Source organism: Lacerta agilis, chromosome 8 (assembly GCF_009819535.1).
Source record: "Lacerta agilis isolate rLacAgi1 chromosome 8, rLacAgi1.pri, whole genome shotgun sequence".
Classification (NCBI taxonomy): Eukaryota; Metazoa; Chordata; class Lepidosauria; order Squamata; family Lacertidae; genus Lacerta; species Lacerta agilis.
Window position 1 is genome coordinate 69,317,772 of NC_046319.1, and position 50,558 is coordinate 69,368,329.

At 48.3% G+C, this 50,558-nt stretch overlaps 4 protein-coding genes across 6 annotated transcripts; 2 read left to right on the forward strand and 2 right to left on the reverse strand.

Annotated features, from left to right (window-relative positions):
- Positions 1-321: 321 nt before the first annotated feature.
- On the reverse strand, positions 322-11,396 carry PSMC4 (proteasome 26S subunit, ATPase 4). Its single transcript, XM_033158152.1, has 11 exons — positions 11,276-11,396; positions 7,875-7,973; positions 6,270-6,456; positions 5,636-5,782; positions 5,012-5,121; positions 3,899-3,992; positions 3,564-3,731; positions 1,887-1,963; positions 1,347-1,515; positions 569-624; positions 322-460 (listed from the first exon to the last, which is right to left on the reverse strand). The coding sequence occupies exons 1-11, from the start codon at positions 11,309-11,311 to the stop codon at positions 347-349; spliced, it is 1,257 nt and encodes a 418-aa protein (XP_033014043.1). The 5' UTR covers positions 11,312-11,396; the 3' UTR covers positions 322-346.
- Positions 11,397-12,717: 1,321 nt separating this feature from the next.
- Positions 12,718-24,967, forward strand: LOC117051600. Of its 2 annotated transcripts, none has more exons than XM_033158155.1 (6): positions 12,718-12,843; positions 18,133-19,250; positions 20,178-20,286; positions 21,811-22,437; positions 23,530-23,690; positions 24,612-24,967. In XM_033158155.1, the coding sequence occupies exons 1-6, from the start codon at positions 12,735-12,737 to the stop codon at positions 24,618-24,620; spliced, it is 2,133 nt and encodes a 710-aa protein (XP_033014046.1). In that variant the 5' UTR covers positions 12,718-12,734; the 3' UTR covers positions 24,621-24,967. The 2 variants fall into 2 exon arrangements, with proteins under 2 accessions (XP_033014046.1, XP_033014045.1); XM_033158154.1 differs by lacking the exon at positions 12,718-12,843 and adding an exon at positions 16,172-16,933.
- A 2,426-nt stretch (positions 24,968-27,393) lies between these two features.
- LOC117051601 (SCAN domain-containing protein 1-like) lies at positions 27,394-31,811 on the forward strand. Of its 2 annotated transcripts, none has more exons than XM_033158156.1 (3): positions 27,394-27,481; positions 29,143-30,128; positions 31,768-31,811. In XM_033158156.1, exon 2 carries the CDS (start codon positions 29,243-29,245, stop codon positions 30,092-30,094), a length of 852 nt encoding a protein of 283 aa, XP_033014047.1. In that variant the 5' UTR covers positions 27,394-27,481; positions 29,143-29,242; the 3' UTR covers positions 30,095-30,128; positions 31,768-31,811. The 2 variants fall into 2 exon arrangements, with proteins under 2 accessions (XP_033014047.1, XP_033014048.1); XM_033158157.1 differs by lacking the exon at positions 27,394-27,481 and adding an exon at positions 27,501-27,599.
- A 4,752-nt stretch (positions 31,812-36,563) lies between these two features.
- On the reverse strand, positions 36,564-49,402 carry LOC117051602 (gilatoxin-like). The gene is made up of 5 exons (XM_033158158.1): positions 49,294-49,402; positions 48,433-48,586; positions 40,766-41,010; positions 38,342-38,478; positions 36,564-37,147 (listed from the first exon to the last, which is right to left on the reverse strand). The coding sequence occupies exons 1-5, from the start codon at positions 49,343-49,345 to the stop codon at positions 36,953-36,955; spliced, it is 783 nt and encodes a 260-aa protein (XP_033014049.1). The 5' UTR covers positions 49,346-49,402; the 3' UTR covers positions 36,564-36,952.
- Positions 49,403-50,558: the final 1,156 nt, after the last annotated feature.

A 50,558-nucleotide genomic window follows, 5' to 3' on the forward strand; every position in this document is an offset into this window, starting at 1 on the left:
CCAGAGGGTTAGCAAAATGTGAATTTGGGCCCCGAGAACCCCCCAAAAAGGTTGGCCACCTCTGTAGAAAGCTCACCTAACAGTGTTCCCTGTTAGGCTTAGGAACAAATGTTACGTAAGAGTTGGCCATGAATAAACTGTGGATGATGGTGGTGGTAGGGTTTGAGTCTTAAGGAGAGGGTAATCTTGTACCCCCACCGAAGAAGGGAGCAACTAAAGTCCTGGGTAATTATTTATTCACAGGATAAATCTCACACACCAACACCAGACATACCGAAAACGCCCCCGCCCCGCCCCCACAGACTGAGACCACCACCTCTGTCTCCATCCTGCTTCTCCCATCTTTTTATTTGTAGAACTCGTGCTCCTGCTCGTCTTTCTTGATGACAGTCTTGTAGGCCTTCTCAAAGTCCTTGGCCAGCACAATGTAACGGTTCTCCCGGACAGCCAGCATGCCAGCCTTGAGGAGACAGGAAGGAGGGGAGAAAGCGTGAACGGGCAACATCAGCAGGAAGTAAAAAAAAATTAAAAGGGGAGTATTAACCGCTGTCTAACACACAGTACTAACCTCCTGGCAAATGGAGTTTATGTCAGCTCCTGAGATCTTATCCGGCCGCGCCACGTCTGGAAGGAAGAGTAAAGGAAAGAGCAGGAACAAATGGGCCCTGTGTGGCCGTTCTAGAATAGGGGAGAAGACTGGCCTAAATCCCCCATTGGGAGCTGCCGCCTTTCCCGTTTAAATGAGAAAAGCGTCAGAGGGATGATCAGCAGCTGCTAATTTTGCATTATTATTTTTTTGCTAAGGGGATGCAACCCGCTCCATGGTAGGAGGTTGGCAGTGGGAGGTGGGAAAATAGGCAACAGGTACTCCCTAGCTGCCAACCCCTATACTTGAAGATGCTACGGTTACAAACAGTCCGACTGGCCTCTTGTTCTTCAATCCCCTTTATTTAACACCATTAAATGAAGAACTGGTGGCCCTCCAGATGTTGTTGAACTCCCAACTTCCATCATCCCCAGACATTGTGGCCAATGGCCTGGGATGATGGGAGTTATAGCTCAGCAACTTCTGGACAGCCACAGGTTTCCTGCCCTGGCTTTATAGCATCGGCTTGCTCCCCATATTCACTGCCAGAAGGATTGGTGAGTAAGAGGGGTATTTTACCATCCAACTTAAAAAAAAAACTGAAATTAGTTCAGGAAACTTTATTCTTTTAGCAGGTCAAAGGGGACGACGACGACGACAACACACAAACAAAACATCTCTTGAGCTCAGCTCATTGGCCATTCTTCTAGTCCCCCTGACCTCCACCCATTTCTCCCCACTGCACTATCCAGAAGGATACAATCCTCCAGATCCACTTCCTCAGACAGGTTCATCTTGCTGGTGATGGTGGTGAAGATCAACCGTTTTTGGCGCCGGTCCGGCAAGGGAAACTCAATTTTACGATCTAGGCGGCCTGGCCGGAGCAGAGCAGGATCCAGGGTGTCTGCTCGGTTCGTGGCCATTATCACCTAGAAGGGAAGCAAGAAAGAACAACATTAAACCCAACTTCTTGATGCAAAAAATTAATGGCAGGCTCGGGCAGACTGTGAATTTGAGTTTGGTAAGTTAAGTGGAGAAAAGCCAACACTTGCTGGAACACTTTAGGCAGAGATGGAAACTGGTGGCCTTCCAGATGTTGCTGGACTCCAACTCCCAAGGGGCCTGGGCCAAAATTCAGGGATGATGGGAGTTGTAGTATGACAACATTTAGAAAGCCACAGCTTTCCCCATCTCTGCTTTAAATCCAGAGCTTATGCTGAAGAGGGGAATTGCCTTTCCAGGCCACTCAACCCTTTCCCTTGCCTCCCCCCCCCCACCGCCACTGCCCAACACAACGCACCTTGACGTTAACATTCTGATCAAAGCCATCCATCTGGTTGAGTAGCTCCAGGAGGATGCGCTGAACCTCCCTATCAGCTGTAGAGAGACCAACAAATTTATCAGCTGGTGCGCCCTGGAAGAGAGAGCTGCCCTTTCCTTTCCCCGCCACAGCCAAAGCTTCTTTGCACTACCAACCCATCTTCAGGGATATCGTGCAAGCCTGGAATGCACCACACACCATGGTCTGTTAAGCCTTCATTCAGAGAACCTCAGGATTTATACAGCTGTCCAAGATTCAAGTCCTCATTACTGCAGAGAAAAGACTGCAAAAGTCTTAGCAGTGCCCATTGAGGATTTGGAGGGTGGATATGAGATCCACAAACTTGATGCTGCGGTGTAGAGTCTGCCTGTCTGGCATTCTAATCAGACAGCCATGTCCTTTTACAGGATACACCATTCCAGTCTGCCACTAAAGGTTTCCATTCTCACCTACCCCCCAGGCTGCTGAACATGCTCATGGTTTACTGGGCTGTTTTGGGATACCTTCAGCATTAGGTATGTTTCCCATTTCTGTAATATGTGAAGTTTCTTGAAGCCTGCTGCTACCCCCTTCCTTCTCGTGTGCAGTTTGGGTGCCATTCGTTTCCCCATCCTTAGTATACAAGGACAGAAAAGCAAGGACTTCTAGTGGTCTGTGCCCATTTCCATTGCTGGGGATTGAACCAGGGACCTTTCTGCATGCACGCTGAATGCCCTACTGCTGAGCTTACAGCCCTTCTAACCCTCCCTGCTTCTTCCACACCCAGCTGCCATCCTATTTCTTACTAAACAAATTCAGATTTGCAACCCGGCTACACAAAATAAAGTGATCACCCGCACAAAATATGCCCGATTCACGCAAGTTTAAGAATCTGGATGTCCTGTTTGGGGAAAAAAAATATTCCCCCCTAGCAGAAGCATTAGCCTCACCTGGGCCAAGTTTGTCCTTTGGCTCTCATAGGCCAACCATAAGCAGTGGTCACTATGTTCAACCGACAAAGAACCACAGAAGCCCAGGGTTCTAGCACATTGTGACACTGCAAGGTTGGAGCAACACCTAGAGGAGGCAGCAGGAATTGCAGCAGCCCTACCCAGCCGCCAGGACTCGGGCAGAAGCTAGGGTTTATGCAGCAAACACAGGATTCCCAAACTTATATTTGCTGCCTAATACAGAAGAGGGAACTTCACCGCTTCCCCAATCGCTTGCTGGCTGTTTTTATCAGCTGGGGTGTGTGTGTGTGGATCTAGTCAAGGGGGTTGGAACAGCAGGTGAAAGGTTAAAGCAACTTCCTTCAGGTGGTATTTCCTAAATATATTTGAGGCTACAGCAGAGGAAGAGACTGGGAAGCAGGACTACTGAACTGGCTCGGATGACAACCCAGCCCCCTTGCTCCTTCTGTCCCTGAAAAGTTTCTATTCCTGCTGGTCATTATAACTTTAATAATTGATCAGAGTTCATTTGCTTTCCTCTTCCCTCCTCTATTTCATTTCCTTTTATGCTGTGTCTGTTAAGACTGTAATCCTATGGGCAAGGACTGTCCTGTTTTTTCCCATCGTATGTAAGCTGTTCTTCCCTAGTCCTTCCCTCTATTCAGGTGGCCACAGTTGCCCAGGAGCACCCCCCCCCCAGCTCCCTCTTCCCCCGTCACCAACTCACCCCCGGTCTGGGCATCAAAGCGCTTAGTGGCAATGGCATCAATCTCGTCAATGAAAATGATGGCTGGGGCGTTCTCTTTGGCCAGGCGGAAGACGTCCCGCACCATGCGCGGCCCCTCGCCCAGGTACTTCTGCACAAACTCGGATCCTACTACCCGAATGAAGGCAGCTGGAGGGAGAGGCAGAGTTAGACCCAGCTCCTTTGGCATCCCTCGGTCTCCCAGGGAAACCCATCTTAATGGGGCCACCACCTTGGGAAGACCAAGGGATGCCAGCAAACCTACACCCAACCGGGTAGTGACGTATCCAAGGTAAGAGAACTGATGCCCTGCTCACCTGTGGTGTGATGAGCGACTGCTTTGGCCAACATGGTTTTCCCGCAACCAGGCGGGCCGTACATCAGCACCCCCCGTGGAGGGTCAATGCCAATCTGAAAAAAGGGCCAAAAGGTGATGAAAGAACAACAAAAGAGGTCATCTCAAGGGCCCTTGTCACATCTCTCAACAGAATAAAACCCCACTTCCAAGTTGCTGCTTGAGTCTGACGGGATGTGAAGTTCCACAACATCTGGAGGGCCACAGGTTCCCCATCCCTGCCTCAGATGGTCCAGCTGCTACACCCAGAAGCCTCCAATCCATGCACCAACCACATCCAGATTTTGCTTCAATGATATTGTTGCATTGTGCACCGACTGGGCTAAGGGCTGGTCCAAGCACTGAGAAGGGCATGCACGTGGAAAGCTTAGTCTGCACCCATGTAAAATATCCAGAAATAATAGCCAGGAATCAATCCGGGCTCTGCTTGGGGATCTCCCTCCACTGGCAAGAAGGCACAGATGTTCTGTATACAAAGCAGCCCAAAGATTAAAAGGCAGAAGGTGGGGATGTACGACTGGTAGCTACCAGTGCATGCAACAAGGGAGGTTTCCCTTTGCTGTGTTTTTCAATCACACAGATGACCGATCCAGCTTAGGGCAGGGGAAAACATGTGTGCTTTCTTCTTTGTAAATTGAACACAGGCGATGCAGTTAGGAGGATGCAGTTCTCTCTGCAATTCCACCCCACCCACTTCCTGTCCCAAGTAAACAAATCTTAATGGGAGTCATTAAGGGTAAGGGCCATAGCTCAGCAGCAAAGCTTCTGCTCTGCATGCAGAAGGCTGCAAGTTTGATTCCTGGCATCGCCAGAAAACACTGCGAAGGTCCCTGAGCTGAAACTGAGTCATTGCCAGTCAGTGGAAAATAGTGAGCTTGATGGGTCAGTGGTCTGACTCAGTATAAGGCAGCTATCTAGGATCACTCTTGTTGAAGCTAAGCAGGCATGAAGAGCCCCATGTAAGCCACTGCGAGCTTTCTAAAGGAAAAGTGGCAGATAACTATAGATACATGAATGACTGCCTATTTGTGCACACACTGCCCATACTTCCGGCATAGAAATTTAGATCACGTACCTGTTTGTAGAGTTCAAAGTGGGTAAGGGGCAGCTCTACTGCTTCCCTCACTTCCTGCTTCTGAATATCCATCCCACCAATGTCAGCATACATCACGTCTGGTTTCTGATCTGCTCAGAGAAGAGACGGGACCTCAGGTGTTTTCCTGCCCTTGGATCTCTTTCTACCCTGCTACATTCTTTCAAGTGCTACCTTGATTCCATTGGGCCTTTGTTTTCATAGCCTTGGGCAGTCTTCCCCCCCACCCCTGCCTGCTGTTTTGGACTACAACTCCCATGAGCCCCAGCCAGCACATGCTGGAGCTCCGTTGGAGCCGCAGTCCCATCATAAACCGCTTCATGCTCCTGGATCCGATGGGCAGTGTGAGCACAGCTTGCTTCAGTGAAAGCGCAACCAGGAGCTCACTTTAAGCTCCCAACTGTTCCTTCGCAGCCATACAAGTACCTGCCTGTCAGGTATGCAGCAGGTAGGTAGGGTTTGCAAGGAATGTCCTTGCAAACCAAATTGGTACTTGCGGGTCTGAAGTTCCCCACACTAAGGACTCTGAAGACATCCTGGAATCCCTGCCCACTGGCAGCCCATTAACAGGGCTCACCTCTCTGATCCAAGGAAGATTTGCCTTACCTGAAGTGAGCATCATGATACTGCTGTCGGCTTCAGGGGGCAATACATCCACCAAGGCATTGCTGTGTTTATGCAGGGCCACAGAGGCGTTGGGTTTCAGCAGCTCCCGGTCAATGGTGCTCAGGATCCGGACGTAATAGTTGGAGCCTGAAGTGGAGACACACTTATGAGATAAAAGACTGGAACCAGAGGCTGCCAGGGAGACAAGCCAGCTCTTTTTCTCAAGCTGCAATGTAAGGGGAGAGGAGGGCTGGCGTCTGCACTGGGCATCCCTGGGCAGCTGCCAGAGCCCCAGCACCCTGGCAGGCCAATGATACTTGCCTCCCTTTACTTCTCCCGCCCTCCCCAAATCACACACACACTGAGCAGTGCCAGGTCTTTAAGTCTAGCTGCCATTTAAGTTTCCCACAATGCCCCTGGCATTGTGTCGCTCCGGGGCATTGTGGGAAATTTGAATGGCAGTCCTTAGCAGTTCAATATAGCTCAGAATGCTGCTGATTGCTATTAGCCACCACTACCTGAGGCACACAAACAGAGCAGGGCCCCCTACCAGAGCGGACTTTGTCCACTGCCTCCTCAAACCTGGAGTTGATCCATTGCAGGTAGATGGGCAGGAGGAAAGAAGGGACTGTACCTGTGGTGGAACCAACAATGGCTGTGTTCTGATCCACCGCCTCCAGGAACTGGCCAATGACCAGCGGGATGCTCTGGATTCGTTTCACCTCCTCCTGGGCGTGCAGAAACTCCTTCTTTAGGTTCTTCTGTTCATCTTTGATGTACTCCTCTTGAACTTCCAGGAACTCCAGCTCTTGCTGTAATTTCTACAGGCGGGCACACAGAAATCCTCCTGAAACCTCCTCCTTCTGCACCAGCTGAATTACCACTCATGATATCGTAGGAACGCGTAGGAAGGTGCCTTACACAGTCAGAGCACTGCTCCATCTAGCCAACCCTGACTGGCAGCAGCTCTGCAGGGTTTCAGGCAGAGGTCTCTCTCCAGCCCTACCAGGAGATGCTGCGTATTGAACCTGGGACCTTCTGCATGTAAAGCAGATCCTCTGCCACTTAACTACAGCCCTTCTCCATATGCAGCGAGCACAGGCTTCTGCATCCGCATTACTGGCCCCTCAACACTACAACTATAGCAGACTATAGCTGTGTAGCCAGGGAGGTTGGGAATTTCTGATCTTAAGTGTGTGAGATCTTCTACATACTCCAGAATCTGAATTATACCGATTTTTATTTTATTTAAAAGAAAGTCATGGAGAAAACCTTCAGAAAGGTAGAAGGATAATTATAATCCTTCCCCACAGACCAAAACATCTGTGTCTATGCCCTTACTGCCCTCCTTAATACCTCTTCTGTTCAATTTCCTAGTCCTTAAGAAAAAATAATAATCCCAAAGCAGCTAACTCACACTCCAGTTAACAACATACGCTTGAAACCAACAATACAAATACATTTGCTATATAAGGTTCAGTAATTCAAACTGAACACAGAGTTCCCAGTGCCCTCACATTTGCATAAAGACACGGCAATAATGGCAGTTTTGTTTTCGATCCCATTCATAATGATCCACAACACACAATTCAACCTCATCTTGTAGCAGTAAATTCCATAAATTAATTTCTGCAATGTATTAACATTCCACAAACAATTAATTTGGACAGAGCAGGCCAAAAACAATTTCTAACACATCTTTGCACCTCTCCGTCAAAAATGGCACTGCAGCAATGGTGCCTCTGACTCTTCTACTGCTCCACCAGTTTGCCTCTATAATGGGAGATGACCTTGGAAAACCTCTGTGGTTCTGCTGCTATCTTGTCAAACAATGATGGGGAATATTTGACCTGTGGGTCTCTCATCATATGTGATGTCACGCATGCAGCAGGTGGTGAATTGTTTGCAAAGAAACAATCTGGAGGCTTAAGTTGTGCTCCCAATTTCTTTTCATGGCAAGCACAGTTGGCATTCAGCACCTTTTGAATTTGGCACCAAGTGCAACCCCCTGCAATGCAGGAATCTTTTGCCCAATGTGAGGCTCGAACCCACAACTTTGAGATTAAGAGAATCATGCTTTACCAACTGAGCTATCCTGGGAGCTTAGGATCCAGCCTGCCAACACATTCCTGTTTCCCACCCCTGTTCTAAAGCGAAGGACCACACAACAGCTCCCTCCAGCACCACAAACACAGAGCGCTACAACCTCACAGCTGAACAAGATCACCAGGTAGCTCACCTTGTAACGGCTGTACAGGTCCTCCACATCCTCAGCCTCAGGAACTAGGAAGGAGAGGCCAGTCTGAGGCCTCGAGATAGAGAGAGCGGGAAGCTCATCCTACAATCAAGGAACACAAAGAAATGAGAATGTAGAGTTATCTGGGAAACTTTCACACCCTGCACTGCACGTCGCCTGGCTAAGCTGGGGGACCTGAGGCTCTCTAGATGTTGCCGCAGTAAAATGCCTTCCATTCATAGCCACTGGCCATGCAGGTTCAGGATGGTGGAAGCTGGGAGTCCAACAAGATCTGGAGAATCACAGGTTTCTCATTTCTGTGCTAGGCACACTTAGCAGATGAATACCCCCCCCCCCTTCAAAAAAGCAATGCTGGAGGAGATGTTATAAAGTGGGAAGCCTTTCAACAAGCCGTTAGAGCAACAGAATCCACTGAGCTGTTCGAGTGACAGGGGAGCAAGCCAAAGGCACAGGAAAAGGATGAAGTTTTGCTGCGGCTTCCTCCTATGCAGGTTTCATCAGAGGTTAAGTTCTGCTACCTGTATCTACAGGTATGTTGCAATTTCTGCGTGCATAAGATTTTCTGCCTTAAACTGTGATTTGGTGGATGGAGAGAGACCCTCCAATTTTAAACTCTTTAGGACAAATTCCAAAGGCATAGCTGTGCTAAAAACTACTTCCCCGGTTTGAGTCAAAATAAATGTCCCGAACCCAGCAATGAGGACACATAACTGTAAGTTTAATTCTTTATTGGCAAAGAACAGGATTATATCAGCTCCTAAGGGGCGAGAATCCCAGGCACTGCTCCTGCTAAACAGCTAGCTAGGCATTGCCTTCTTCAGACCTGTGTTCCAACCCAGACAGCTGGAGCAACTGTGTGACCATGCTTCCCTCAGCACATTTAAACACGCTTGTGGTGTGCACAAGCAAACAAAATTCTCCTGTGTAGCATCTCCAGCTGCTCCTGTCACTTTAAGCCCCTTATTGTCCTTGGAGACAGCTGGGGAGGGGATAGAGATTCTAAGACATGGGTAGGCAAACAAAGGGCTGGATCCGGCCCAATCGCCTTCTAAATCCAGCCCGCGGACAGTCCAGGAATCAGCATATTTTTACATGAGTAGAATGTGTGCTTTTATTTAAAATGCATCTCTGGGTTATTTGTGGGGCATAGGAATTAATTCATTTCCCCCTCCCCCCCCAAAAATATAGTCCGGCCCCCTGCTGAAAAAGTTTGCAGACCCCTGTTCTAAGAGCTCCCATCTCTCTCTGGGATTGCCTCTTCCTCCTCTGCACCTCCTCTTCTCCTGGACTGACTGCCAGGCCTCTTCCCTTTCTCCCTGCCTCATGGGAGGCCTAGGTAAAGGTAAAGGGGACCCCTGACCATTAGGTCCAGTTGCGGACGACTCTGGGGTTGCAGTACTCATCTCGCTTTACTGGCTGAGGGAGCCGGCATACAGCTTCCGGGTCATGTGGCCAGCATGACAAGGCTGCTTCTGCCGAACCAGAGCAGCGCATGGAAACGCCGTTACCTTCCCGCCAGAGCGGTACCTATTTATCTACTTGCACTTTGACGTGCTTTCGAACTGCTAGGTTGGCAGGAGCAGGGACCGAACAACGGGAGCTCACCCCATTGCGGGGATTCGAACTGCATCTGGAGGGCTGAGTTTGCCTATGCCTGGTGCAGAGCACCCCTGATTTTATGGGCCAGGGTCTGTATCACTTCTAAACTAATTAGTACTCAACCACCTTAGTTTGCGTTTGAGGGGATTGTTGCATTTCTCTCTTCACACCTGCCCAGCAAGAAATGTGACAATTTTGTACTCCAGCAGAAGAGGGGGCAATCATTACCTCTTTTTGCCTGGCACCTGAAGATATGTAACCATGGTGCCAGGCGAGCCTCCAAAGGGAGAGCATTTCGCAAATGAGGAGCCACTGTTGAAAAGGCCCCATTCTCATGATGCTACCCTCCGGATCCACCAGGGAGGGGGCATGTGAAGAAGGACCTCGGATGATGATCACAGGGTCCAGGTTGGTTCATATGGGGAGAGGTGGTCCTTGAAGTATTGCAGTCATGAGCCATTTAAGGCTTTATAGGTCAAAAGCAACACTTTGAATTGTTTGTTTGTTACATTTAAGGCAGCATCTGAAACACCAGCATCTGCCGAACCACAATAATCATTTATTGTCTGAAAAAATCCACAAGCGAGAGCTGCCAACACTTTAAACAACAGCAAGGTTAATTAGCAATGGGATGTAGCAGCAGAAGGAAAGCAGGAGCCTGACAGAGGAAACCTAAATACATGTCTGCCCAGAGGGAAGTCCCACAGGGGAAGGGCCACAACTCAGTGGTAAAGTCAGTGTTGGTGCCAAGCTATTTTGCTCACTAGGCAAGGCTAACTACTTGTACCCGCATAAAAAATAAATGCTAACATCAATTTTCAGAAACGCGTTTTGTAGAAAAATTGGAAAGCACAAAAACTTAGTTCCAATAAATGTTTTTTAAACTTCAAGAATAAGTAATACAACCAACTTTGATTGCCTTTCTCAAATACAAAAGAAAATGTTTTAGCACACAAATCATTTTTAACAACCTTGCGAACTGAGATGTTAAAATGCAAGTCTCTTAAAAAAAGCTTCCATTTCAGGCGCATCAAAGTATCACTCTGCGTGCCTTTCCCCCTTTTGGAAGCCTCTTTCCGCAGCATCCCTTGAGCGTACGTAAGCTTTTCTAAGTTTGAGAAACCAGGTTCAGAACATACAAGCGAAACACATATCAGGAATTCATAAGACGTAACAAAAAATGTAATCTGTTATTTTTTATTTTTTTATTTTTAAACTGTGCTTCTCGAAAGCCAGTACTGCCCACCCCCCTCTGAGGTCTGCGCTCCGTGAGGCTAGCTTACTACTAGCTGACAGCCTTGGGCGGAGCATCTGCTTTGAGTGCAGAAGAAAATCCCACTTTGGATCCCCAGGGAGGGCTGGGAGAGAATCCCTGCCTGAAATGCCGGAGAGCCTGGCCGCTGCCAGTCAGTGCAGGCAGCATTGAGCCAGGCGGGCCAGTGTCCTGACTGGGCCACAAGGGACCTCCCTGCGCCCCTGTGCCCAATGGGGCCGACTCCTATCTCAGGTCTGCTGAATACAGGCCTTTCCGTGGGGCCGGGGGAAGTGGGGTCCAGTGGGGCAAAAAGCTAAAAGGCCACGGTCCTCCTTCTCCTTCTCCAGGGCCCCACCAGCCCCGCGGTGACTCGGCACCTCGCCCGTCCCCCGCCGGCCCTCCAGGGCTTCAGCACCGCCGCCTCGGCCCCAAAGCAGCAGAGGCGGTGGGGGGGGAGAGCGGTGAAGGAGGAAGATCCGGCCCGGCGCCGCCTTTCCTCCCCCACGACGCGTGTCCCGGCCTCCGGTACCTGCGTTTTCTCCACCAGGATCCCGATCTCCTCCATTTCTCAGCTTAACAAGGCCAGGCTGCTCTTCGCCGCTTCCGGGAGAAGCTGCCGGAAGCTGGCAGAGAGGCTGACGGGAGATGTAGTCCTTTCCGAGAAAAGGGATGGAGGGGCGGGGGAAGGAGCCGGCGAGGGGCGGGATGGTGGGAGTCGTAGGCCAGGCTGCCGCTTTGCAACCGAGAGCCTATTTGGAAACAGAACTTAGGGCGGGGGACTTTTCGGATTGTTGGATGAGGAGCTGGGGATCCCTAACCGAGTAATTGTGGCGCCTGAACAACTGGCCCTGTTTCTTCGTGCCGTTTGCTTTCGCGGGCTAAGAGCCAGCTTCGTGGGATGCACCGGCAGTGCAAATTCTAGTGGCAGATGCACGGCAATACATTAAATCACATTTCCCACTCAGGCCAGAGAACCCCGAGAACTGTAGTTTGCCCCTCGCAGAGCTATGCTTCCCCTAGCACCATTAAACTACAGCTCCCAGGATGTTTTCTGGGGCGTGTGTGTGCGCTTTATAGAGAAAAACAACAGAGACTTTTAGAAGACATCTGAAGGCAGCCCTGTTTAGGGAAGCTTTTAATGTTTAATATATTATTGTATTTTAATATTCTGTTGGAAGCCGCCCAGAGTGGCTGGGGAAACCCAGCCAGGTGGGCAGGGTATAAATTATTATTATTATTAGGCATGGTGTGTAAGTATGCAAGCACAGTCCACTATTGGATGCTGAGAACCGGCTCGCGCCATCCCTGCGCTGCGGCGCCTCTGTTAATCTCGCAGCAGGTTGCACTTGGGGTCGTGGAGTGGTTTGGAGCCCCCAAACTCATAATTCGGAGTTGCAAAACGCCGCACCGGTTGCAGGAATGAAGGTCGCTTCGGTTGCGTTGTTCCCTCCCGGACCAGGGCAGAGTTTGCGCCTACAGAAAACGTCGCATTTTAACGTCTTAACAAATAAATCTCTTTCCCACTCGAAATTAAAAGACTCAAGTTAGAAAGATACATTTACTTCGGGGATGGATGCGCCTGCTGCTCAGTAACAGGCAGGGTAAAATCCCGGGATTTCTCCATTGCTTTCTATGGGAAGGTGCGCGCCCGCGCGTGTTTTAATAGGTTCCTGGGCACCGTCCACTTACGCCGCATGTCATTCTACCACATTTCCTATCTCTACTAACGGGCCCGGCAGATGGTAAGAAGATACCCTACGTTCCCACCTTGCCGCCTCTCTTGACTGACAGGAGCGCCGGGCGAATGGCCTCTCCGTTCCCCGCCCACTTCCCTCTGATCGACAACAGCTCTCAGCCAACTCCTGTCGCCGGTTCCTGGGAAAAAGAAACGGGTACCGGTGGAGTGGAGGCGGAGGGGGAGGGGAGAGAGATTAATCCCACCCTCGAGCCCCGCCTCTTGCCCCTGTGAGTGACAAGCCGACGAGTCAATGATTGCCCCCCACAGCCGAAACAATCCGGCTCACCTATTGGCGGAGGTTGTGGGCGGGCTCGCAGCCGGAGCGGCTCCTCCCCTTTATGGTGGTTCTTTAACAGCAGGTAGGTAGGGAGGTGGTTTTCGGTGCCCTGGAGCGGGTGGGGGAGGGGGAGGCGAGTTCGTCCACCCTCCGGCGGCGGCAAGGGAGGCCGCCTGCGGTGCCTTCTGCCCCGGGGAATGGCGGCGGCGAGGGGCGGCGCCAGGGCTATGGGTGAAGGGGGCTCCTTGGCCTTAGCGGGCTCCTTCCCTGCCTAGGGAACGGTACCCGTTTGCCCTTCAGCCGAGAGCATCTCTCCCGCCCCTTTTCAACGGGGGGCTTCAATCCCTTTTTAAAGAGTGCATTTTGAAATACAGTATATACATTCCTAGATCTACGACTATATAAATAATTGCAGTAAGAAACGCGTGTTTTCAAAAGGGGTTTTTGTTGTTGTGTGTCCAGGGGGATCCATACATGTGTGAAGGGAGGGTATTATTTTTTTTCTGTTTTGTTTAATTATTTACTTGTTTCTGCCCTGTATTTTGTTCTGTGAACCCCCTTGAGATCTTATGATGGAGGGCGGTATATAAATCTAATAAATAATAGTGATAATAATAAATATTTGTTATCAATAATAACAATAATGTAATAAATAAACCTAATCTTAAGTGTCTGGAGGTAAAACAGGACCCTTGGCTAATCGCTGCAGCTCAGCCTTTCCGCAAGCTGGGTGAAAAGCTGGCTTTCCTAGCTTAGGTTTATTGATTTATAAGTTTTGCTTATTATATTTCTGTCCTCAAGGAAGGGTGCAGCGTTTTTCATATGCAGACCTGATTTTTCTCCTCATAGCAACCCTGCGAGGGAGGCTAGGCTGAGAGATAGTGCTCACACCCACACCATACGTTAAAAAGCACTCTGATCTTGGGGTTTGTTCTTCAGGGAGCAAGTGGTTTCAGGTGGGGAGGTCTGAACGCACAAGTGGCTTGCACCCTAATCTCAGGCAGATTGCACCAGTCACATCACAACCTTATCCTTTAAAAGTCTCTCCTACCACACACTTCTTAAACTGAAGCAGAAAGGTGGGTGGAGACCAGGTGCAAAGACAGATAAAACTCATTTGCCTTGAATTGTTTATGTAGAAGTGGGAGTTGTGGTAGCTACCTCATTGCATAGAGACAAGGAAAGAAGCATTTGCTAAAATTCCCTTTTTTACACAAACAAACAAAAATAACCACCCTGTAACTCTTTTGTACTTCTACTACATCTGAACATCCGAATTTTAGAATTGGAGGTGGCCTTTGGATCCATCTAGAACAACTTTTTTCTGAGAAAAACTCCTTTGGGGAGCTTTGGGGGTGGGGGTGGATTGATGCTGCTGCCAATGAACCTACACACAATGCACAGCTAGTTTCTTTCTTCAGACTGGTAGAATTAGTTTATCTTAAGCTTAGCCTTTGAGGTAATAGAATCAGGAATAGAACAGGTAATTGGAGAAGGCTGTACAGACTATCTGGTCAAATGCCTACTAATCCCCCCCACCTTATTGCAGAAAATTTCTGCAGCCTGAACAGATGGCTGTTCATCCTCTGCTTGAAGATGTCCAGCATGGGACCCACCTTGGTTGATTGGTTCCATTATCAAACTGTTCTTAGTAATAAGAAGTTGTTGTTGGCATCCATCTGCCCCTAGAGACAATGGAGTGCACCTCTGGAAGTCAAACGGTTAGAAAATCATAGTGCCTGCTGTGGCTGCAAAGACTGATAACTTCTTATGTGTTAGCAGCACCAAAGTGACCTCCCCAGGGCAGTGTGTTTGGAGATCCTGGGCTGCCCAGATGACAAGACCCCCCTCACAGCCTCGCTGATGTGGTCCAAAAGAAAGCAGAGCAATACATTTGGCATCTGCTGGCTGTAGGAGTTGCCAGAAGGAAGTGTATAAGGTGCCACCCAGCCATCTTGTGGATTTGTGTAGGGTTTACCCTGTAGACTTTTCATCTCCTGAAGATATTCCACATCCCACAAGGCAGCAGAGGTTTAGGATCAGAGTTTTCCTTTTCCTAGGTGGGCTACCTTCTCATGTTGAAAAGCTCCATCTGCCCAGAAATCTGCTCTTCTGTGACTTAAAGCCATCTATTTCTTCCTTCTGGGGTAGCAGGAGACAAGTGTTTTTTCCCCCTTTTGCATCACAGCCATTCAGGTATTTGAAGAGTGCTGTATTGCACACACAAACACCCTACACCTTTCTCCAGGGTAAAATAAATGGTCTGTTCTTCTTTCAACCTTTCCTCATAAGACTTTTTCATATTTCCGACTATCTTCGTTGCCCTATTCTAAACCTTTTCCAATTTGTCTGCATTCTTGTTAAAGTGTGTTGCCCAGAACTGGACATATTTCTCATCTGGAGGTTTTATTAATATGGAATGAAATGGAACACTTACTTCTTGTGACTTGGAAACAATGTTGCCTAAATCATTAGTTTACTTTTGCACTCTAGAGACACGAGGATACAGGGTTAACAAAATTAAAAATTAAAAACAAACACAATTTTAAGATTAATATTGTTTTGAAGGTTAATATTAAAGGTGGGTCCTTCAGGTTAAAAAATTAAGAGTGTTTAGACAGTGTCAGACTTCGGCTGGATGACCATGGGCCAGTCACTATCTTTCAGCCTAACCTACCTCACCGTGTTGTTGGGGAGTTAAAAGAAGGAAAATCCCTTTGTAAACTGCCCTGTACTATTTGGAAGAAAGTTGAGAAACAAATATTTAGCCATAATTCTTATCTTCACTTTGTTTTTAAGCACCTGGGGATTTTTCCAACATCAATTAGTGACAGCTGCATCTTCTGTTGTTTTAGCAGGTGAATAAGACTAGCTGATGTTTAATGTGAACAGATACCCTACTTTCCTGAAACTGGGTATACATACAAACCAGTGACATTTTTACTGGATTAACCTTGGGTTGTTGTTAACCTAGCTTCCTTCCTACAGGAGAAGCAGTACTCTAATGGCATTTTCTTATGAGCTGGTGACCTGCCCTGGATTGATTCCTCTCCATCTAGTATGAATGGAAAGATGTAGCTGTTGTGGCCATCCTGAGTTCAGATTCCTGGGTTTGGAGGCTGCAGGAAGCTCTGTATAAATGACACATGGAGGTGGGCCTACATGAAGAAGAAGAAGAGTTTGGATTTGATATCCCGCTTTATCACTACCTGAAGGAGTCTCAAAGCAGCTAACATTCTCCTTTCCCTTCCTTCCCACAACAAACACTCTGTGAGGTGAGTGGGGTTGAGAGACTTCAAAGAAGTGTGACTAGCCCAAGGTCACCCAGCAACTGCATGTGGAGGAGCGGTGACGTGAACCCAGTTCACCAGATTACGAGTCTACCACTCTTAACCACCACACCACACTGGCTCCATGCGTTTCTTGCATGGAGATTGGGAACCTTGAAATCCCTTGCATTTAAATTCTATTTCTTTGTATCTGGGTTGCTGGTGCATGGACTTCCACGGGCCAGACTTTTTGCATCTTAACTTCCGCCAACAAAACACTTTGATTTTCCTTGGTAATGATGAGGCGTGACAGACCACAAGAGCGGGCAGCCAGCTGGCCAGCAGAGCACATCAAGGTGCTCCTTGCCCTGTGGACCGAAGCGGCAGTCACTCACGATCTTAGTTCTCATGGAAGGAACCGTGCAGTATACGATGGCATTTCCCAGCGCCTCGCAGAAATGGGCATTTACCGAACCGGGGACCAGTGCCGGGAGAAAATGAAAGGTTTGAAAGTGGCTTACCGGAAAGCAAAAGAAAATAACTCAGTTGGGCGACCACCCATCAAGTGTCCATTTTATGATGAGATCGACCAGATAATGACACAGTATATAAACTGCAGACCAGGCTTTCCCTCAGAAGCTGGTGAGGGGTCCAGTATCTCTGCAGACAGACAGGAAGGCATTTCTATATCTGAGCCCTGGGGGACCCAGTCTAGCATCAGTGAGCGCTGGGGGTCTCAGGTCTCTGGGCACTGGTTGTCACAAACTGCTGCCTCAGAAAGCCAAGGGACTGATGAATTCAGCTATGCCCAGGCAGAGTCTCAGGATGCCTTCGGTGAGATCCAAGTCATCCCAGTTCAAGTGAAAGAAGAGGAATCGGAAGATGAAATATCACCTGAGCTTGGTAAGCTCCATTGTTCGTTTTGCCTGGTTTATTTCAGCAGAGCCCCTCCTGAAGGTTACCTCAGGTGGGGCTGACATCTTTTATTTGAATTATTTAATTAGCGCGTTTTACTGAGTATTTGGCCTCCAAGGCCTCTGACCTACACTGCCCTATATTCTTGGCACCCACATATGTGTCAAGTGCTTGCTTCTCCTCTGCTCTCCTGAGAAGACTTTCTAGATGCCTCTCAAGTTCTGCTGTCTTTCCCCCCTTGTATTATAATCTTTTTTGCCTGTCACAAAATTGCACTTTATTGTCTCATAATCAGACCAAAAATAGCTTAGACTTGGACAGTTGAGGTGCCTGTCCGAGATGAATGTATTCCATGCAAGAAATTACTGTGATACCAACTAAGGTAATGAATTGCAGCACTTTCGTCCCTTTGGACTGCAGGATCCTCCATTATAAATAACATGCTCTCTTTCTAGTTTGTTAGCCTTGTCCAGTTGATTCATCTTGAACTTTAAGATTGTCTCTTAAAGGTCAAGAGCTCCTAGCATCATTTGTACATATGCATCCAAGTGGGTGCAAGTCATACTAATTTCATCATAATTTCATAATTTGTCATCTGGGTAGCTGCAGTACAGCTGTTATTACCTGCACATTGCCCACAATTTCAGGGTCAGTTCCAGCAGCAACTTTTTTGCACTCATGGGGTTACGTTTTAAAAAGTGATTCTGCATATGCTTACATTTTAAAATGTTACGGTGGAGTTAGTTTTTCTTAATAGATATCCGATATCACTGCCCTTCGACTCATCCTGCAAAAGGTACATGACAATCAAATAAAAGCCAAATCATGCATTCAGAAGAAAGCATGTGATACATTCTTCATAGAACTCTCTAGCATGTAGGTCATGGGTGTTGTGTGTCTGAATGCTCCCCAAGGTCAAAAAGCTAAAGCACTTTCCCCTTAGGTGCTAACTTTCCACATGCAGGGAATATTTGATGTAAAGGAGTACAAAAGCTTGGTTTCTTAACATGCATTCTTAAGTGATTTAATCCTGTGAGGATTGTAGTGGTTGCTTTTTTGGAAGTTTGAATCAGCTCTCATTCCTTATGGACCAGCATGCTCTGTCACTAAGATGGAATGTATCCTGGGTATATGCACACCATTGCATTTCTCTGGATATTCATTGTGCTTTGTTGCTTTCCTTATAGATGTGGCCTCTCCTATAGTGATGGAGACCCAGCCTGCACCAAGACATCTCATATCCATGCTTGACCAACGTCCCCACCTCCGAACCCGGAAGCAAAAAGCTCAGGGAGATGGGCAGTCAAGCTTCCCAAGGGGCTCTGGCCAGAAATATGGGCGTTCGCATCAGCTGGAAGTGCAGAGAATGCAGAGACAGGTTGCTAACCAAGCGGAGGAGAAGCAGAGCTTAGCAGAGTTCATCCAGCATGACAGGGAGATGCGCCGGGAAGATAGGGAGTTCCAGGCCCAGCTCTTTGAGAAGCTTTTTCAGAAGCAAACCGAGCTTGTCCAAGCACTGACTCAGCGACCTCCTGCCAGTCCTATCTCCGCCGCTTGTACCAACGCTTTGCACACCTTGCAGGTGTCTACAAAGAATGGAGCAGGAACAGCTGCAGGCCCTGGCTCACAGCTACAGGCTTTGCTAGAACAGATAATGCAAGCTGATGTAGCAGGAAAGGGCTTAACCAGACTTCCTGTGAAGGAGGCACTTGGCGGAGCAGTGAAAGTGCCCCCTGAAGTGCAGTATTGGACTGCTGAAGAGATACTGAGATGGCTACTATCTCAGCAGTCACCTGGAGACCAATGCCAAGAGGTGCTGACGGGCCTGAGGCCTCCTCCTGTTGCAGGGCACATGGGGACAACAGGAAAGGGTGATAACCCAGAGGTACACCTCTCTGTTTTGAATCCACTGTGTGATTCCTACCAGAGTTCTGGACAGCAAGATAAAGGCCAACTTCATAGCAAGAACCAACAACTCTGCGGCAGCAATTGTGCTAAAGCGCTGGAAACAGACATAGACTTAGAGACACAGCGTCAGTCTTTCAGGCAGTTCCGCTACCAGGAAGCCCAGGGACCCCAAGAGGTTTACAGGTGCCTGTGGGGACTTTCCTATCAATGGCTGAGGCCAGATGTCCGCAGCAAAGAGCAGATCATGGAGCTGCTGGTTGTTGAGCAGTTTTTGAATATTTTGCCTGACGAAATCCAGACTTTGGTACGTGAATGTCAGCCAGAAAATGGCAAGGAGGCTGTGGCCCTGGCAGAGAGGTTTCAGCTTCACTTTGAGTCCAAGAGGCAAAAGGACCAGGTAGGATCATATTTCTGATTATTTCTGATTCTTGCTTGGAGCTCACCTTACACAGATTTCTCCTTGGCCAAAGGACACTAGATAGAAACCTAAGAATTCTAGCTCTCAGCTTTTAGAAGGAAGGGACAGAGATTTGTGGCAGGGTGGGGCAAGGTTGGGTATTGAGTAGGCAGAAACAGTATGTTCTGCAAGGCACAGAAGCCTGTCTTCTGATTCCTGGAAACCATGCCTGCTATTCCATTGGGTTTCTTGGCCTTGGGTTAACACTGTATGGCAGGAGTATGGAATTGGATTCAGATGGTAATCTGGATCCTTATCTCTGCTTATTGGCAGGCTACGTTTGGCAGGTAGACAATCAAACCACACAGCACTTCCAAGCCCCAACAATCCAAGCAAATTGTTGGTGCTTGAGGAGCCTTGAGTACATTGCTTCCCAAGCACTGACAATCAGCTGATAGTCTGTGGTGTTTGGAAAGCACTGTGCAAGGGGCTTTGCAGGCATCACCAACCAGCTGAATGTCAGCGCCTGTAAAGCGCCTTTCAACCAAGCCTTGCCTTTATCTATTCCACACTTCACATCATATATGTCTTGGGTGTTGCTTGGCCAAAATGGGGAGGGCAGACTTGGCCTGCTGTGTGACTAAACAACAGACATTTCATTAGTACAAAACACCAGATTCTTAGCAACACATCCATGTACAGTATGTAGAATACACTCAGTCTTGTTAGGACTTGGGTGTATACAGTAGGATTCAGTCTTTAAGGAACATTTAGAATGAGTTGGCTCTCTAGTAACAAACAGCAAGTTCAAATCATCCATGGTTCACAGATAACGGGGACCAACACCGACATCCTTGGTGAAACTAAACGGCCTGTTAACTTGAGCAGAAGGTGATGAATGCAAATGTGGCATTCTTACTGTTCCAGGCACGGGTGATATCCGATGACATGGTAGCAGATTCCCCCCAAGAACAATTGGATGAGGATCGGAGACCATCTTGCATCAAAGACAGTCAAGAGAACCCTAGGAAAGTTGGTAAGGAATGCCTTCCTAGATTGCATTAGGCCATAGATCTCTACCCTTACTTTTCCAGGTTCATGGGATTACTTGTTGCGGAAATGCCTGACATCATTTCTCCCTCACCTGCCACCCCTCATAGTAATTATGTCTATTGCTAGGCAGTAAACCTGCTCCTGCTTTCATCTGCTTAATGTAAGGGCTCTAAAATGAATTTCACTCTGAATTCTACCACTTTCTCATTTGAGCGCTTCATGCTACAAGAGACTACACTACGCTGCCTTCTCAGGGGCCAGAGAGTATAGTAAACACTAAACAGATAGGTTTGGCCAATTATTTATGTTTAGGACAGCAGAAGTGGTTTTGCATGGAATTTGCAACCCTTCCATATTTCCCTTTTCACACTGGGATGATTGGAACTACTGCTAGATGCAGGATCATGGTTGTAAGTACGCTTTGATTGATAATATTTTTTTCCTTTAAAAAATTTTTTTATTAATTTTTGTAGTGTTGGATGGGACTAACGTCTAGTGAGTCAAATCCTGCACTGCTAAACAAGAGCATTAATACAATTCAGCCCACAACTACTTGTCTTCTATCAACAAACAAAATAGCAGCCGAAACCACAGCAACCACCAAAACAATGAAAATGGTATTAAAGGGATTTATAAATTGCCATGCCTGCAAGTAATATGAACATACTCTGGTTTCTCTTCAGATCGTACAACAACAACAACAAATCTTTATTATGGTCACTGACCAGCACAATAAATAAATGCATACGATTCAGATTGTATAAATCTTTCACCTTTGCAAATATAAGTTGTAGCTATGGTTGTGTGATAATTACAACAATTTCTCAAAATGCCTCAAATTATGATGATGAGATCTCCTGGACTGTGTCCTGTTTCACGCTTCAAAATTATGTTCACTAGCCAATCTGATCTTCAGGGGAAAAGATCCTGCCTGACCCTAAAAGCGTCAGTCAGTCAGATTTTTAACATGAAGAAAAACGTATCTTCCAGGTCACCTTAAGGGAAATTTTATTCAGACTTACATTGAAAGAAGGGCAGGGGTGTGTTTCTCTGTATATATGGGTGGAAAAGATATGCCATGCTTCAAAGGATAAAATACATTCTTATTACCAGAGTGTGAGTTCTCTTTAGGAGATTGTGATATATTAGGTGTCCTTATTGAGTGGGCCTTGAGAATACACTATTTCTCAGTCTCCATTCATCATCTGTAATATGGAAATAATGGTAACCCACCTCAGTGTTTTTGTGGTAGATGAAGACTACCAAGCATCTTTTGCATTCAGAGGACTGTATTCATGATTATTCATGGCCCTTCCTGATGATTTGTATGCTAAGAAACCTGTTAAATAAGGAAACCTGATCCTCTAGGGGTGAGTGGAGCCCTGCGGCATCTGTGGGCCTGGAACCCAGATCTTCTGATTCCCAGCCTAGGGCCTTAACCACAAGCCCATCTGTTATTTTTCTATCTTGGCAGGTCTCTCAAGATAAACTTATTCTCCATCTTCAGGTACAGAAGCACACCTTCGGCTGAGGAAGAGAGCAAAGTCAGGTCCAAGGGAACGGACTGTGGCCACAGAAGATGGAGAACATGGAGAGGCAGCAACAAAGCAAAGGAAGCCAAATGATAACTCAGAGGACACATCTGAGGCTGGGGAGAAAGCTAAGCAAATGCCAACCCCTGCACCAGGAAAGCAAGCCGGGAAAGCGAAAGGGCGGGGAAGATCTGTTTCCGGGTGCAATGTTGCTGTGGCTGTAGAGAGTCTGGTTGAGGGGGAAGCTAAGATGGAGGGCAGTGGTAGGGTTTCAGAGGCTCTGAACGGGGTGCTCTCTTCTAATTCATCATGCGAGCAGAAAGCAACAGCTGGCCTTGGGCCATCTCAACTGGTCTTTGACAAGGATGGCAGTGCGTCCTGCCCCCAAGGAGGGAATGATGGTCACATATCTCCTGAGGCAGATAGACCTTCACTCAGTGACAGCATTGAGATGTTGCTGCACTCTCCCTGGAGTGGAAATGGCAGTGGTGACACTACCCACGATGGGCCACCAGGCTCCAGAATGCTACCTCCATGTGCCAGTTGCACCGTATTGAAGGCTGAGCTGGACACTGTGCGTGAGGAGCTCCGACTAACCCAAGGTAACTGTTGGCATGAGCAGACAGCGGCTGTTTCATTGTGGTGCCATGGGTTGCCTTTCAGGCCTTCTCAGGTACCTATATCGTTACTGCATGGAATTGCTGGGTTCCGTATTATGTCCACTCATGGGAATGCCAGTGAAAAGAAGGCTCCCACATGGCAAGTCCCACTGCCTCCTTCCGTCATAATGTCCAGGAGCACCTGCCATGTCAACAATGTTTTGACGCTGAGTGATGTAGCAGATGCTTCTAGATGCTATGGCATGAAGTGGGAGAACCCCCTGGTGGCATACTCCACTGGGGTGTGGGGTATTGTCTTTATATTACTGTGTTACTGTATTTTGTGTTCATATGTTGCAAACCGCCCTGTGAGCTTTGGATGAAGGGTGGTATATAAATTTAATAAATCGGCATAATCCACACATCACTTTGCATAGAAAAGCAGAATATACATTTAATACAGAGTGTGTATTAGATATAGTATATGTAAATTTAAATTTAATTAAATAAAAACGGCACAGCTTGTAAGGTGGACACAAGCAAAGAACAGATGATGTCATGGTATGATGTTCTAGAAAAGGCTTTGCAGAAGTGGGTTTTGAGCATGGAATTAAAGCAGGGGAGGCAAATGGTGAGTAGCCAGTGATTATTCCAGACATAGAGAGTGGCACGATACCAGGCAGAAGGGGAGAGTTGAACAATAGCAGACAAAAGGAGAGATAAAAGAATGATAACAGATGAGAGATAGAAGTTGGGAGTGAAGAAGTTTATACTTAATGATTTGCACTCCAGGGTTTTAAAAGCTAGTGTAGCAATAAAAAGAGAAGGGTGTGAGGTGTATATTATAAGACTTCAAAAAAAGAAGAGATTATTGACTAATGAAAGATGGCAGAAAGGAATGTTCTGCGGGTGGCCAACCTGTCCGTCCCCCCCAGCAAGCATAGCCAATGGTCAGTGATGGTGAGAGCTGTAATCCCAACATCTGCAGGACCACAGGTTAACTACCACTGCTCTAATAAGAATTGTTGGCAATGCTACCTGGAAGTCGTACTGACTGCTCCATCAATGAGGGTTGTTATTTTTTCATTTGTACAGCTTCCACACTATATGGGTTGAGTGGTACCTCTTTACGAGACTTATCAGAGGCTCTTGGCACTATTGTGCACATCCTCAGCAACAGGAAGTCGCTGTCAGCAACAAACACATCCCAGAATGTTGCCGAAATTCCCAGCAGGCCAGTATGGCGAGAGAGAAATGTACCGGTAAGTGTCCTCGCTTTGCCATCCATGTTTAAAAGCAAACTGTTATTTCCATGTTTTTTACCCCTCAATTTTTCTTTTTCAGCAACAAATGCTTGTTATCATGCCTCTCTCCATACTGATAAGTTTGAATAGTTAGTAAAATGTAGGCAATCTAGCCTGAAGAGGGCTTACTGGTTCCCTTTTCTCTTGGTCTAGATCAGGGTTGGGATCAGGCCTGCAAAGTGCTTGTCTGAGGCCTCGGGTGGGAGTCTTGTTAGATTAAAGTTATAAACTCAACCAGAAAAGCAGCTGCTCCCCGGAGGGTTCCCCCAACCAGCTTAGTCCTCCAAAGCCTGGGAAAAGTGTACCTGGCTGCCCCACCCCCTGTTCTGCACTGGCCTGGTTGGGATACCTGTGGCTTTCCAGCTGTTGGATTCCCATCACCCCACCCAGCATGGCCTGTGATAAGGGATGTGGGAGCTATGGTCCAATAACATCTAGAGGTCACCAGGTTCCTCATCCCTGCTCCAATACAGCTCCCTCACAGGATTGCTTGGTCTGCTCAAACTGGGTGGCTTCATTGGAGCTTGGGGAAGGCAACCAGTGTGGGAACAGACCAGGCCAAAGTTCCATTCCAGAAGTAATTATCCAGGTACCAGATGAAAAAGACAGTGGTTAGGACTCTGAAGTCTTCTTTTAAGTTTGGTTTCCTCTTGTTTCTTAATGAGAAGTTAAAGCAAATTTCTGAATATCTGGTATTGGATACTTTTGGGAGATGGAGGACAGATTGAAGCAGCTGAGGAATGTTGAAAGTGGCATTTGTTTCTGGAAATTCTTTTAACCATTTCTACTGTTAATTCCTGTGGTAAGTTTTCATTTCCTGAATGTAATATATATAAAATGTTTAATTGGATACTAACTTTGCTCTCTCCTCAGCATTTCTGAAACATAAGCTGAGCATCAAGAAATTGAGCATCAAGAAATTCAGCAGCAATATTGACGTTAGGATGAGGACCTGAATTAAAAGGAAAAAGCTCCTTCAGCTCTTGGTTGTCTGAGACAACCAATCTTGCTACCTTCATTCTCTTTTGTCCCTGACCCCCACCCTTAGCATATCATGTAAGTTGCTCAGACTGCAGCAGGCTCTAGAGCTGAAGCTCTTTGCCTGCTGTGGTGCAAATGTTGACTGTCATTACTGTCCTTCTAATGTTACTCTAGGATTTGTTTGTTTTTATACTGTAGTACCTGTTTCTTTCCTGCTTAGCTCTAAATAAAGCAACTGGGAACGTTTTTGTATATTGTCTGTGTGCACGAAATAGCATTGGTGTTGAGCCAATTGGCACAGATTCCTGTTCAGGCCTTAAGTCAGAAGTACCTGAATCAAAGGTGCACACTGCCTCCAGAGGGAACATTGTACTATGCAAAGGCTGTGAAATAGTCTAGTTTAGTCTTTATGTTTAGTCAATTTTTCATACCTTGAAAGTTACAAAAAGAACCATGGACTCTGGTTCTTACCATAGTGCTTGAAGGTATGAGCAAAAAAAGGCAGGTGCGGAGAGAGGAGGAGAGATGAAATATGCAAGGGTAACAAGAAGTGGATGTGAATTAATACAGTACACATATTTAATTTCATGGTGGTGATGGATAGTTTTTCAAGCTATGTTTTACCGGGGGGTGGGGGAGAGAAGACTGACCAATGGGCAACATCTCAGTGCCTTAAACACACCTTCATTATCTGAATTGATGTAGCTGTCTTATGCAAAGTTGGACTACTGTTCTTTCCAGAAAAGGTATAAACGACAGCTGCAGATAATTGAATTGGAGCATTTATTTTGTGGGTAACCAAAGAGAGTTACCATAATTTAATAATATACAAGGAACATCAATTAAGAAATGAGTATAAAATTTATAAAATGTGACATTAGACCTACCGTTCCTATGCAGGGAATGGAGGGGATCCTTGCATGGGTTGTTCCTCTCACTTACTCTACTAAGCAGGAATATGCAAATTAGAGCTGTTCTTACCTTGCAGCAGGAGAGCGACCTCTCCAGTTGAAGGTATCCAAGCCTATGGAGATCAAATGGTCAAAAAACAACTGATCCAGAGAACAGAATTGAGAAAACTAAAAAAGAGCTGATTAGAGAGAAAACAAACAAGAAAAATGCAATAAGTTTGCAGTGGAGATCAAACTCAAATCTCCTAGGGTGGGCAAGTTCCTCTTCATTCCCTGCAGAAAATGAACCTTCTTGGTAGGACCAATGTCACATTTTCCTGCTGTTAGGAGGGGAGCCTTGAATGGGATATGCCAAAGCTTAACTGACATGGGGGATCAAGATGTGGGGCTGCCACTTTACTGAGAAACTACCTATTCTAATACCCTCCTACTGAAGGTTTCCTTGGCAGAAGCATACACATCCAGCTTGTAATGTTTACCAAAGGTTGAAGCTGCCCTGCAATGTCTCCTAGCTGCAGTTGACAACAAGAGGCCTAGTCAGCATATAACACCCATGTTCAGAGATCTACACTGGTTGCAGATTTGCTACTGGGCCAAGTTCAGAATGTTGCTATTAGTATATAAGTCCCTTAACAATTTTGGACCAAAAAAATAATAATCGTTTCAGTAGCACCTTAGAGACCAACTAAGTTTGTTCTTGGTGTGAGATTTCGTGTGCATGCATATGCACACAAAAGCTCATACCAAGAACAAACTTAGTTGGTCTCTAAGGTGCTACTGGAACGATTTTTTTTATTTTGACTACGGCAGACCAACACGGCTACCTACCTGTAACTGGCATTTTGGACCAGTTTACCTACAAGATCACCTTATCCCGCGTGCCCACTTGACCACTTCGATTGGTGGAATTGACAGTACCGTAGGTGCCACATAATACCCATCCCGCAACTGTAAGAATCATTTAGTGTGGCAGCACCTGCACTTTGAAACTCCCTGCCTATTGAGATCAAGAAAGTGCCTTCACTGTCCACTTTTGGGCCTGCAAAACAACATCCTGTGTAGACAAGCCTACCTAGATGCTTAGAAAGCTGAGATAAGTTTAATGTTTTGGTATTTTAACTTTCGTATGTTTTTAAAAGCATGGTTGCGATTTTTTCTCGATTTTACTGTTTTGCCTTTTTGCAAAACCCCTTTTGAGGCTTGTTGTTTTTTTAAAAAAAGAACCAAGCGATGTATAGATTTTGGGAAATAAATTAATGAAAGTACTGCAAAGGCCTTCAAGCTGCTGGGGTTGTGAGAGTGTTGAGGTAGGGGGGACACGCTTCCCTAAAAGACAGCTTGCCTACCGCAACTGACTTCCCTGTACACTAGCTACGTGGGAGAGTCGTGGTGGGTGGGGCTGAGAATTGTAAATGAGTGTCATTTCCGGGGGAAGCGGGAAAAACCGTTTAAACGGAAGTGCCGCTCTACCCTCCAAATCTCCATGATGCCCTGCCCTCTTTCTTTGTCTGTTTCCCCGAACGCTCCCATGGGAAGCCCCAACAACCACCAAAGTATTGCCCAGTTGTGGGTTCTGGAACTTTCCCCGTCCCTCCTGGCCACGTCATGGATCACGTCACGCTTTTTTAAAATGGCCAACGGCCTTCTAAGCCTGTTGGTTTTACCAGTCCAAGTAAAGCATGAATGTTCTTCGCAAGTGTATAGTTCTATAGCCCTCTCCCGCGTTCGGCTTCTTCGCGTAGAAAGCGTAAGTTGCAATTGGCTCTTTCTTGCTTTCCCGCTCCCGGAAGTACCTGGGGAACTTCCGGAGGCGGGACCAGAGTGTTGGAAAGAGGCCTCGGCTGGGTGAAGGTACGCGCAGCTGCCCAAATCAAAACAAAAGGGATGCGGGGGGAGGGGGCAGTTGGCACCGGCTTCTTCCTTTCATTACCTTTGTACCTTTCCTCTTCTGGTTGCTAAAGGAACAGGGGTGGGTAAATCCGAATTACAGTATGCTGTTCTTACTGAGGCGGAGTGAATCCGAATCGAGCAGTCCTCACCGGAGCGACGCTTCAATAAGTTTGGGCGCCTGCCGCCCGTCGTGCAAAACCTACGTGTGCTCCCCATTCTAGGAAGGGAACGGAAACCGCGTCGGTTTTTTTACTTTTATTTTTCCCGATTTTTTCATGCGCGAGGACGGAATCTGTTTCCTGTCTAGGTTTGGAGCGCTTCTGAATGCCGCTCTTCTGAACACGCGTGTGCTTTTGTATGTGTTTGTGTGTGCGTTACTGTAATGCTGCAACCCTAAGCTCCGTGTGGCTGAGGAGCAAACTTCATTGACCTCAGTGGAACATCTGGCTTCAGTAAAAGACGCAGGGAGGAAAGGCGCAGGCAGTTCTTTGTAACCCCCGTGAGGAAAAGCAGGGCAGGCAATGGCGCTCATTCTCTACTTACATGCAGGACCTTAAGTAACATTAAAGGCTGAAATCGGAGGTACATTTACTTGGGAATAAGCCCCACTGAGGAAACTTACCTAGGCTGTAATGTTTTGTGCAAATGGCTTCTGAAGATGGGGTTTTTCATCCATTCTATTGAGTTCATAAGAATTTCCATCTTCCCATGGGATGGGCAGAATAAATTAGGGAGGATCCAGGATCTTATTGTTGGACTGATTTTGCTGTGTAATGGGATATATATATACACACTGATTATGTCACATTATTGAAAAGGGGAGGAAATTCACATCTACTTTGTTAAGGGCCTGCTTTCCCCATTTGAGAGTGTGCTGGAGCAGTATCTAGCTCATAGCACAGAACTGTTTGGCCTTCAGAGGCTTGGGCCAAAGATCTTTCCATCACATGCTGCCTAATCCTTTCCACCTATAGCGGTGCTTGGCATTGAACTTGCGAGCATCTGCATGCACACTGAGTTCTGGTACTTCCCCCATCTCCCCAATTTAGCCATTTCAGGGAAGCCCTCCCTTTCCACTCATGTGTGAGTAATCAGATCTTACTTGGTTTTATTTTCTCAAATGAATCGAACTGGCCATGTGTTGGAACGACTATACAGGCAAAATGACCATACAAGGAACGTCAGGACCAGGGCCTTATGCAGCCCTCCAGGAATCTCAGCCTGCCCCTCCTAGCCACACATTCTACTGGCCTTCACACTCTCCTTGAATGTTTTTGTCTGCGTGGAATGTGTCTTTGAATTCTGAAAATGACTCTTGCTTGCTTGGATGGAGGACAGAAAGGGATGTGTGTAGAAACTAGCCTACTGTAAAAAGGTGGCATTTACACTGGTTGCTGGTTTGCCTCTAGTGCCCACTCACCACTGATATGGGACATGTGGCCTTCAAGCTGAAAAAGGTTCTCCATCCCTGCATTAAGTCATACTCTTAAGTAATGCCATTGGAATCAATGAATTTGACTAACTTTAAGTCCCTTGATTTCAGAATATGTCTTAGTCAGATGCTGAAGCACAGCCTGAATATCAGTATTTCTCTCTCTTCCTCCACCCCTTGCCCTTTGCAGAGTTTTCTTGAAACAAAGAAAAAGCAGCACCTACCAGGTACTCTGTTCACCAAACATCCTAGCATAGCTGCAGAGTTGTCAAACAGCCTTGTTGTGGAAAATGGCCACCAAGGTGAATGAGCAGAGCCTAGATGCATCCTGCAGTGACCCTGCAAAGGAGAGGGATCCAGGTAGCACCAACATGGCTGAGCATCAGGACTTGGATAGAGGTGAGGCCAAAGCAGCTGGTGAGTGTTCAGGAGGAGGAGCCGAACATTCGGAGATGACGCAGCAGCCTACGGATCAGCGTCAAGCCCCAAGATTGCAGGTAAAACAAGAAGAGAAACCAAAGACTGAAAAATCCTTGGTGCCCCCTGCTGCAGAGGCTTCTGTGTCAGTTCCAGTGCTGCCCTTGGGAGAAGGGAAAGGGGCAAAGCGGATGATGGAGGATGATGATGGTGATGCTGACATCTTTAAAGAAATGCCGGATGTCTGCCAGGAGGCCAGAGAGCCAGGAAGGGCCATGCTCCTACCAGATCTCTTTGGGGAGGCACAGCAGGCTCATAGCAGTCTGGCTGCCGGCCGGGCTGGAGGATGTGCCAAGGTGGAGCAAGCTATCCCATGCCTGCCGAAAGTGGGCTCTGAGAACCAGCGCAAACGCTTCCGGGGTTTTGCCTACAAAGAGACTGAAGGGCCCCAAGTGGCCTATGAGCGACTCCAGGAACTGCTGTTCCAGTGGTTGAAACCAGAGGCCCACAGCAAGGAGGAGATTATAGAGCAGTTGGTGCTTGAGCAGTTCCTGAACCTCCTCCCAGAGGATGTCCAGCGCTGGGTTCGGGAACGTCACCCTGAAAATGGGGATGAAGCTGTAGCCCTGGCAGAAGACTACCAGTTTCTGCACCCTGAGCCTGGGAGACGGCCCTACCCAGAAAGGGCAAGGCAACGGTCTTCAGCAAGGAGTTGGCTCCGCTGAAGTCACTGAATCGGACAAGCAGGACTGGTTATTGGTAGGTAGCAGGAAGCAATCGTTATTGATTCAGTACATTGCTTAAATTTTCTTTGGGGTCTGTTAGTAGTAACATTGTAGTAACATTGCAGTGCACCTGCATTGGATGGGTTCCATGCAGCTTGGAGTTACTAGGCAACCCCTTTGACTTCCGTGTGTGCTGAATTCTCCCCAGCACTTCTTGGTTGCCATTATGGGTTCCCTCTATTTACTGCTTCTGGCAGTGATGATCTGATGAAACGTTAAAAACTAGATTTTAGAAGGACTGTGCATGTGACTTTGAGATGCACAGGAATTTTGACTGGCAAAGCAGGAAGTAGATACTTGGGGACTACCAGAAAGCCCTTATCGCTTAATTCACAGTGAAAGTAGCAAAGGAAACACAGGCATCTTTTGAAGTTTCTGTTACATGCTGCAGAGGCAACCCACTTTTTAAGATGGAAAATGTGAACAACTCTGTGTGCACAGGTTTAACTGACTTGTGAGTGTATAACTTCACTGACTTTCAGCCACAAGAGTAGCCATTGAATCTTGTAACTGGGCTTCCCATGTATGGTGGTCATAGGCTGAGAAAATACGGTTGTCTGTGAAGAACAAACCAAGACAGCTATCCTCTGTGTGCTGATGTTTTGAGATCCACACGGTATCCTAGTTTTTTTCCTTAATGCATGTACAAATACACTGTCTGGTAATCAGCATCCTTATACCTGAGAGCATTAAAATAACCGTGCTGGTCTGTGTTGAAGACTGGAGGGGGGAAATTGGCAGCTGGAAAACAGATTTTGGGAGCTATCATCAGAGCCTGTTGTTGGCTGATCTTGTGGTATATATACATTTTAGATTTGGGGGGGGGGTAAAATTACCTGATGGCAGTGTGTCACAATGGATGGAGCAGCTGTCTTCCCAGATAGTGCCCTCCAGATGTTTCTGAACTACCACTCCCACCATCTGAGGCCGTTGGCCATCCTGGTTGGGGCTGAGGGGAGCTGCAGTCTCCACAACATCTGGAGGGCTAAAGGTTGGGGAAGGCCAGGTTTAGAGTGTTAGATTAGGGCCAGGGAGGCCCAAGTTCAATTCAGCCATGAAGCTCTCTATGTAACTGTGCCAGGCACTATCATCATAACCTATCTTATAGGGTTGTTAGGATAAAACAGGCAGGGTGGAGTGGAGAAACTCAGATGCTACCCTGACTTAATTGAAGAAAGGGCAATCAATCAATCAATCAATCAATATCGGTCTAAAGAGGCATTAGTCTGGTTTGCACCTCACATTAAATTCACACCAGCTCATTCACATTAAACCACACTTTTTGCCTGTGGTTTAGTGTGACATGTGAACCAGGCCATTGTAAAAGAAGTCTATAGTCTGCTGCTTTGTACTTAAGGTGTTACTCTTAGGCTACTGTATTTATTCACGTAAGTAATAGATAGGCAATACCTGTAATTAAAGATTAGGCTGTCCATCTCAGGTGCCAGGATTAGGAATATCTTTAAAGGACAGCATGCGGTCAGCTACAGAGTATCATGATTTTCTGTGCACACCATTTCACCTGGCTGCTTTGAATATCTGGACGTATTTGGCCAGCTCTACATTTCTGTAATTGTTTACCGTTTCTGATGAGTCCTTGGTTTTCCTTACAGACTGAGAGAATCAAAGACCTAGTTATCTACCAAGCTGAGCGGGGGAAACCTAAATGGGCCAGAGGAATCCGGAACTCAGAAATCACAGTGCAGTTGCTGAGCATGAAATGACCTTTACATAGCCTTTCCCTGCACAGAGACCATTAACTGGAGCAGAACCCTTCACATCATCTGACTTTTTTGTGTGTATACATAATGGGGAGAAGAAGGGGAATTTCAAAATCTTGCTTGGTCCTTGCTGCAGCTTAAAGAATGCCCTCTGTGCACTAATGCCATAGGGATAAGTTGGAGAAAGGACAAAGCATGAAGGGAACTCAAGGGCTTTTCAAAAGGGGTGGGGGTGGGCATGACTTTGGAATGTATGTACATATGAGCATTCTGATAGGATGCAGAAGGGAAGGGTCTTGTGATGAAAATGATACCTGCCAGTCTGTCTCAGGTTGGTCTGAGGCATCTGAGTCACCTCTTCCGCACCTCTTCCCCCACTCCTCAAACAGTCTCCCATGCCCTCCTCCCGCCAGTATATGATTGCCAAGATAATGTTTCCCCCCTGATTCCCCTCGTTGCTTTGTGTTCAGAGGGGTGCCTCTTAATTTGGAGAGATGGCCTGCCCTGCTCATCCTGTGAGAATTTGTGTGGAAAATCTTGAAAAGTCACTTTGTACCACTCCCAAGACATTTTGTGTGGCAGGGCAGACTTTGAACACCTTTGGGGAATTCAGGGCTTTTGCCACAGGCCTACCTCCTCACTATATCCAACAGCCCTATAAACTGAAGCAAACTCTGTATGTTGGAGGTACAAGGCAATTGTTGCTGTCAAACACTTCCACATCTTGCAAGCCCCACTGTTGCCAATGTAGTTTCCCTTGATCATGCGGTAAGTCCCCGTATCATTGCTCTATCTCCCTCAGAGCTGCTGGCATGGAGATTTGCCATGCAGTCTGGCAGACCTACATGGGATTCTCATGTTATGGTATCCCTGAAGAGTCTAGCCGCTCAAAAGCATTTTGAACAAGCCACCATGCAGCAACCTTAAATTAAGCTTGCTTAAGAGAGAGCTTGTGTTATTGGTCAAAAAGGGCTCCAAGGTCCACCATAATGACTGGCCTCATAACCCACAGAATTCCCCTCCTTGTAACTATTTTTCACTGGTTTGTCAATGGATTTGGAGCCCACGGTTCTTACCTGTGACCCAAAGTAGTCACAATTTGATAAACCAGCTGTTTGCTGGTTATCAAGCATTCTTCTGTGCTTCAAGCTGGGCTTTATTCCTGCAACATATTTGAGGAATGGAGTGGGAAGGGAAGGGAAGGGTCTTTTCTGCGGCTCCCCTCGGGTTTGTATTAGTGTGTTGAAATGGGAGCAAAGTTTTTTTCTTGCTTGTGGAAACTAGGTTTTTGATACTTGTCCTGATGTGATGTAGCTTCCGCTTTTGCCTTGTATCCGGTGAACTTTAGCCCTGCTTTCATTTGTGTAAATTTCTGGTGTGTGTGTATGTCTGTGGATGAGCACACGTAATAAAGGATCTTTCCCCAACAGTGGTCTGGAGTTACCATCTCTTCAGCTGCAGAGTTCCTATTTTGAGATCTTCCCAGTCGCTTCACCATATTCAGAGAATAGGGGATTTTAGTAGTCTTGAATGCTAGAGGCTACTTGATCCTGTCCAACATTAAACACCCTCCAAATAACAGCTTATGCTCGAGATGCTGGTGTATGCAGCCGTACAGGAAATTATAGCCCTTGATAAACCTGGATTTGTCCAGTACTTTAGAAAACCTGTTCCAACTAGTTGCTGCTACTACAGTTCTCAAAAGCAAATTCCATCAGTTAATTACAGATTTTATGGGAGGGTACAACTTTTGGCTGTCCTAAATCTGCTTTTGAACAAGACCTGGGCAGGCAAAGCACTTTTAAGTCCCATTAATTTCATTGGGAATGTTATCTGTCAGCAACATTACATTCTGTGGAACTAGAAGTGCTTAATATTGGCTTGATCTTGCACAATGTGATTCATATAACCATTCCTTTAAATCTCTCATAAAAAATCTGCTGAATAATTTGGAAATTTGTCCGATCTCTGCATTTGGACACCTCTGAAGATACTGCAACCACCTTTTTCGTGATAGTTCCTGAGATCAAGGAGCAGGTTTTCATCTATGGATAGAGTTGGATGCCATTTTGAATCAAGATAGTAGACTGAAAGTGCAGGGGTTTTTTTGGTTTCTTAGAAACCAAACTCCACATTATCAGCTTTCCAACTGTGCACACACACACACAAATATTCCACATTTTGTGTCCAACCACACGCTAAAAAGGTTGCAGGTTCAATCCCAGTATGGCACAGCTGCATATTCTTGCGTTGCAGGGAGTTGGACTAGAATATATGATCCTTGGGGTCCCTTCCAACTCTGATTCTAAAAAACGCCACACCTTTTTCCACAGACTGAAATTGGCTTGAAAGAAGTACTGTTGTAGTCAACGTAATAGGTTGTGGGGGAAGACAGGTCACAACACTTTCTCTGGTATGCAAGAGTCCCCATGGACCCAAAACAATTTGGCCACCTCCAATTTACACAAAAAGATAAAACACATTCCAACTGAGGCAACTTTTCCAAACCATGGAAACTTTAAATAAAAAGTCTTGCCATAAGTTGAGATCCCCAAAGATTTTTCAAAAGAATTAGAGCAGGACTAATTGATACATGTGTTTTGCTCCTGCCAGCTGCAGCTTAGTCCCTTGCCACTGCAGCTGTTTTCACCAACCAGCTATTTCCTCCCTCTGTTTCTCTTCCTATCCCACCCCATGGAATTGGCTCGTGATTACTTATTTCTCCTTTTGGCTGCTGCCTCCCGAGAGATCATTTCATTCCCCCCAGTTTCTAATTGTAGGCCAAAGAGGTGTGTTTTTTCATGGGCATCCTGGGATTTAGCCTTTTCAGGCACCTGGTGTGTTAGTCTCACAGAGATGCTTCAGACTGCAGAGGAAGAGGAAGAGTGTCGCTTAATTAGCCACCCCTTAGCTTCTAGCAGGCACAAATAATTCCAATTTTTAAAGGTATTTGTTTTTATGGCACTAGGAAGTTAAATTTGGCGAATCGATTTTTGCTGGCGTTAAGCAGACAGACTTCGGAGTAACACAAAACTGCAGGACATTGTTAACTGACCTTAATATGGCAGTTCTTGAGCGACAGGACTTCATAGGGAAGCTGCAGTGTGAGTCTATTAAATTGCAATACGCCAAAAGGCTCTACTGAGGATCAAATCAAAGCAATGGATTTTTTTAATCACACTACATGTGTTAATTGAGAAGAAATACCATGCTAAAACATGTTAGGCTAAGGGTGCTGAACCTTTTTTTCCAGACTTGAGGGCCACGCTCCCACCTAAGCAACCTTCCAGGGCCCATAGGCTAGTAAGGGGGGGGGGGGCGCCGAGGCAAACGTGGGCATAAATTCTATCTCCTTATAGTAGCCTGGTTTCTACACACACACCTTTCTATTTTCCATGGAGGCAGGCAAGAATCATTATAGGCAACCATATTCCAGTCAGGCAAGGAGGATACGAAGTTGGGGCTGCTGAGGGGTGTAGCCTGGGGAGAGTCTCATGAGCCAGACAGAGGGCTTGAGGGTCACACTTGATTTAGGCCAATGCAGGCTAAATAGTGCCTTAATTAACAAAAATCAGTGACACGCACACAAAATTGCTAGGAGTTAAGGTTAAGTCCATCCAGTACCAGCCAAAGACATTTTGCTGCCTGAGGCAGCCTGACACAGAGCAGCAACTTGACCAACCACCAGCAAGTCACAGTACCCATTAGAACCCAAGACCAGTCAAGCTAATTTCATACTGTACCTGAGTAAAAAAAAATCCCACAAGGACCACTTGCCCCTCCTGGGACCTGGGGGCCAGAGGATGGATTCTCTGTGGGGCCAGCCACTCGGAGCTGTGGGGGCTGGGGAAGGAGGGGCCCATGAATGCCTCCCTCAGCACCTGAACAGGTATGGCCACTGAGAAAGGGTTTCACTAGCCCCCAAACCAGGGAACCAGGTTGGCTCAGTCTATCTGTACACTATTTAACTGTACTGAGTTAATATTTAAAGCCTAGACTAAGGAAGGCTAGACCAAGACATATTACCCAAGGCTTGTATGGATATTTTAGCACCGAAGGCGGAAAATCGCACCTGTGCCTCTCTCCTTCCCTGTCAGGTAATGTACAACAACAACAACAACAACAGCTTAAATAACAATGGGCTGCTCTTTCACGACAATCAGCTGCCTGAGGCGACTGCCTAGTGACTGAGACTAAGTCTACAACCCCGTGCAAAAGTAGGAAGGTAAGTCCAACTGAACAAAGTGGCACTTACTTCTAAGTATACATGCACAGAATGGAGCTGTGTATGAGTTAAGCCAGTGAGAGCCAGCATGGTGTCTTAGAAAAGTTTTGGACTACAATCCCTATCAGCTCCAGCTAGTACGGTGAATGGTCAGGGATGATGAGAGTTGTAGTCCAAAATGTCTGGAGTGCACCACGTTGGGTACCGTGAGTTAAGTCCTTCCTTCATGACACAACTAGCTCTTTGAGGCTTAAGAACAATTAATTGGTTCATGCTGGTTCTTGGTTTTGATACATCAAAGATGACTAATCAGACGTTATTCCTTATCAAGTTTCTGTTCTTGAGGATAAGATTAAGCCTCATGGGGATAAGCACATTTAGAGGGGGAAGGCGGTATTTTACATCTCCTTGTCAGGGCTGTCTGTCAACCGCACCGGATCAGAAAATGAGATCGATGCTTTATTTTTCAGGTGTTAGCTTTCAGAGCAAGAAGTTTGCACGGAAACCATGGTTGTTACGTAATCGGAAGATTCAATATTTTAGCACTGTGGGAGGGAATAATTCATGCATCACAACAATAGGACCACCAACCTATGCTCATTCTCCTGGGAACAGGTCTCATTCGGATTAGTGTGACTTACTGTTAAGTAAATGTGTACCAGATCAGGATTGCAAGGTGGGGCATGGTGTTGCACAGCACCATCCTCTCCATGTTTACTTCAAAGTAAGTACCACCGTGTTCAATGAGTCTTACTCCCAGGATAAAATATGCCTAGGTCTGCAGTCTTAAGACATGGCGGAAAGGAGGCAGTTGCAGCTAAGTTATTCCCCCTCATGTTGCTTAAGAGGTTTCTACTGGTATATTCCATCCTCACAGGCACCAGACTTAAATGTCTTCTCCTCTATAGTAGTACGGATCCAGTCAAGGAATTTGCAGATCTTGATGTAGATGCCAGGGTCACCAGGCTGAGCGCAAGGGAAGCCCCCCAAAGAGACCACGCCTTGGAGGCCTCCACCATCACAGAGAAGGGGTCCCCCAGAATCACCCTGTTGAGAGAACAAATGATGAGCTATCACAATAAATGTAAGAAGAGCCCTGCCAGGTCAGTTCAAAGGCCTGTCTAGCCCATCATCCTGTTTCCCACAGTGGCAGGGCCAGCCCATCCATGAGGCAAGGTGAAGCAACTACCTCAGGCGGCAGGATCCACGGGCGCAGCAGATCTTGATGTAGATCTTTATTCACCCCGTCTCTTATTCCTGATGTGGAGCTTCACTCACCCCTTCTTCCCTGGCAGGCAGGGAGGCACCATTTTGTGGTTTGCCTCAGGTACCAAAATGTCCTGGGCCAGCCCTGCACAGTGGAAAACCAGATGCTTCTGGGAAGTCCACAGGTAGGGCACGGATACATTAGCCCTCTCCTATGCATGTTCCCAAGCAACTGGTCTTCAGAGACAAAGCTCACTTCCAGATGATCCTTGTTTGACGCAACAAAAAATCAAGATGGGTGCTCAATATTGAGCACCCATCTTGATTTTTTGTTGTGTCAAACAAGGATCATCATGCACTTTCCAGTGTATTTTCCCTTCACTTTCCTTATTGCAAAAAGTCTGATCTTCTGGGAAAGCAGCTGTGTTTTGCAAGAGGGCCAAAACAGCTTTAACTGTACGGCCTGAATTTGTTGGTATGTGATTAAATCTCATGCCAAAAAAAGGTGGCAGTCTGGATGCAACCATAGTGCCATTGCTAGTTGTACCCTCCGTAAACCAGCTCCACCCAGTTTGCTCTATTGCCCATTCACATTCCCACTTGTTTCTCCTGCTAAGGCTTCCAGACAGCTCCACGGATGTGTGTGACAAAAGGACCTTATGGCCAGGGCTTTGCTTCGGGGGAACTCATGGGAACTCAGTTCCAGCACCTCTCAGGTGGGCACCATTGCCATTCTAAGAGAACGAGGGAGGTGTTCATGAGTTCTTGGACCTCTTTTTCTAGAAAAACGGCACTGCCTATGGTCACAGTCAACATGGCCGTGAGCTTCACCCTGGGAATTCCTAAGGAAGACTGGTTCCATGGCATGAGAAGCAACATCTCCATGGAATAATACCATACATGGAGAAGGCAAGCACAGAAATGCACATGGAGGGTGAGAAAACAGATTTTAATCCTCAGGCACCCCCATTCCCACCCCATCTACCAGGCCTGATCCTTACTTAGCAATCCTGCCCACAATTGGCATATCCTTACCCGGCATGAATCTTTGCCTCCGTCAAAGTATCCTGCACAAAACATGTTGTCGGTCACTTCCCACGGGTAAGCAGCCTCACACACACGGTTGTCGAATATCGTAATGTTAACACAATAAGGAACGTTGGGATACGTCTCTGAAAACAAAATGGAAGCCAGGATTGTCTAGCTAGATGCTTGTAAGAGACCACAATTTGCAGGGGACAAGGATAGTTGTGTTTTTACAAATCTGGTTATGCACAGTGCTACCTCCAGGATTGTGGAGACTTGGGAGCATACGAGCTCAGTGGGCCCACTTAAATTGCAAGGACAAAGAATCCAAACCAAGAATCCTCTCAGGCTGCCATCAACCTTCTCAGGTGCTCTGTGTAAAGTGAGGATAACAGTCTTGTTGAAGAAGCTGTGCCTTTGCCAGTTTTGATGTCTTGACAAATGCCTGACCTTGCTGCTCAAATCCAGGAAGTTTGTTTGGATGCTGGGAACTACAACATTGTGAGTGGTAAAACTACAGTTTCCAGGATTCTTGGGGAAAACCTATGCACTTTGAACATATGGTGTGGAGGTGCTGGTCATAGCAGCATGTATGCTCCAGAAGAGGCATGAGCATCTGCACACCTCCAAAGAATTTTTTTATGTCTGCTCCCATATATATATATATATTTCAGACATTGGTTCTGCAAGAGAAATTGACCCCCAAAAACCAGCTCACAGGCAGTGGCGGAGCTTCATGCTCCGGCACCGGGGGCGGAAAGCAGGCAGGGGCGTGGTTGGCGTGCATCCTGGGGGCGTGGCACATCATCCACAGGGGTGTGCCGCATGTCCTGGGGTCGTGCCATGCCGCCTGCGTGGGTGTGGCGCCCAGCGCAGGGGGGCAGCCACGATAGCACCCCACCAGGATCGTGGTGCCAGGGGCTGTGTGCTCCCCCCACCCTCTTCCTCCACCAGTGCTCACAGGCACAATAAAAAAGGATAAATTTGAGGAAACTTGCTGGCCTTTTCTAACTTTTCCAACCCAAGCTGGATTTATCTTACCTTACTTTATTTATTTACTATATTTCTATGCCGCTTTTCTCTCACTTGAGTAACAAAGTGGCTTACAAATGATAAATAACAATAATGGAAACACAGCCCAGGGGTAAGTGCCTGGAGCTCGTGGAATCTCACGTCACTGGCAGGGATTGGGGTGGCGTGTATATGAAGTAAAGTTCTTAACCTGAGGTACTATTTCTGGGTTAGCAGAGTCTGTAACCTGAAGCATCTGTAACCCGAGGTACCACTGTATAGACAAAACTGAGCTAGAGGGACTGGTGGTCTAACTCAATACAAGGCAACTTTCTCTATTCCTCACAACAATATAGCTTTTTATTGGGCTCTGTGTATGTGCAACCAAGGAAGTATGTTTGTGTATGCTTGAGAGAGAGCTACAGAGACGTAGCATTTGCTAGCCTGGCACTTTAGCACCCAGTGTGGACATGTTTCTTCACTGCCTGTGAAAGGTAGGTCAGTGGGTGAGGCCTCTTAGCCCACCTGTGAGGTATTGATCCAAGTTGTTCACTTGTGGCACTTGATGGACCATAAGCATGGTCCAGATTCAGGCAAAAGCCAGATTTTGCAGATAGCAGGTACACACTGTGGTTCTTGTTAAGAACAGTGATTTAATTTACTGGAATTGTGAATGCTTAAATCAGGCATCCCCAAAGTCGGCCCTCCAGCTGTTTTGGGACTACAATTCCCATCATCCCTGATCACTGGTCCTGCTAGCTAGGGATGATGGGAGTTGTAGTCCCAAAACAGCTGGAGGGTCAAGTTGGGGGGTGCCTGGCTTAAATGCATGACTGTGTGTTTAATTCCGGAACATTCCCCAGTAACTCTCATGAGATTGGTTAACTCTGGTCCCGTAGGAAGTATCTTATTGCATTCTCCATTTTGTTTTTTTGTGTGAGTGGACTTAACTGTCATGGCTGCATCCCCATGAATGCTGAAAAGACAGTGTTAGAACAGAGGAGAGGAGTGTGATTGTTTCTGTGTGAATACATGTGACAGAAAGAAGCACAGAAGTTGATGTTCTCCTAAAGAAGCAGTCAGGAGAAGTCTGCTGGAAGAAGAAAGTGGAAACTTCTCAGAAGGAACTTTATGGCCTAGCTGGGCAACGTGCAGAAGGCTGAGTGCAAGGACCAAAAGAGAAAGGACAAGGCTTGCTTGAATGTTTAAGGAAGAAACTGCAACCTTCAGCTAAGAAAAAATAAGCCCATGCTTGGATAAGCATGTGAATGTAAATATTTTGCATATACTGTATTCTTCTTTAGCTATATGTTCAGTAAGTAAAAGCTTTTGAATATTTTAGCAAGTGTTTGGACATTGTTTTAATTTCAAAGAGAGTCAGCTTCCTAGCTGCAACGTTGCTACTCTGCCAACAGCACTTACCTTCAGGAGTGGTGGTTGTGCCCCAGCCCATCACAGTGCAATCTGTTCCCACCGGGGAGCAGCTGGAGGGTAAGTCAATGGTAGACACACGCTTAGTCATGTCAGCAGAGCTGTTCAGTTTGATCAGCATGATGTCGTCGGTAAAGCACGAGCAATTGTCACCGGGGCATTTCTTCAACGTGCTGACTCTTAACTGCTCATAGTCATCTTTGTTGTGTGCTCCGAGCCTTACCTGGATGTTTCCGCTAGAAGACAAAAAGCAAAGACCACAGGATATTCTCAAAACAAGGTCTGAATGGACAGGTTGGTCTCACTGTTGTTTGGAGTGGATATCTGTTGTGGTCACTGGCCTGAAGCTGGTGAGATCTTCAAATAGAGGGCTGCCCACTGTAAATCAGGGCACATGGCCACCCTAGTTCTCTACCCCTCTAGGGTTTTGGTTTATTCTAAGGATTTTGTGTGCCTCTAGCCTATCACTATCTCCCTCTTGTGCATTTGTGCTGGCCCCAAGGGTTTGTCCATGAAGCGAGGTCCAAGTCCAGTCCTGGGTCTAGGGGTCCAAAGGAGGTCAGTCCAGCGGGGAGCGAGGCAGGGAGCAGGTCAAGGTCCAAGGCAGGTTCAGGCACAAGGTTGCAGGTTGAGCACACGCTTGCAACTATGTTGCTCACGCAACTTGGGCTGGGTCTGGCTGGCTTTTATCTGGCCCTATGCTTAGGGCCGCCCCGATCCTCTGGAGACTCGCCTCTCCTCCGGGCCTGGAGGCGAGCACTCCTCCTGCAGACACTTAACTCCCTTCGCCTCTCTGCCCTGAGCCTCTGTAGCTCAGGAGAGGCTGGTGGGTTACTGGACCCAGGGGATGCCTCAGCTTCCTCTGAAGAGGCTGGGAGTGGAGCACCTGCAGGCAATGGGTCCTCCCTCCCATCAGGAGCCAGAGCAGACTCTGCTGATGCCTGCACCTGGGGATCCAGCACAGGTGGGGATCCTTCAGGCTCAAGCCCTGGCCCCGGCTCAGCTGGTTCTGGAGGCGGGGAATCCTGTGCAGGCTGGGATCCCTCAGGTTCAGCATCAGAATCTGACTCCCAGGCCATCACACCATCCCCCCTCCCAGGCCTCCCCCTCAACTGAGGGGCCGGACCAGGCTTGCTGGGGTAAGCTGCATGGAAATCACGGAGGCAGGCAGGTGCGTGGACGTTTTCCACTGGTTCCCATGAACGATCCTCAGGCCCATACCCCTTCCAGTCGATGAGGTATTGGAGCTTCCCCCTGCGGTATCGTGAGTCGAGAATGCGCTCCACCTCGTACTCAGGCTCCCCCTCAACCAAAACTGGCTGCGGTCGTGGATTGTCTGGGTGGAACTCGTCGGGCGGGGCGACTGGACTAAGTAGGGACCGGTGGAATACTGGGTGAACCTTGAGTGATGGAGGTAACTGGAGGCGAAACGCCACCGGTGACACCTGCGCAGTGATGGTGAATGGGCCGGCAAACCGTGCATCCAGCTTTCGTGAGGGCCGAGAAGGATGCAGGTGACGGGTAGAGAGCCACACCCGATCGCCAACATGGAGTTCTGGCCCCTCCTGACGATGTCGGTCAGCCTGGGCCTTGTATGCGTCCTTGGCCTGGCGCAGTTGCTCCATCAATAATTGTTGCTGGGACTGAAGCTCCTGAAGCCAGTCTGTCACTGCGGGGACCGCGGAAGCTGGCAGCACGTCCGGGAACAAACGTGGATGGTAGCCGTAGGAGGCCTGGAACGGGGTCTGCTGGGTGGAGGCGTTCACTGCATTGTTGTAGGCGAACTCCGCCAATGGCAAGTGATCGACCCAGTCATCCTGCTGGAAGCTGCAGTAACACCGGAGGTACTGCTCCAGCACCGCATTTGCCCGTTCCGTCTGGCCATCGGTCTGCGGGTGGTGGGCCGAAGATAGACAGACCTCCGTCCCAAGGGTCTGGTGCAGGGCTCGCCAGAAGTGGGATGTGAACTGGACGCCGCGGTCAGAAACCACACGCTCGGGAAGGCCATGCAGGCGGAAGATGTGCTGCATGTACAGTTGAGCCGTCTCCTTAGCTGTGGGTATGGACGGGCAGGGGGCACAGTGCACCATCTTAGTGAAATGGTCCGTGAAAACCAGGAGGCAGGTACAGTGACGAGATGGGGGCAAGTCTACCACAAAGTCCAGTGAGACCGTGTGCCAGGGACGTGGTGGGACTGGTAATGGCTGGAGCAGACCGGGGGGTCGCCCAGTAGGACCCTTGGCCCGCCGGCAGACATCGCAACCAGCAACATAGCGTGCCACATCAGCCTTCAGGCGGGGCCACCAGAACTCCCGGCTTACCAGATGAGTGGTCCGGTACCGCCCAAAGTGCCCTGCTGCTGGGGCATCGTGGGACATCTGGAGAACCTCAGCCCGCAATGGTCCTGGTGGGATGTATAGACGACCCTGGTGCAGCAGTAGGCCCTGGTGCAGGGCCAGCCCTGGATATCGAGGGCATGACCCGTCAGACAGTTCCCGGAGCCGTTCCTGAGCCCAAGCGTCGACCCGTTGCTGTTCTCGCACCCGAGCCTGCAGTGGCTTGGCCTCCTGAGTGGCCAGGAATGTGGCTGGTGGTAAGATAGTCGTCGGTACTGCCTGCTGTACAGTGTCTGCGACGTCCTCGGGTTTCCGGGACAGGGCATCCGCTTTCCGGTTTTGGGAGCTAGGGATGTAGCGGATCCGGAACTGGAACCGGGAGAAAAACAGCGCCCACCGGATCTGCCTTTGGTTCAACTTGCGGGTGGTCTGGAGGTACTCCAGATTCCGGTGGTCCGTTCTCACCTCCACCGGGTGTCGTGCCCCCTCAAGATGATGGCGCCAGACCTCAAAGGCCACCTTGATGGCCAGTAGTTCCCGCTCCCACACGGTATAGTTACGCTCCGCCGGAAGGAGCTGCCGGGAGTAGTAGGCGCAGGGTAACAGCGGCGCATCGGGTCCGTGTTGCTGAGACAGGATGGCACCGAGAGCCGTACTGGAGGCATCAGTCTCCACCACGAAGGGACGAGAGGGATCAGGATGCTGTAAAATCGGCGCCCTCTGGAAACAGGCTTTCAACCCCTGAAATGCCACTTCAGCCTCCTCATCCCAGGAGAAGGGTGTCTTGGGGCGCAGCAGTCGGGTTAATGGGGTGGTGCGATGAGCATAATCTGCAATGAAGGTCCGGTAATAGTTGGCGAACCCTAGGAACCGCTGTAAGTCCTTGCGGTTCCGGGGCGCTGCCCACTCTCGAACCGCAGCCACCTTCCCAGGGTCCATCTGCACCCCGTCAGGGGAGAGTCGGTGTCCAAGGAAGTCCACTGACCGCTGGTGGAACTCGCACTTGCTGAGCTTGGCATACAGGCGGTGCTCCCGCAAGCGCTGCAACACGGACCGAACATGACTCTCGTGACGGGCTGGGTCACGGGAATAAATCAGAATATCATCTAGGTACACCACCACGTATTTGTCTAGCAAGTCCTGGAACACGTGGTTGATGTACCGTTGAAACACGGCGGGTGCGTTGCATAATCCAAACGGCATAACCAGGTATTCAAACTGCCCATACCGGGTCCCGAATGCCGTCTTCCACTCGTCCCCGGCACGGATCCGAATCAAGTTGTAGGCCCCTCGGAGGTCCAGTTTGGTGAACATCTGCGCCCCCTGCACCCGCTCCAGCAATTCTGCAATAAGGGGCAAGGGGTACCGGTCTGGGATGGTGATCTTATTCAGGGCCCGGTAGTCATGGCAGAGGCGAAGCTCCCCACACTTCTTCTTAACGAAGAGTACAGGAGCGGCAGTGGGTGAGGTAGAGGGCCTAATGAACCCGCGTTCCAGGTTCTTGCGAAGGAAGTCCTGCAAGGCTTCACGCTCTGGCTCCGAAAGAGAATATAGGCGGCTTACAGGCAGGGGCGCCCCAGGCTGGAGGTCTATGCCGCAGTCGAAGGACCGATGAGGTGGCAGCTGGTCTGCTCCCTGTTCCTCGAACACGTCTAAATAGTCCTGGTACACGGCAGGGAGCGTTGACACAGCCTGCCCCATGGGGGCAGCTGCTACTAACTCGGACTGAGCATGGGAACCCGGGTCTGGGAAGCGTACAGTCCGATTGACCCAGTCGATCTGAACATTGTGCGACTCCAGCCAGTCCATCCCAAGCACCAGGGGAAACCGGGGCATGGTGGCAATGTCCAGGGTTCGCACCTCCCGGTGCTGCTGGTAGCACAGGACCAAGGGCTGGGTCTCCCGAGTAACCGCGCCCGAGCGTAGGAGCCGTCCGTCAATTGCCTCCACCTGTACTGGTTCCGGCTTGTTCTGAAGCGGCACCTGATGCTGAGTGGCGAAGGCAGAGTCCATATAGGAGCGGGTTGCCCCCGAATCCACCAGAGCGTGGGTGAGAATCCAGGGCCCACCGGGGGGGTATAGACGCACCGGTATCATGAGGTGTTGCAATTCCACTGGTGAGGGCCCATCATGCGATGCTTGGGGCCCCAGGTAGCCTGGGCCATCGGCTACTGGGGTTGGCCGTTTCACCTGCGGCTGGCGTTTCTCAGGGCAGGTTCGGGCGTAGTGTCCACTCCCACCGCAGTAGAGACACAGGTTCCCCTCCCGACGCCGAGTCTTTTCCGAGGGGGAGAGGCGAGGCCGCGCTGCCCCGAGCTGTATCGGCTCCTCCAATGACTCAGCTCTGGCCACGGAACTGCAGGGAAGCACCGGCGCTGGGAGCCCGGAGTGCCGGCGGCCCCGGGCCTGGCGACGGTCCTCCAACCGATCATCTATCTGCAGACTCTGTTGGATGAGGGCATCCAGTGTGGCAGGGCGATCCAACGTGGCCAGCTGATCCAGTACCTCGTCTGAAAGTCCCTCGAGATACTGGTCCCGCAGTGCAGAGTCGTTCCAGGTCAAGTCCTGCGCCAGCAGCCGAAATTCTGTGGCGTAGGTGGCCACTGTGGACTTGCCCTGTTTCAACCGCCGAATTGCCCGATTGGCTTGACTCCCCTTCTGAGGGTTGGCAAACGTGGTTTCCAGAAGATTGCAAAACCCCGTATAGTCTGTCAGCAAGGGGGAGTCTTGCCGGAGCAGCGGCAACGCCCACTTGGCCGCCTGGTCCTTCAGCAAGCTGATCAGGAAGTGCACCTTGGTGCGGTCGTCGGGGAAATCCCGAGCTCGCCCCTGAATATACAGCTTGGCCTGGGCGAGAAACATGGGAAAGCTGGCTGGGGACCCATCAAATTTCTCTGGCAGGGCCACGGGGTACTTGCCAGGAGCTGGGGCGGCGGCCCCAGGAGCCGGTAAGGCATCCAAACGCTGCTGAAGCGCCGTAACCACATTGCTTAGCTGCTGCACGGTGTGGGTCAAGGCCTGGTTCTCCTGGGCCAATGCCACCAGCGCAGCCGCCTGGTCAGCCATGGCTATTAGTTCCTCCCGAACGCACCCCAGCGAAGGGGGAGTGCGGGTGTGGCGTGAGCAAACTGTGCTGGCCCCAAGGGTTTGTCCATGAAGCGAGGTCCAAGTCCAGTCCTGGGTCTAGGGGTCCAAAGGAGGTCAGTCCAGCGGGGAGCGAGGCAGGGAGCAGGTCAAGGTCCAAGGCAGGTTCAGGCACAAGGTTGCAGGTTGAGCACACGCTTGCAACTATGTTGCTCACGCAACTTGGGCTGGGTCTGGCTGGCTTTTATCTGGCCCTATGCTTAGGGCCGCCCCGATCCTCTGGAGACTCGCCTCTCCTCCGGGCCTGGAGGCGAGCACTCCTCCTGCAGACACTTAACTCCCTTCGCCTCTCTGCCCTGAGCCTCTGTAGCTCAGGAGAGGCTGGTGGGTTACTGGACCCAGGGGATGCCTCAGCTTCCTCTGAAGAGGCTGGGAGTGGAGCACCTGCAGGCAATGGGTCCTCCCTCCCATCAGGAGCCAGAGCAGACTCTGCTGATGCCTGCACCTGGGGATCCAGCACAGGTGGGGATCCTTCAGGCTCAAGCCCTGGCCCCGGCTCAGCTGGTTCTGGAGGCGGGGAATCCTGTGCAGGCTGGGATCCCTCAGGTTCAGCATCAGAATCTGACTCCCAGGCCATCACAGCATTGGTGTTTCCGAGCAATGATGCTGTCCCTACACCTAAAGAGTGGCACTGGGCAGTGGTGGCTGATGCCCATTGAGACTGATAGGGCGGAACTCAGGGAGGCCACCACCAGATGGAGCCAGAGTCCATGGCAATCAGAGCCAACTAATTCTTTTTAAAAAAAAAATTAATCAGATCTGTCTGCACCACTCACACACGTTTCTCTGAATGTGGGGTAAAACAGTAGGACTTAAATATTTTCTAAGTGAACAACAGATAAATAAACGAGTTATGTAATGGATTTATATACTGAATATTCAGAATTGTTCTGTTCGTAGCTAATCATTTGTGCACACACTTTCTGTGTTGATTTTGTACAGTCAATAAGGAAATAACTAGATAGATAGATAGATAGATAGATAGATAGATAGATAGATAGATGGCAGAGTAAACAAAGTAAACAAATTCTAGTTCTGCCCCACGGGAGGCTAGTGTGAGATCTGTGAAGAAGAAGAAGAAGAAGAAGAAGAAGAAGAAGAAGAAGAAGAAGAAGAAGAGGAGGAGGAGGAGGAGGAGGAGGAGGAGGAGGAGGAGGAGTTTGGATTTGATATCCCACTTTTCACTACCCGAAGGAGTCTCAAAGCGGCTAACATTCTCCTTTTCCCTTCCTCCCCCACAACAAACACTCTGTGAGGTGAGTGGGGCTGAGAGACTTCAAAGAAGTGTGACTAGCCCAAGGTCACCCAGCAGCTGCATGTGGAGGAGCGGAGACGCGAACCCGGTTCACCAGATTACGAGTCTAACAACCAGCATGCGGCCTTACCCATCAGCAAGGCAGAGAGAGAGAGCTTCAAAGCTCTTCCCATGCTGGATAACTGCAAGCTGGCCTAGTGCCAAAAAAACCCAAAACCTTTAAGCTCTCTCACTGGCCCGCCTTCAGCCATGTATGGTTGAAACTGCACAAGCTGAATGCCCGTAAGATGTGACCGTAATGCACATGGTGAACTGTTATGGTTGTCAGGGACTGGACTGAGGAGGAATTGTGGAGACCACCCCCTTCCTCCTACACTTCCCAGAGAAGGGAGACACAGTGTGGATTTAGAACAGTGGTCTGCAGAAGGTCATAGTTCAGAGGCTGCAGCAAGGAGAAGCTGGGAAATACTGGGAGAGCAGCAGGAGGAAGAAGAAGAAGAAGAAGCACCAGGGGAGAGACAGCTGACAGTCTCAGTGTCTTTGGAAAGCATGCCAGACCAGCCCCTTCCAGGTCCCGGCGTGCACTGAAAGTAGAACAGAAAGCTCTGTTGAGCTGGATAGGGATGACGTATACTAGGAGAGATTGAGGGGGTGGGACTTTACTCAGAGCAACACTATTATCCAAGAGGCGGCATCATGTCTCTCTCTCTGTGAATATTGAATAAATTACCTTTGGTAAGAACTTCTTGTTTTCCCATTTCTTGCTGCCAGCCATGACGGAGGGGGGGTCGGATTCTCTGAAGCCTGACAATGATGCTATGTAAAAGCAAAGCCCTGCACACTCTGATCACTAAAGATCCTAAGAAGCACCTTGAAGCATAGCCAGAGACCTGACATTGGATTTTTACCATACATTTCCTCACCATATGTAGCAGTGAGCAGCCGTGAGCACCCAGTCGGGGCTGATCAACATTCCGGAGCACAGAAGCTTGTCAGAGTCATAGAGCAGAGCGAGCCAGGAGTGATTATTGTCAGGGCACTCCTCGCCTCCAATGATCCGGTTACGGTGCGCTGACACTGCAACACAGACCAAGAAAGCTCACTGGGATGGTGACCAACATTCTTCATTAGAATACCCATCAATCAACATAAGTTGTTCTAGCCATAGGCCAGGACAAACCCACAGCAACAGTACCAATAAAACCATACAGATACATACATCCACAATATGAGCCAACATCCATGATGTAATAGATTACCAGAGACATCAACAAACTCAAATCCAGCTTGTTTTCAAATTAAACCTCCGAATCATCGCAACAATTTATAGAGATTTTATCTAACTCCTGTCTCCTGATTTATTTATATTTTTGCAGCCAGTGCACAGAGAGCATCGTGCCAGAAAGCTATTAATTGTCACTCAAAATAAACCAGACCATTTATGCCAGGGTGTACCTGTTTGCATGTGTGAACAAAGGTTTTCAGAAAGCAATCATTTGGGTCTCTATATAAGGGGCAGACTAACATATAATGAGTGATATCTTCCACCTGTGGTTGACCACAAATACATAGCCTCTCTGAGTACAGGACCTTGTTGCAGTGGGCCTCACCTGGAAAGGCAGCCCAATAAAGACACAAATTTGGAGAACGCTGGCATAGGCAATACCGAGCTAGATGGACTAATGGTCCGGCTCAGGAGAAAGCAGCTTCCTGTGTTCCTATGATGTATCTAGACCACCACCACCCTTCCAAGGTCCACATCACATTGCCACCAGTTCTCTTACCAAAAGACAGCAGGAGGAACAGAAAGATGTGCAGTGATTTGGCGAGTTCCATAGCAGCAGATCTGCGTGGCGAAGTGTCTGTGCCTATCTGAGAAAGTAGAGAACAAGTTCTGTGATTAAGAAAATGTGATACAAACTCTCTCTTTTTTGGCTCAGCGCCTCAACTCCTTTGTTTTATCTACACCCCGAGGTCACAGCCCAGGTGTCCAGCCGATGCCACGTTCTCAGCAGTCCACACCTGGCTCAACTAGGCAGAAAGAGAGAGAGAGAATAAGCCCTGGGGTTAATCTGAACAGAAGCAGAGCCAGCACTTTCCTCCTAGAATGGCAAAACAGGATGTCGTCTCATGGCAACCTCAAAGATGGGGCACTGATTTCACTAAGTTAACAAAGTACATCTTAACTGATTTAATATTGTATTTGCAACCCACCCTGGGACCTTGTGGTGAAATCACCACCGACAAAAGGTCAGTGTTATGTACTGAGTTGAATAGGATCCAAAATGCACCAGTCTGATTGGTCCCAGAACAATAGGATTGAGATTGCAGCAGTCTGATTGGTCCCAGAACAATAGGATTGAGATTGTAGCAGTCTGATTGGTCCGCAGGAGCCACCCAATCCAGCTCCAGGTGGAAGTGAATCCGCATTCCGATTGGCATACAGGAGTATCCCGGAATTAGCCAATCACGTGGGGCCCATTGTGTAAATAGTGTATATAAAGCAAATGTTTTGGGGGAACTGCATTCCTCACTACTATGAGCTGAATAAAGAGCATGAAAGTCACACTGGACTCCGAGTATCTTTCAGTCAGGGTTTCCAGTAAATCTGGTTCAGCCTCCAATGTTGGAGGAACATGTAGCAGGACCAGAGCAAGGCCTTTGATGATGACCTCAGCCTGCAGGGAACTTTGTGTGGGCACAGGTGCTCCATACTGTTGCTTCATTCCTTGTCCCCACAGTACAGGGGCACATCAGCATAAACATATTTGTGAATGAAGCTAGGCCACAGGGAGCAGCAGGGAGCATCTGCATTGGGCAGGGAGGTGGAATCACTGCAATGACTATGATCACAGCCAGGAGGTCCACCCAGAGGGGACTCTGGGAAGCAATAACAAGAATGAGAGTTGTTGAAAGGGTCAGGAATCTGCGTGTAAACATGCCCTTATTATGCCAGACAAGGTTCCTGTCTATGGAACAAAGCCTTGCTCTTCCACCTTGCTCACTGTAGACCCACTCTAGGCCTCAGAATAGAGCGGCTGCAGTGCTG

What these genes read in the sequence shown, in the direction of transcription:
- PSMC4 (XM_033158152.1), bottom strand. Translation starts at nt 11,311, where the DNA reads ATGGAGGAGATCGGGATCCTGGTGGAGAAAACGCAG. An exon ending in TATCATGATGCTCACTTCAG is followed by an intron (nt 5,122 to 5,635) that starts GTAAGGCAAATC and finishes TTCTCTGAGCAG; the next exon opens with ATCAGAAACCAGACGTGATG. An exon ending in ACTTTGAACTCTACAAACAG is followed by an intron (nt 3,993 to 5,011) that starts GTACGTGATCTA and finishes CCCTTTTTTCAG; the next exon opens with ATTGGCATTGACCCTCCACG.
- LOC117051601 (XM_033158156.1), top strand. Translation starts at nt 29,243, where the DNA reads ATGGCCACCAAGGTGAATGAGCAGAGCCTAGATGCATCCTGCAGTGAC.
- LOC117051600 (XM_033158154.1), top strand. Translation starts at nt 16,327, where the DNA reads ATGATGAGGCGTGACAGACCACAAGAGCGGGCAGCCAGCTGGCCAGCA. An exon ending in CCAAGAGGCAAAAGGACCAG is followed by an intron (nt 19,251 to 20,177) that starts GTAGGATCATAT and finishes TTACTGTTCCAG; the next exon opens with GCACGGGTGATATCCGATGA. An exon ending in GGAGCTCCGACTAACCCAAG is followed by an intron (nt 22,438 to 23,529) that starts GTAACTGTTGGC and finishes TCATTTGTACAG; the next exon opens with CTTCCACACTATATGGGTTG.
- LOC117051602 (XM_033158158.1), bottom strand. Translation starts at nt 49,345, where the DNA reads ATGGAACTCGCCAAATCACTGCACATCTTTCTGTTCCTCCTGCTGTCT. An exon ending in CACAACCACCACTCCTGAAG is followed by an intron (nt 38,479 to 40,765) that starts GTAAGTGCTGTT and finishes TTTTGTTTTCAG; the next exon opens with AGACGTATCCCAACGTTCCT. An exon ending in GAGGCAAAGATTCATGCCGG is followed by an intron (nt 37,148 to 38,341) that starts GTAAGGATATGC and finishes TTCTCTCAACAG; the next exon opens with GGTGATTCTGGGGGACCCCT.